The sequence below is a fragment of the Neomonachus schauinslandi genome, chromosome 4, assembly GCF_002201575.2.
Source record: "Neomonachus schauinslandi chromosome 4, ASM220157v2, whole genome shotgun sequence".
NCBI classification, from domain to species: domain Eukaryota; kingdom Metazoa; phylum Chordata; class Mammalia; order Carnivora; family Phocidae; genus Neomonachus; species Neomonachus schauinslandi.
The window spans coordinates 97,242,449-97,314,155 of record NC_058406.1 but is presented as its reverse complement, the minus strand read 5'-3'; the positions used below and the strand labels follow the sequence as shown (position 1 = coordinate 97,314,155).

General features: G+C 45.2%; 3 protein-coding genes across 4 annotated transcripts in view; 1 reads left to right on the top strand and 2 right to left on the bottom strand.

The window, feature by feature from the left end:
* The window catches only part of TRIM45 (tripartite motif containing 45), an 8,791-nt gene extending 5,876 nt beyond the window's left edge, over positions 1-2,915 (top strand). For both annotated transcript variants that reach the window (XM_044914111.1, XM_021690184.2), the window contains exons 5-6: positions 1,145-1,271; positions 2,470-2,915. In XM_044914111.1, coding sequence (XP_044770046.1) covers positions 1,145-1,271; positions 2,470-2,618 — 276 coding nt within the window. In that variant the 3' untranslated portion in view covers positions 2,619-2,915. The remainder of the gene's footprint in view (positions 1-1,144; positions 1,272-2,469) is intronic.
* An 8,218-nt stretch (positions 2,916-11,133) lies between these two features.
* TTF2 (transcription termination factor 2) lies at positions 11,134-50,378 on the bottom strand. The gene is made up of 23 exons (XM_021689997.2): positions 50,346-50,378; positions 50,162-50,264; positions 47,371-47,457; positions 38,034-38,100; positions 36,245-37,180; positions 35,817-35,931; positions 35,284-35,466; positions 33,786-33,913; positions 32,528-32,609; positions 30,618-30,737; positions 29,246-29,396; positions 26,930-27,038; positions 24,640-24,824; positions 23,761-23,914; positions 23,386-23,477; positions 22,468-22,550; positions 21,947-22,071; positions 20,988-21,158; positions 18,535-18,593; positions 17,607-17,757; positions 16,779-16,861; positions 14,904-14,978; positions 11,134-12,493 (listed from the first exon to the last, which is right to left on the bottom strand). Exons 1-23 carry the CDS (start codon positions 50,371-50,373, stop codon positions 12,349-12,351), a joined length of 3,432 nt encoding a protein of 1,143 aa, XP_021545672.2. The 5' UTR covers positions 50,374-50,378; the 3' UTR covers positions 11,134-12,348.
* A 20,825-nt stretch (positions 50,379-71,203) lies between these two features.
* Positions 71,204-71,707, bottom strand: part of CD101 (CD101 molecule) — a 33,457-nt gene continuing 32,953 nt past the window's right edge. The window contains exon 9 of the mRNA XM_021690221.2: positions 71,204-71,445. Within this exon, the coding sequence (XP_021545896.2) occupies positions 71,204-71,445 (242 nt within the window). The remainder of the gene's footprint in view (positions 71,446-71,707) is intronic.

Here is a 71,707-nt window from a genome sequence, read left to right as displayed (position 1 = left end):
TTAGCTCTTACCGGGGTTACTGCACCCCCCCCCCCCCCACAAAACTGGTCTAGAGATTGCGTATTTTTTTAAAATCGGGCAATACTCAGCAGGTCGGACGGAATCTCGAGTAGTCACAGATTTTCCCCAACCAGAAAGCAACACTGACAGGGATGATAAAGTACCATAGTGTCATGATGTGTCAGGCTTGTGATGTGTGCAGGAAGGAAGACTCCTGTTCAACTCCACTTACTGCCTAATTACATTGGCCGGAGTGGGCTGCGTCCCTCTGCATACATTCTTAGGCCTTTCTTCCAGGCCATTCGGGCCTAGGGATCATCGCGCAATTGGACTGAGAAACAAACATGCTGAGGTACACAGTCCCTGTAGAGCAAAACCAGAACTTGAACCCATTTCTTTGAACTCCAAGTTGTTTTTAAAATGGACCATAAACTCTTGAAAGGAGGAGAGATCGAACACGTGAAAGGCTTTTAAGGTGCCGGACTCTCTGTTTTGTGCTCCTGCAGACTGTGTGCTTCTCAGTCAGGGACAGGCCCATAAGCTACACTTATTAGATGCTGACTACCTAACATAGGACAGGAAGTGGAGAACGGAAGTTGTCCTGGAAGGAGAGGGGCAGGTGGGAGAGTTTCGAATTTGAGGATTATCAACCACGCGCTCTTCACCTTTCTGCCTGTATCCTCACGGGCCGAGACTAAGTGGATGGGGAAACAGAAACATCCAGGATGGAGGGGTGGGAGGAGGGGAGCGAGACTCAGCATGTGAGGGAAGGAGGTGCGTGACTGAGACATTGGAGAAGGGATCACGGGACAGCCTTGTGGTTGCGGCGCTCTACTAACGAGCCCTGAGACTCTTCCAGAATGGAGATGGAGACACCAGTGACACGAAACACAGCTTGGGTTTATTCGTGTATCAGGCGGGCTCTGTGCTAGAGGGGCTGCACAGATTCCTTGACTCTCACGCATTTGTATCTGGCGCCACACAGCTGAGCACCCAGCTGTCACTGTCCCCTCGTCCGTTTCCCTCTGCTGTCCTCGTCTCTCCGGGGCCAGGCCCTGTGACTGCGTTTAAGCACATGGGATGCTTAGCACATCCCTGTTGACTCATAAGGTGCTGTTCTTTGCTCTTGGTCTGAACACTGAAGGGCTCACCGTTCACCGTGACCGTGAGGAAAAGGCATCGGCCACACGCGGGCGTGTTTCACTGCTGCACGTTCTGCTCCAGCGGAGGCCAGAAGACTGCTCGCTGTGCTTGTGGAGGTACCATGCCAGGTGAGGGGACACTCGAAAGTCTCCCAGCAATGGGGCTCAACTACCGCACAGCCACTAGGTTTAGGAGATTCAGACTTAGGCTTTCTTTCTGGGAATATAATCCATGCGTATCAGTACACCACAGTTCTAAAAGTTTCACTTTAAAGCTTTTTTGTTCTGAAAAGTGAGATAGTAAGCTTAAAAGTTCTGAGTTCTTTCAGTTCTGATCCAGTTCACCAATCTTATGAGCCCTGTGCTTCTCCCCGGGATGCTCGATGTCCATCTGTACCCTTTCCACCAGCCTGGCAGTGTAAAAAAAAAATCCAAACCCACTCTGTTCCTTTTAAAACCTTAAAGAAATTCCAAGCAAGTCAGGGATGGGGAAGTGGATGATTAAATCAGTTGACCAGGTCTGGCTCTTTTTGGGGGAAGGAGGGTCGACTCAGGCAGGAGATCTAATTTTTTCTTTTTTTAAGTAGGCTCCACTCCAAGCATAGAGCCCAATGTGGGGCTTGAACTCACAACCCTGAGATCAAGACCTGAGCTGAGATCAAGAGTCGGACGCTTAACCAACTGAGCCACCCAGGCGCTCCTCTAATTATTTTTTAAAAAGTATTCTATTGTGTTCCTACTCTGATGGTGAGCCTTAAGAGGCTCGTGCATGGGGCGCCTGGGTGGCTCATTCGTTAAGCGTCTGCCTTTGGCTCAGGTCATGGTCCCAGGGTCCTGGGATCGATTCCCGCATCGGGCTCCCTGCTCCGTGGGGAGCCTGCTTCTCCCTCTCCCACTCTCCCTGCTTGTGTTCCTGCTGTCTCTGTGTCTCTCTCTGTCAAATAAATAAAATCTTTAAAAAAAAAAAAGGCTCGTGCACCCTTTTGCATAAACACTTTAGGAACTACCTTCTTTATTTCAGCCACTCTACCCTTCTATTTCAATTATTTTTCAGTTAAAACTCAAAACAGTTCATCTCCTTGAGTTAGCAGAATGTTAAAACAGCACTCTTCTTAGAACTTCAGCGAATCTTAATTGATTTGCTGTCTTCAGTCCTTGGGAGTCCTCCTCCTACAGAGGCACCAGATATCTTGTTTCTCTCGCTGGGTTTTTATTACATGTTTTTACATCCATGAGTCTAAATGTTGCCAGAAACCTTAGTTTCCATGGTAAACTGCTGGACTTCACTCTTAATGGTTGTCTTCTGTCTCCTCCTGGTACCACACAGGTGGGTACCTAGGCTGCGGCCACGGACACAAAGGCCACCCGGGTCGCCCGCACTGGTCATGCTGTGGGAAGTTTGCCGAGAAGTCGGAATGCACATGGACAGGTGGGCAGAACGCACCAAGGAGTCTCCTCAGGACCGTGGCACTCTGATGCCTTCCTGGGTACGTGGCCAGCCCGTTAGCTGCAGCCAGTTCAACTTCCAATTACTAGAGGACCCCAGACCTTGATTAATTCTGAAGAAATGGATAGAATTAAAAACAGAGTGCCTTATCTTATACTCTCAATTTCCAGTCCTTTCTTGTGAGTCACTCACTGATGGTATGTACAGACGATTGAGCACCAGAGACCACGTTTCTCTTCATGATGGTTGGCAGGGTTCATTCTACACTGAGGCTCCCTTTTCTTGTGCAGGAACGGAGCAATCTACGCTGTTGGAACTTAGCGATCACGGGGAGAGTTCAGTTCCTGACTTCTGGATATGTAATTCGTTTATTTCTCCCTAAGCCACATGTTTGCTGTTTCCCTCAAAGAATTAAAAACTGCTTTTCATCATATCTACTTTTTGCTAGCACACTTTAAATGGATTATAATGGGATCTTGCTGTTTTGGTGGAGGTCCCCGGCTTCACCCCTAGGCCACGTTCATCTCCTACTCGCCAGCCTAGATTACTGTTTGGTCAAGGGCATACAAGTAGTAAGTAAATAAAGGGGAACAGTGTTGAAATACCACCTCAGAAATTTGTTACAGGTCTACTCTTGCCAGGCACTCTGGATACTTTCATCCTCCTTACATCTCCCAACCCTCTGTTATTTAGAGAGCAGTCTTCCCTTCTGTCTGTAGAGCTAGAAAGTTCAGTAGAAGCTCTGAGTCCTCGTGTGCCTGCTTAGCTGTCAGAGCCTGAAAGGAACTCTGGGAAGAGGCAGCATGCAGCGCTGGTGCTGCATCCCTGCCGAGGGCTTCCCTGTATATAGTTGGTGTGTTCTTCTGGGACTCCTGATTTCAGTGTGTATTAGCTATCACTACTGAAATCTGCATTGCAAGAGCCATTAAGAAGCAGGTGACTCATTTGAGCAGTGAATTGGGTCAGGCAAAGGAAGTGAAATAAGCAGACGCAACATGGACTGTCGGGTCATCATGGGATACATTTCTTTCCTCCTTAGGGCTGATAGATGTGAGCTACATCATTGCCGTAAATCCTAAGATACTCACTGTATTCCCACCCTTTTCTGGGAAGATTCCCTTCGGTGCTAACCCAAATCTGATCTTCCCAGAAGACAGTGATGGCCCTGCGAGCCTCGCAAAGTGTTAGTTAGCTACTTGCTGTTCCTCACTCCTTATAACCGCTGGGCCCCAAGTAAGGTAGGTGTCCTGTGAGCTCATCACTGCTGCTTTAGGATCAGCATTTCTCAGCCAGGAGCGGTCTTTCCCCACCAGGGACATTTAGTCAAGTCTTAGAGACATTTTTCCTTGTACAGCTGGAGGCTGGTGCTACATCTGTTGTGTAGAAGTCTGGAATGCTGCCCAGCTCAGGACAGCCTTCTGCAACAGGGAATTACCCAGCCCAAAATACTCACCGTGCCACTGTTGAGAAACCCTGTTCCGGACCATTCTCTCTCTTTTTTCAGAAAATGGCCAGCCTTGAGGCTCATGCCTCTCTACAACTTGCTGCCCCCCCCCCCGCCCCCCCGTGGTTCAGCCATCCACACAGCTCCGCATCATTCCCCCGCATTCCTTGAGGATTTTAGCCTGAGCTTGCTGCCACGGCAGAACCATGCCTCTTGGTCTCAGAGTAATTCAGTATCCACATAGGCTTCTTAATTCCGTGACCAATTCTCTGCTCCTTTTCCCCTACCTTAGCCTACAGTCAGTCATCCCCTAGAGCTGGCTAGATTCCAGTTGTACCCTCTGCATCCTTTCCATTTCAAGCATCCCATGACCACAAGCTCCCATCTCTCCAGCTTACCCATGATAATAACCCGACTCTCTTCCTGGAACCCACAATGCAGTGATTCCCCCACCTTCTCGTGGTTCCCCCTCATGCCCGCATGTGGTTTCCTTCATTCTCTCTCAGCTTAGATTCTACAGACCATCATTATAATCACTCTCTTGCATGTGGTCTCCCTGCCATTCTTGAAAAAACCCCCAGTTGGATCCATCTCTCCCTCTAACCCGACTGGATGATCCTGGAGAAAAACACAAGAGCACGAGGACTTAGCCTCACTTTAAATCTACGACCACTAATGTCAGTGGGCTCTTAGCATCGCTTAGTTGTTTGACAACATCTCTCTCGTCAGTTGGTTCCCCTGCTCTGCCAGACAATTATTTCATACTTTCTTCTCAAACTCCACTTTCCACCCAGCTTCCCCTCCCCACTTAGGACCTTGCTTTTTATTTCACCAAGAAAATAAAAGGATTCAGAAGAGAATTCTCCTACCTTCTCACCACATCTACAAATCTGCCTATAGCCTTATCAAAAGCAAACCTCTGGGGCCGCCTGGGTGGCTCAGTGGGTTAAGTGTCTGCCTTCCGCTCAGGTCATGATCCCGGGGTCCTGAGACTGAGCCCCACACTGGGCTCCCTGCTCAGCAGGGAGTCTGCTTCTCCCTCTGCTTGTGTTCTCTCTCTCACTCTCTCACTCACTGTGTCAAGTAAATAAAATCTAAAAACAAAACAAAACAAAAAACAAACCTCTATCCTTGTATGCTAGACCGCATTGCATCTCCACAACTCAGGAACATAGCTCCAGGAATTCCCTCAGGAACATGTACAATATTCCCCCCCCTTTAAAAAAACAGATTTCCTTTGATTTTTGTACTAGTCTGCTCGTGCTGCCATGACCAAATACCACACACTATGGGGCTCCAACAACAGAAATTTATTTCTCTCAGTTCTGGAGGCTGGAAGTCCAAGGTGAAGGTTTCTCTTAAGGCCCCTCTCTTGGCTTCCAGGTGGCTGCTCCCTCCTGTGTCCTCACGTGGTCTTGCCTCCGTGCAGACACATCCCTGGTGTCTCTTTCTCTTCTTACAAGGACACCGGTCCTACTGAGTTAGGGCCCACACTTCTGACCTCAGTTGACCTCAGTTATCTCCTTAAAAGCCCAGTCTCCAAATACTGTCACACTGAGGATTGGGCTTCAGTCTATGAATTGGGGGGTAACAAAATTCAGTCCATAACATGTTTCACCGCTCTGACAACCACTCCATTTTCTGCTTCCCTTTAAAAAACTTCAAAAATAATTGTTTGCTATCTCTACTTCTCCTTGCGTCCTCTTAGATCGAACCCAATCAGCCTTTCTTCCACACCACTCCACTGCTCATCAAGGTCCCCAGGAATGTCCACATTATTGAACCTCATGATCAGTTCCTGATGTTTCCATCAACCGCATTTAACACAGCTGATCACTTTCCCCTCCTTGAAACATTCCCTTTGCTTGGTTCGCATGGCATCACTCTCCATTCTGTCTCACTGACTTCTTCTGACTCTTCCTCTTTGCTAGTTCCTTCTCATCTCCCCCAGTCCTACATGTTGGACAGCCCTAAGGATCCGTTCTTGCATTTCTTTGTCGCCCCCCCTCCCTAGATGATCTCCTCCTCTCTTGACTCTAAATACCATTTAGACACTGAAAACTCCTACATTTACCTCCCGTTCCAAATTCCAACAGCTTAACACCTCCACTTGGAGGCATTCCAGGCGCCTCAAATTTCAGATGTCCACAACAGAACTCTCAGTTTCCCATTCTCGCTTCCCACCTGCCTATACTAGCAAACTGCTTCTCCTGCAGTCTGCTCCACCTCTTTAAGAGGAAAGTCCAAATCCATTCTTACAGGTGGTAGAGTCAGCGGCCTGGTAAACGTGCTCGACTCCCCTCTCACGCACCACATCCAATCCATGGGTGAGTCCGTTCGGCTTTCCCTTCAAAATACATCTGCCGAGCACGGCTTTCCACCTCCATGGCCACTATCCTGGTGTAAGACACCAAGATTTCTCCCCTGCCTCCTAGATGGTCTCCCCGCTCCCACCCTTCCCCTCCTGTGGCCTGTTCTCCCCTCCGGAGTCAGAGAGGTCCTTCTGAAATACCTCAGATCATGTCACTCTGCCGCTCAACACCCAACATCTTCCCATCTTACTCAGAACAAAGCCAGCGTTTACGTCAGCATGTAAGAGCCTGTATCCCGGCTCCCCGTTCTCTCATTTCCTCCCCCTCACCCCAGTCACTCATTCCAGCCCAACCTGCCTGCCTGGGGCTCTGCAAACTCTGCACATACTCTGTGTAGCAGCCTTTATGATCACTGCCCTGCCGTCTGGAATGTTCTTCTCACAGATATTTAATGACTGATTCTCTTTCTCCTCAGGTTTCGGCTCCTACGTCAATCATCATCTTACGGGAGAGGTCCCTAACTACCCTGTATAAAATAGCACCTCCCCACCCCAGGGCCCCGCATCACTCTCACTCAGCTTCATCACTGTCTCACATACATATTCTATTTGTTTAATGTTTGTTCTCTCATATTAGACTGTCAGCCCCATGAAGGCAGGGACTTGACATTTATTGACCACATTGTCCCCATGTTCCTGGAACATAGTAGAGGCTTAATCAGTGTTTTGTTGAATAAAAAAAAGATATAATCTGGTACAAGTTTTAGTTTGGATCTCCTTGGTATGTTTCTATAAGCCAGACTTTCCTTCCCCCAAACGCCAATAGTTGTCATTTAACCAAATACCACTTGGGAAAAAAAAAAAAAATCTCAGCCTTCTGTCAAACCTGCTGGATAAATTGTACGCACTTTAGGGACCAGCCTTGAATTTTCCAATTACCTCAGACATCCAGGGAATTGCTTTGCCGTGAAGAAGTTTATTGTATTACATCATTTATCCCCGTGTGTCTTTTAACGAATCAGACTTCAGAACTGAGGATTAGAAGCTTTTCATTTATTTCAGTTGGAAAAGGGTTTTGGTAATTGCAGAACTCTACTGTAGATGAAGCTCGACTGCAACAGAGAAGTTCCGTCAGACATCCAGGTTCTGGCGCATGTCCTAGCCTTGAAGCAGTACTCACAGTAGCCATGCCGTTATAGACATTGAGATAGTTGGTGTGGGAGGAGGGGTAGGCTGTTCATTGGCCTGCCATACGACGGAGTCTACATTCAGTGCGACTGTCCTGCCAGCTGACAGGCCCTGCAAAGTTAAGAGTGATCTGCAGAGCCCCAGACTCCCAAGGTGAGAGGAAAAAAAAGAGATCTGAGGGTTTAGGACTTGTCCCCAGTGTCGCAAAATGCTTCAGAAATCACCCTGGAGTCGTGAGCACTGAAGCATCAACAAGGTGCAGCATTATGATGTAAGTTTTATCTCCCATGTTACAGGTAAGGCAAAAGGGCCACAAATTACTGCCTCTGTCCTCTGGGAGGTCGTCACAGGATAAACACCTTGGCTGTCTTGGATGACAAACACACACACACACACACACCGGTCAGCCCCGCCCACTCTAATCTCTGAGATGCAGTCCTCAGTCAGCTTCACTTCCGGGGATGCAGGCCTGCTGTTTGTCCCAGAGGGGGCTGGGTAAAGTGACCGCTAATGGAAGCGGGATATAGGAAAAGGCATTTCACTCTGCCTTGTTAGCATCTATGTACGGACTTCACTTTAGCTCCTTGTTCTAAGCCCTCCCAGCGACCACAGCACCTGACACCACTGTCCCTCCACAGCCATCCAGGATGGGATTAATGCCCATCTCCCTAGGAGACTGTAAGCCTCAGGGAGGACAGGGATGCTTTCGGGTTTTGCTTTTACCCAGCAGTGCCCGGCACATTTAATACAGATTTTTGAACTGATGTACAAATGATTTAGCAGTGGATGTATTCTCGCCATCCTACCTTGCATACATCAGCTCTACCTACCCTCAGATTAGCTAAGGATTCTGGGTAAAAGGACTCAAGCTCGGAGAGAGGTCGTGTAGCCGTGGGTCTGTCTGCCTGGTTCCCTCCCTAGGGGTGAGGCTCTTCCTCACTTCCATCTCCATCCGCACCTACTGACTCTTAGGGTGCTTGGTGCTCTAACTGGCCCCAATTTCATTTTTATTTCTGAAAACATTTTCTTCTGGGTTACATGCTTAGGAATTCTAAGTTCCTATTATAATTCTTTGTGCTGGCAGCTACGCTCCTTAGATCCTTTCTGCCCTTTCTTAGGACAAGATGCTAGACAGCAAATAGCAGTGTAATATCCCACTTTGTAAACCCAGTTCTCTCAAGGCATCACGGTCAGCATCAAGATTCCAGACGACCGCAGAGGTCACACCGAGCACTGGCGGCTCCACGACTCTCCTACTAGTGCGGAAGGGTCCGGCTTCACCTTTGGGCCCTGCTGGAAGCCACTTCCTTGGGCAACAGAGACAACCAGCGAGTAAACAAGCCAGTGGTCATACACAGCCGTTCTAAGTCACACACACAGCTGCTAGAGAAAGGGTCATATTCCAGAGATGTCATCCCACCTGCTACTGTGCATAATGACTGCATGGCAACAGGAGTCCTTGGCGGGATTTTTAAAGGGTTCAGGATTCCGTCCAGCCATGGCATGCACCAAATGCCCTTTTCTGATCAACACTGCGAAAGAGAAGTCAAACGGTAAAGCTGCCACGAAGGCAAATCCGTCACATGAGAAATCCCTGGTATGCCCGGCGCTCCACGGTGTTGCGCGTCAGTGACAGATGCTCGCTGTCTGGCTTTCAGCGGCACCCACGCTGCTGTCTTACTCCCTCTGCCCAGACCCGGTCCCACAGCAGTAACACTAGCACTTGTACGGCCCTTCACGGCTTATAAAGCCCCGATGACATCCTCTCGTCCTCGCCCGAGTCTGGTCAGGGAGGCAGGCAGCCGTACGACAATCCGGCACATCGGGAGGGCTGGTTGGCACTGGCAGAGTTCGAGCACTCATGTGGGATGCTGCCCGTTGCTCGCGGGGCCAAACACTCACCATGTCCTGCCCCGGCCTTCAGAAATGGACTCCCAGTAACTAATGAATGCGAGCCTGAGAGACACCAGAGCGCCACTTACAGTAAATTCATGAGAAATTTCCGCGCCAGGACTAGGATTTAAGAATGCCGTGGTTTGGTACGTCCTGTCCCACTGAAACAATGGTTCCAACTTTTTCTGCATCCACCACACCTCACTCGCATCTCACTGGTGTTGGAACACTTACCCAAGACATAATTAGGTGGCTCTGCTGGGTGAGAATCAAAACAAGGAACACGAGATATACTGTTTAAGGTGCCAGAAGGAATCCTAAGAGTAGATTACATGTCAGTGCGCTAGCAAAGGGCTTCACCTCCTACCCCTGACTCAAGGACACCCCTAATAGTTCCATCTAGGAGAACTACCATCCTTTCCCACAGAAATTAGCTGATGTGTTTTGGAAATGATTGCTAATGGGAAGAAGGAAACAGGAACAGTTTCCCGAAGTAACAGTCTCAAGAGTTTGTATTAGAGTACCAACTGCTATCTGAACAACCCCAAACTCAGTGGCTTAAAAAAATATTATTTATGTGATACAGCCATGTGGGTGAGCAGGGGTGAGAAGGGAGGCACACATGCAGAAGGCTTTGTTCCAGTCATTCGGGAACTGAGGCTTACTAGTTTGCCTAAAGCGTCCGTGGCCCAAAAGTAGGTTAAGAATCCCTGATCTAGTGGCTTCTCTAGGGCCTCGTAGGCTTCCATCAGCTCCCTGGCATCTAGTGGGCCGATGAGGGAAGAAACAGTGTGATGAATCACTCATAAAGTTGGAGAGGAGGTTAAGAAATTACTTACATCACCTCTCTCCTCATTCCATTGACTAGAGCTCAGTGATATGGACCCATGTAACTGCAGTGAACACTGGGAAATGCAGTCTTTCTGGGTGCCTGGGAAGAAAAGGAAATGGAGGTTCACAAACACATTATCTCTGCTACATTGTCAAGCACACATTTATTGGATTATACCAACCATAATACAGATACTAAATGATACAATACTAAATGAGAGAATGAAACATGCTACCAATACTGTAAATTTGTAAAAACGCAAATACAGGCATACCTTGGATATTGCAGGTTCAGTTCCAGACCACGATACAGCGACTATCACAGTAAAGCGAGTCAAATGAATCTCTTGATCTCCCAGTGCATATAAAAATCCTATTTACATTATACTGTTGTCTATTAAGTGTGCAACAGCAGTATGTCTAAAAAACAGTATTATATCTTAATTAAAAAATCTTTTTTTTTTTTTTTAAAGATTTTATTTATTTATTTGAGAGAGAGAGAATGAGAGACAGAGAGCATGAGAGGGAGGAAGGTCAGAGGGAGAAGCAGACTCCCTGCCGAGCAGGGAGCCCAATGCGGGACTCGATCCCGGGACTCCAGGATCATGACCTGAGCCGAAGGCAGTCGCTTAACCAACTGAGCCACCCAGGCGCCCAACTAAAAAATCTTTTATTGCTGGGGCACCTGGGTGGCTCAGTCAGTTGGGCGTCCGACTCTTGGTTTTGGCTTGGGTCGTGATCACAGGGTTGTGGGATCAAGCCCCGCATTGGGCTCCACGCTCAGTGCGGAGTCTGCTTAAAAGTCTCTCCCTCTCCCTCTGCCCCTCACCCTGTTCATGTGTGTTCTCTCTCTAAACAAATAAACACATTTTTTGAAAAAAAAATCTTTCATTGCTAAAATTGCTAACCACCATCTGAGCTTTCAGCGAGTCGGTGGAGGGTCTTGCTTCAATGTCGATGGCTGCTGACTGGTCAGGGTGTTGGCTGCGGTAATTTCTTACACTAAGATGACAGTGAAGTTTGCCACATCGATGGACTCTTCCTTTCATGAATGATTTCTCCGTAGCATGGAATACACACTATAGAGCTTCTTTCAAAATTACAGTCAATCATCTCAAATCCTGCCACTGCTGTATCAACGAAGTTTATGTGGTATTCTAAATCCTCTGTCGTCATTTCAACGATCTTCACAGTGTCTTCACGAGGGGTAGCGTCCATCGCAAGAATCCACAGTCTCGGCTCATCCCTCAGCTCCTCATCTGTTCAACTGTTACCATAAGATCGCAGCAATTCAAATAGAACAATGCTGCAAACACTGCGAAAATTGCCAAAATGGGACACGGCCACGAAGTGAGCAAATGCTGTCGCAAGAAATGCAGTATCTGCAAGGCGCAATGAAGGGAGGTCTGCCTCTACTGAAAAAATGCCCGGTAGTAAACTTTATTTCACAAGCAGCACATGATGCTCTAGCAACGGGAAGCGACGGAACCCCACGAAGTGAAACGATACCCAATACCGGATAGCACGAGGGCACCCACACCAGACGTCTGTTCTGGGACCAAGCAGCTCCTTGCTCTGACGCCGGTGCGGCAGAACGGTGTGGCTGGAGACAGCTGCAGAGGCTTGGCTTCGGGGTCCTCTCTCTGCCCTGCCCGGAGACACGTTTAAAGGAGCAGCCTCACTGGCAGGAGAGAGGGAGAGCCGGCGTTGGAAAGGGCAGGAACACTGGTCCCCCATGAGCTGAGAAGAACAAGGCAATGGAGGGCTTTCTGAGCTTTCACTGAAGCTCCCCCGGTGTCGTTTTCCAAAATTATCTAACTCTAAGGCATGTTCTTTTTTTCTGAAGTCATTCCTTGGTTTCTAAGTCACCCTTCAATAAGTCGACTGATTGACCTGACCGATGAACCAAGTGGTTAACATGATCACTGGCGCCCAATTCCGGGGATAAGATGGTGCCACCTTCTGCGGAGGGCCTAGGGCTTGCCAGTGAAATGAGAAGCCGAGGAGGGCTCAGAGGGCCACGTGCAGGTCACTGTTCCAGACCCTACTACACACCCTCAGCGGCACCACCCTGAGCCCTAGAAACAGGAAGTTAGATGCCAAAAAGGACTTTGAGGTCAGCCAAAGTCAGCTTCTTGACGGTTTTGCCAGATCCTGATAGGACCTGTTTGGCCAAAGTTTTCTTCTTCTCTTGGAGGTGTAAGATCTTCTCTTCCACTGTTCCCTCACAAATAAATCTAAAAAAAAAAAAAAAAAAACCAGATTAAGCAAATAATCAGAAACCCAAAACAGCGTAATATTTAATAACATATTCAAACTTCTATTTATGCTTTAGTTTTTACATGAGATTTCTTCCTCTACTTAAGCTGTCTTAGGTTTGGTTAAAAACTCCCATGTTTACGAGATCCAAACAACCTTGACTAAATATGTGCCCGTTTAAAATGACGCAACTCCAATTATTTTTCATTTCTTTCTGAAACTAAGGTAATTGGAAACATGCCAAAATAGGCAAACGATATCCCTATCCAAAAAAGTGCAGAGATCCAGCTTTCACTCAAAAAGCTCAACGCTGATCAAGTCAGAAGGCCTTAAAGTTTATCAAGTTCCTGCCAGGTGTCTATGTGCTGGTCTAAGTACAGTGTCTTATTTCTTGGCTCATTCACAGTGAAAACAGGTTTTACCACCTGAAGAAATGACACTGTTTTCACTGCCTCATTCAGCAAGCACTGACTAAGCATTTACAATATGCCATGTGCTGTCCTGGGTCTAAGGATGGAGAGATGCATACAGTCCAGTCTTGTGCTCTCAAAAGGAACACAGGAAGAGAGGCATGAAAATAAGCAACCATACAAGCTGGAAAAGTGCTACAGACATATGTCCAATGTGCACAAAGAGTAAAAGGAAACATCTGCGGTGTTCGGGGAAGGCTCTACTGAAGGCTGAACTCGTAATGTGTGGCTTGTGGGATGAGCAAGGGTTTGCCTGACGGAACAGAGGGAGGGTGTCCCAGGGAACGGGAATGTGGAAAAATCATGGCCAGGTTTAGAACACGGTTATGTCGGAGGAAGATCAGGTGGTCCAGTCTGGCCAGAACCTAAGTCAAAAGGACTCCACCATGTTGCAGAGCAATGGCAGAAGCTCCAGAGGATGGTGGGGGCCAGACTGTGAGTGGCTTTGCATATCATGCTAAGAAATTTAGATTTGGAAGAGGAAGGTGGCAGTGTGGATGGGAAGGAGGAGATGGTTTTAAGAGACATTTAGAAAATAAAATGAATGGACTTGGTATGTGAAAAGGGAGTAAAGGGGAGGAACCTAGTCTGTGGCTCTAGGATTGGATACAGGGATACTAAGTCTCCTGAGATAGGAGGCGGTATATCACTTCAGTATGTGACATTCTGAGTTCCTGGAACATGTCAGTACTTGCTCCACAGTGAATGCTCAACAGGTGTTAAGATTTAGGAGCTGAATGAGACGAATGCACGAGTGACTGAATAATGGTTATGTGCACACTCGGAGTCAGAGAGTCAGCAGGGATTTGGGTATCTAGATCTGATGCTGGAGACCTTGGGGAGGAAGGTTCTTTGGACTTCCTGGAGTAGACAGGACTACTAAGGGAGGCACATACAGGGTGAGGTGAGAGCTCATGACAGGGAAACCAGCATGATCTCTGCAACTGGCCAACTGGAATTCACGGATGGCCCGAAACAAGAGTGGTTTCAGTGGAGCCACAGGGGTGAAAGGCTGAGGAATGAATACGAGAGGTAATCAAGTCAAGACGGTCAGTGATTTCTAATTCTTCAGGAAACCTGGCCCTGAAAAGGAAGGAGAAAAAGAGGTCCGTTGCTAGAGTGGACTGTAGCATTAGAAAGGGACATTCTACAAAATCGCTGGCTTGTGCTCTTCAAAAATGTCAATGTCATAAAACACAAAGACAGACTGAGGTAGTGTGCCAAATTAAAGGAGACAGAAGAGTCATGACAACTCAAGACTACACAGGCTCTAGGATTTTCCTTTGCTGTGAGGGACCTCAATGGGACAAGAGGCAAAATGGAACAAAGTCCAGAGCTCAGATAACAGCACTGTATCAGTGTTAACGTTCTGATTTTGAGCATTTTACTGTGGTTATATAAGAGAATGTCCTTATTTTACGGAAATGCACCTTGAAGTATTTAAGGGTAAAGGAGCACCACGGCTTGCAACTGACTCTCAAATGGTCCAGAAAAAAAAAAGTCTACACGGTATACATGGTATAGCATACGAGCAGTTTTTGGTATTATTTTTACAAATAAGATTTTTGGGGGGACATTCTTCTTCTGAGAACTCTTACATTCTTTTCTACATGTCTGAAATTACGTCAACCTAAAAGTTAAAAGCAAAAAATTAACAAATAAAGCAGGGGGAGGAGGGTACTTTCCCTAGCCCTAATACACAAGCCTTTTCTTCTCTCGTAGGCACCAACCCCAAGGTCACCCCCAAATTGCTTGTGTTCCCTTCTGGACTGTGAGCACCAACGAGGCGGGCCTTGGGAGCATCCACTAGTCAAGGGACCACCAAATACTTTACGTTCTGTTAAAACACCACCCAAGAAAGACTTGGACAAAAGGAAAGCTTGTGAAGGGGCCTAAGTCCCGGAATGCCTTTACTTACTTGTGCACGACAACATCTTTCTGCTGCCCCACTCGGTAAATTCGGTCACAGGCCTGGTCTTCAAGTGATGGATTCCTGTGAGCAAAGAGGCAAGGCTCAAAGGTGCGGACACCCCGGACTGGGTGGGCAAGTCCCCTGGGCAGAGCCTTTACTCCCCTTTACTCCCTTTTCACATACCAAGTCCATTCGTTTTACTTTCTAAATGTCTCTTAAAACCTGCAGCTGTTTCTGGATGGCTCTGCAGCTACAAACATGGTGGTCATGGTTTTAAATGGTTGAAAAAAATCCAAATAAAAAACCCACAGTGAAGAATACGGGACAGGGACCTATGTGGCCTGCAAGGTCTAAACAGTTACCATCTGGCCGAAAATATTTACAGAGAGAGTTTGCAAATCCCTGTCCTTGGCTATGTTGGCCCCAGAAAGGTTAGTGTCAGATACCTTCTTGCCCTTGACTGAGAAACTCAGCACCACCATCAGCTGACAACTTTTAAGTAACACAGGTGAACCAGTGCTCCAGTCTGGTCACTAATTAGTTGGATGAACTCAGGCAAGTCACCTCACCTCAATCCTCTGTACTTTAGATTCCTACTTGGAAATGTGAGGGCTGCCTAATGATAGGGAACACCTTTCTCCTTCTTTCTTTTTTTTTGGTAAAGATTTCTTTCTTTATTTGAGAGAGTGAGAGAGAGAGAGAGAGAGAACAAGCTGGGGGTGCAGAGGGAGAGAGAGAAACAGACTCCCCACTGAGCAGGGAGCCCAACATGGGACCCGATCCCAGGACCCCGGGACCATGACCTGAGCCGAAGGCAGACACTTAACCGACTGAGCCACCCAGGCGTCCCAGAACACCTTTTTCAACTTTAATATTCTGGGATTCAACTGAAGAAACTTAATTTCTCTCCTTCTTTACAGAGGCTATCAACTCCAAACTGGTTCCTCATCTTACCTCCTTAAAATCTTGGACAACATATCTCCATTTCAGAAAACAGCATTTCTTTATTTTTTTAAGATTTTAACGTAATCTCCACACCCAACAGGGGGCTCGAACTACAATCCTGAGAGCAAGAGTTGCACGCTCTACTGATTGAGCCAGCCAGGCGCCCCCAGAAATCAGCATTTAACTCGCACTCTGCTTTCGTCCCTCAAACGTATCAGGGAGCCCTAAGACCTAAACACGTTCTCCCAGAAGATGACACCAGGTTGGCCCGTGTGTGTGTCAGTCTGGGCCGCCTGGAGAATCAGACAAATGTGCAGCAATCTCTGCTTGGTATAATTGGAAAACCCCAAACGGAGACTAATTATGACATTTTTCTCCTACCAACACACAAACTCATTTATCTTATTTCTAGGAAATTTGCGGTTAGGCTCCCAATGTTGATACTACGTGCGTGGCCAAGGGCCTTGTGTTAAGTGTATTCCTAACATAACTAGAAAATTCCTTCTCCTTTTCCTTTTGGAATAAAGCTTCTCCGTCTTTTCCGGGGTTGAGATTTCCTTGGACGTCCACAAATGGCGTGAAATATGGTATTCTGAAGAGGTAAAACTGAGCGATGTAGCTCTTAGCCACAAGAAAAAGCCTTCTTCCCAGTTTCCATGGAAACAGATGTAAGATTAACAATAAGGTGAATGCTATTTTAAGCAGTCATTCGAAGCCTTGCTTGCTTAGGAATTCAAGGCCATCAACAGCCCCACACCCTATATACACCAGGACCTGTAAATATGTATGCAGGAGAGGCATCCCCATAATACAAAAACAGCATCCTCACCATAACAAGTCAGGCCCCATCACCCCTCTGGCGCCCCCTCCTGACCCCCACCCCCTGCCCCCTCCCTCCTATGCTAGGACAATGCAAGAAAAATCCAGAGTCATTACCAGTGCATATCCAGAAGAAAAAGGTGGTTTCCTCCAGTCAGGTTTAGACCCACACCTCCAGCCGAGAGAGAGATTAGCATAACCTTCAAAAGAAAGCACGGCATTCCCTTTACACAGATCTGATCTCATAATACATCTCTCCCTCTGTCTCAGGTTCAAGCCCAAGATCAATACAGATAAGTACCATGATCCCACCAAAGTTCCCTCTGCTGTCAAAAAAAACTCTGAGATGCAATCTCCCGTGCCTCACCTTTAAGAAAACTCTCACTTCCTATTTTTCTGTAACTCAACCTGAAAACACGAATTGTCTGCCTGCTAAAATACACAAACGCTACAATTTAGAGCACTGGGGTGTGTGTGTGTGGGGGGGCGGAGTGCCTGGCTCAATGACCTTTCCATTAACCAGAGTCTGTCCACTCCCTCGGTCTCTGCACCCCCACCCCCTGCCATTGCTGCTCTTCCTGGCCCCCGCCCCCCACCCCAGGCCACCAGTGCTTTCCACCTTCTTGTCGTCCCTCCAAGTCTCCCCACACTGCCTCGTATCAAACGCCCACCTACCCTTCAAGGCTTGCCTCCCTCCACAAAGATCGCTTGAGCCAACCAGCTCTGCTCTTCCTCTGCTTTTAGCCCTCATATTGCCTTCTCTTTAAAGTATCTGCACTCTTCAATATGCTCCCCAATAAATGTCTAATAAATTAAAAGCACGTGGAGGGATCAAGGCAACGAATGTGTTTAGACTGAGCTGCTACACGGCAGTTCTCGCTGTGTAACTGAGAACAAGGTGATCTCAATGACAGATGACAGAGCTCTGGTGTGCCCAGCTCGTACCTGGGGGCCCCTGGAGCTGTTAAAGGCCTCCACCAAGTCCATTCTCTGTTTGGGGCTGACAGAGCCATCGATGGTGGCGTAAGTCAGGCCATGCTTCCTGAGGTGGCTCGCTACAACCTGCAGCATGCTGGTCCACTGGGAGACCACGACACTGGAAGGAAGGAGAACACAAAACGTCAACCCCCGGAACAGATGATGCGGACCAGGAAAGGCCTCCTGTCCCCTGCGGGGCAAAGGCACACGCTTAGGTCACATTTTAAGGTGAGGATGCTTCCAGTTGTTTTTCGTACCCAGGGTGTAATCCGTCTCATGCTAAATGAGGTCACAATAAAGTGGTGGCCGGCCTAAAATAAGGACCACAGCCTCCTATTATTTGGAGATCTGTGGTCCTGCAGGAAAGGGATATGTGGGCCGCCCTCCCTTTGGCAGCCACAACAAGCTGCTGGGATGTCTCTACCCCCACACCCCATGCTATGTTTTAATTAGGGTTGTCAAGTTTTTAGAATCAAAACATTCCACATCTACAAACGCAGATCCGTAACACACACGTAAGGATAACAAATAATGAATGGATCCACGCACCCAGCTCAAGAACACTCCCAGCACCACGGGGCTCCCTCTCCGATACCACACCTCGCCCTGCCTTTTGCACCTGTCACTCCCTTGCTTTTCTTTAGCTGCTGCTCTACTTTTAAACACTTTTCCAGATGCTTAGCTCACTCTGACCCTCTAGGGACTTCCTTCTCAATCAATGCCACAAATACATTAACTAGAAATCAGAGAGAATGTGCGCTGTAACCTCAGTGCTTTCTGCTGAGGAGGATTCAAGGTCCTGGATTTCTAAAAAGCCGAGATTGGAACTATCAGCAATATCAAAGTTTCTTGAATCATCACAAACAATACTTGGATAAGAAAATAACACATTTACCTCTTTTGGGACGCTGAATTTCCTCGGATTGCCTCCAATTCCACCAACAGAGATGAAATCTGGGAAATGTTATTTAGTATACGTTAAGTGGGTGCAAATTTGCTTTTCTCCATCATCCCTCACTTGCACTCCTGAAGTGGCCTCTCTGCCTCTGGTCTGACCCCACTCTAGGCCACTCTCCTCTCTGCAGCCCCAGGGCTACTTCTAAAAATGCCAGTCTGTCATTTCCCTCCCCTGGCTGGAGGGCCTTCCCACTGAGGATCGAGCCCAAGCTCCTGACAATGACCTACCAACTCCATGCTGCTCTGGCCTCAGCTGATGTCTCCAGCCTCCTAGCTCACTACCCCTCCTCAAATGATGCTCCAGTCATACCAAAGTTCCTCCTCCGCTAAGCCATGCTTTGTCTCATCTTCATCCACTCTGTTCCCTCTGCCTAGAACACCCTTCCATGTCAGATCGACGTCACTCTTGGAGGTCTTCACTAACCCCAAAGTATGGGTTAGGTGCCCACTGCCTACCTGCTACTCAGGCTCCTTTTGTTCCTATTATCGTGGCCTTTTTCACACTACCCACTGTGTGTCAGTCATCTCTTGCTATCATGACTTGAGGGGCTCCAAGGAAGCAGAGCCAGCATATGACTGCTTCGTTTCTGGTTCGTGTCCCTAGCGTCCAGCACGTAGGCAGACCAGAGAAGGTACTATCCTAACATTTGCAGACAGAGAAAGTGAAAGAGCTCTACCCAGTTTAGGGCCTGCTCCAAAGGCTGTTGAAGAAGAGGGCCCGCCCAGTCTGAGCGACACTTGCTAAGGCTTCCCCCAAAAGCTCTCTGGGCATTTATCAAACCCTCAGAGCACATTTGAGTCCCCAGGGAGCAGTTGGTAAGAACACATGAGCATGAGCTGGGAGAGCAGCTGGATTCATCCCTCCCAACTGCTAATGCAAATGACCTTTTGAAAGCCTCTACGGGCCCTGGAGTTCATCCCCAGGATGGTGGAGGAGGAAGAAAAGGACCAGGAATCAGGAGATGAAGAGAGCTCTTCTGTTGTACCCCTTCGGGACTCGTGGTGAAGAGTGCGGACGCCTCATCGCTGAAACAGGGGGCTGCCCCAGATGAACTGTGAGGTGCCCTCCGCACTTACGTCCCGCACTGCCCTGTTCGAGTGCTCACCTCCAGAGGCCCCCACCACCCGTGAGGCTGCCTTCTCAACAAATGTGCTGGACAGGAAGTGAGGACGGACCATTCTGGACCATTCTGAATTCACAGGGAGAAAGAAAGCAGGTACATGAAGCACCTGGTGTCTTGGCGACGTGGGTTGTGGTAAGTGCTCGGACCGCCACACGAAAAAGCTGGCCATGGGGATTTTGAGAAAACTTTTAGGGAAAGAGCCGGACTCACGGTCCATGAGCTGGGGTCAAATTCCAGGAACATTCTGCATGAGTTTAGGTGTGGGCTGCCAAAACTCCCTTCCCTGCGTGAAACAACCTTAAATGGTTTGAACCACTATTAACGGGCTTGCATTAAAAAGCCCTGTGAATAAATACCACCCAAGTATTAGATGAGGCACACAAATTATGAGGACTCTAAGTTTTAACAGAGTAGCTAACTCTAAAGGTGCTACGACGACATGAGGTTTGTCCACATATGGTGTTCTTCCTAGGTTTCTCTCCGTTACTAGTGGTAAAGACCTTGGTAATATTTTGAAAATTTAATTAAAAGTAATTCTTAAGTAACACCATTCCCATGGCAGTGACCTCACTTCTAGTTACATTAAAAAAAAAAAAAGCACCTTTGAAGAGAGGTTGAGGGTGGGAATGGCAGCTTCAGACAGCAGCTGAGAGAGAGCCTGGCCCCACTCTCAGGGTACGCAGACTAATGGCGTATACTCCAAACCAGCCAACAGAAAGGCAGGACTCAAGTTACAGCACACCTCAGCCTTCCTCTACTACAACGCTTCAGCCTTGAAAAGCTTTAATGAAAATAGAACAAAATGACTAACGAAGATAGAAGGCAATTTAGGAAATAATACTCACAGATGGATGCCTTTCAACAAGTCCAAGCAATTGGCACTCAGATGTATTATAGTCTCTGGGGTCAAGCCTTTGCTATTTTCCTTTAAAGCTTTCCCGCAACAAAGTCCTCACTCACTGAGGCCCTGTCGCTGGTGTAAACCTGATAAGCAACTTTCCCAGTGATCCATGACAGAAAATCTACCCTGCTGCCGGGGCTGGCCCAAATCACTCTCTGAAAGCCCACTACGTAATAAGACTCGTTTTATTCGTGAAATAACATGAGAATTTAAGGCTGGAAGGGGGAATTGCACCAGCTCAAATCTCATAGTTCTAGCCCTGCCATGCACCGGCTGTACACGCTTGGACAAACGTGTCACTCTCACACATGCAAAATGTGTGAGGACATCCAAGTTTTTCTACCAGAACAGAGGTGACAAAAGTACCTTGCTGCTCGCTCTTATGTCCTCAAAAAGCTCTGCCTTGAACTGTTCACCATTAAGGGAAATGAGGGGAGACGGCTCCGTGTCACAGAGTTCAGACAACGTCATAACACTGAGCTGCTCTTCCAGAGAAAGGGCGAGGCCCTCGCTTTTCAGTTCTGCCGGGTCCAGGGCCTGAAGAGAATACAGGAAGCGGGTAGGGGGGTAGGGGGGCAGGTGGGCAGTTGAGGCAGCAAGCCACGTTATTTGCCAATGAAGTGCGGATTGTTTAACATTTCACACAGCAAAATGTCTTGTAATTCATCATCAGTATCTCCTCAGAGAAACTGATTAAAATGTAATCTTGCAAGTTTTTCACCAGATGAAAGATAAATCAAATGATGGAACTTCTGAGAGATTTGCCAGACAGATTACATGATCATTCTGTTTTCCCCAGCTAAAGCAGTATAGTTAATTAAGCTATTGATAATCAAAACACATTACCACAGCTCCTCAAAAAGAGTAACAGACTCATCTTAATTATGGATGTGCCTCTATCCAACGCAAAGGCAACTTTTCCAATTGCATAAGTTCCAATTGAGTTTTCATGACTAGCCTTAAGAGCCCCAATGCCGCCTGAAGGCAGAAAAAACTAGTAGCTAAATTGGCTTTATGACATCCTAAAATACCAAAGGATTCATGAATGGTTTAACAAAACGACATTTTCCATTCTAAAATAAAGTTTATTTACAAAAACAAAAACAGTAAAAGCTGTTCTCAACCCTATGGGAATTATCTCAAGATCAATAAAAACTAATATAAAGTAAAATAAAGAAGATTGCTCTTCTCTGCCCCAACCAGAACACAGTAACACCCCAAAACGCCATTCCCCTTGACCGGGCAGGCGGGACCCCAGTTACAGAGGACTGAAATGGACCTCTCTGGCAGCCACTGTGGGGGAGCACACGAAGGGCTCTTCTTACCGATTTCAGGAGAGACAGGTGACAGCAACATTGGCGAAGTCTCAGCAACTGGGTCAACAGTACGTGGGGAGTGCTGGATCTCTGCGAGTCTGCCACCATCCGGGGCCCAGCAAACTCCTGGGCCACTTCCACGAAGGAACACAAACCACAGGAAACAGGACAGGGTTTACAACAGAAATATGGGGAAGAATCACAAACTGAAAAGAGGCCGTTTTGAACTTCTCTGATCTGCGATAATACAGCTCTAACTGACCTCTCTATCAAGGAAGCCAAACGAAATACTGGTTTTCTTTACGGGCCTAGTTGCACTTTAATAACGCGGATTTCAAGAGTAACTTACAAGAAGTTTAGATCACCAGGTCTGACGATGGCAGATCAGCTTATTTTACTTTGGTCTGAGGTTCCTAGCTAAGGTCAAGTCTCTGATACCAAGCATTCATAATGTCCTGTAGCTGTAATTTTACTGGATCTAAATCCACATCTTCATTACTTGTATGTACCTATGAGTGTCCACCACTTACCTTTACTGAATGGATTATCAGGGCTTCTTCCAGATTGGCTGCCCCCACCTTCACGCCCTTTTAGATAGGATCGCAGAGCTGACCTACCTCAGATCAAAAGAGAAAATGCACATGTAATGTTTGCTAAGACCAAAGAGGTTTACCAGGGGTCACTGCTTCACTGTGCTTGCAGTAGGATCTTGACTAAGACTTATTAAATAAAGTCAGGCTCATGGCAAGCACTGGCCAAAGGTAATGAAAATTAATTATTCTAAAAGCCAAATCATTTTTTAATCGTCAATAAACGTATTAATAGTATAAATACCATGTTTGATGACAACTTACTATTAATTTATAACACATTATTGTAATGTTAATTAATATTGGTTTATATTTATCAATAAATACGATAATATTACATTAGGTTTACAAAGAGAAAAAAAAACATATTCACATTGGAAGTGAGAAGTACCAAGTGGGAGAGGGTAAATCTGGAATTTCAGGAAGGACAAGAGGTTTAGAGAAAGTACAAAGAACATGTGACAAGAAGGATTATAGAGCAGTTTGTTGTTTTAAGTTCCAGTGAGATGCTGAGTAGCAAGTCAAAGGTCAAAGAGATGTTCTTTCCCAATATGGCCCCACAGGACCAGACACACCTGGTGTACAGCGACCACGCTGTTTGGCTTCTACGCCAGGAAGCCAATGAAGAACAGGTTCAGTGTGTATACAAGACAGAGATACGCCAGGGAGCAGGTGAGGAGAGAGAAAGGGGCATTTAAAAACCAAAACAAACAAACAAACAAACAGAAAAAGGAACGTGGACATCCAAGTCATCAATAACACTATAAATGTAGTCTGAGGAAACTTGACCCTTAACTCCCTCCCAAGCAAGGACAGGAATCACACAATAAATGTGAGGTGCTTCCTCACTGCACACACCTTGATCTTGCCAAAAGGACACTGTAAACATTCTCTTCATCTTCAGAAAGCTTTAAATGGTGCACTTGAAATTTACGCTGGGGCAGCATCACCTGGAGGAGTAGAAGAAATCAGCTGGTGAAGTCAGACAAATGACCTGGGCATTACAGAGTACATTCCCCACAGCGGACACTGGAAACCTAGTCAAGCCCTGGACAGCTCTCCCACCGGCCCTCAAAACAGGATGGCTGTGACACATGGCCACCTAGGGCCCGCTCACATGGAGATGGGACACTCAGAGGCTCCCGAGCAAAGCAGATGCCTATTCAAGCCAAACTGAGGACATGTCAGCCTCCTTCCCTGGCCTCCCCCAGGGACAAGTATAAATGAGATTACCAAGGGCTGGCCTGTGGAGTCCAGCTGGTCTTTTGTTCTCCTCAGCAAAAGGCTCTTGGTTAAAATACTTAACCGTTCTCCTCCTTTCTTTGAACCATTGTCAACCTGGCTCTTCCACAGTCGGAAATCATCGAATGGAGAACAACGGAGAAATCTTTTTTTGTTGAGGAAGAAGACAGAAAGTAGGAAAGAAGAATTGGAGAATGGTTCAAGGAGTAAATAAGGGTCCAAGGAAACACAGGAGATGAGAAACAAATCCAATTTTTCTGTTACATCCGTCATTCATTTTTTAACAGTGAATTTCATAGCAAAGCTCTGCGAGACACATCAAAAGAATCTAAGTTGATAACAAAACCACATTACAAAATGTGAATTTTTCCATTAACAATATCAGTATCGTCACAACAGGACATATAACCAATAGCTGGAATTTATTCCTAAAGCTTCAAAGGCCGGCAAAGAAATTCCATATCCTCTTATGGGCTTACTTGAATAAAAGCAAGGGCTTTAAAATCAGCATTCTGTTCTGTTTGCTTCAAATAAATTGTAGGCCTGACCCTAGGCCATACGCTTTAAAATAGAAAAAGCCCAAAACATTCACTGGACTGAAGAAAGAGGACTTTTGTTTCACTTTAATCCATCCTATATTTTTCCATATATAGGGGCTGGATGTAATCACAGTCCTGTAGCTGCCAGTCCATCAACTGATTATCTTTTCCTAAATATGAATTCTTTTACCCTTTAAAAAAGGTCGAGAAGCTTGCCATCCGCTACACGAGATAATCTGGCACACTCTGGAGCTCTGTCATGATAAGGAATAATGATGAAGGGTTAACTGACTCGGTTCGCATTTACATAATGCTGAGGAGTTCTACTCACTTGAGCAGTGAATACATGTCCAACAAGGTGTTCTGAATGGGGGTTCCAGTGACAGCCCAACGGGCCTGGGCTTGGAGCCTGCACACAGCCATGGAAGTCTGCACTCGCGGGTTCCTCACACAGTGAGCTTCATCCAATATGATTCGAGCCCAGACTATTCGAAGCAAAGGCGTTTTTGCACTATCCTGGAAGAAACCCAAGCGACATCATCAATAGTACGGGAAAATGTACACATTTTCAAGAAGAGATGGGGAAATAATGAACAAGTATTGAGAATCCACGCTTTCTGCCTAGTTTGAGGGCTTAGATCAGGTATGCTGAAATGAGAATGAAGCTGAAGAAACCAAAAGTGGAGACTCTCAGTGGGTAGAAAGAAACAAGTCGACTCGAGAGCCCCAATCTTTGAGTTTAAGATGCTTAAGAGTAGGGGCGCCTGGGTGGCTCAGTGGGTTAAGCCTCCGACTCTTGGTTTCGGCTCAGGCTGTGATCTCAGGGTTATGAGATCAAGCTCCACATCCGGAGTCTGCTTGAAATTCTCTCTCTCTCCCTCTGCCCCTCCTGCTCCTGCTCAAGCACTCTCTCTCTCTCTCTCTCAAATAAATAAATAAATCTTTAATTAAAAAAAAAAAAAGACACTTAGGGGCACCTGGGTGGCTCGGCCGTTAAGCGTCTGCCTTCGGCTCAGGTCATGATCCCGGGGCCCTGGGATCGAGCCCTGCATCGGGCTCCCTGCTCGGCTTCCCTGCGGGAAGGCTACTTCTCCCTCTCCCACTCCCCCTGCTTGTGTTCCTGCTCTCGCTGTGTCTGTCTCTCTGTCAAATAAATAAAATCTTTAAAAATAAAAAAAATTATAATTAAAACAAAAGACACTTAAGAGTAAAATCTTTTAACTTGAGTTTTCAAGTTAAAACTCAAAAGTGAGCAATAGCCGTGCGTCAGGACTGCACTAGGTGTCGAGCCTGGAAATTCGCTCATTTCAATAAAATATTTACTAAATTGACAAAAATTCACTAAAAATTTACTGCAAGTCTACTTTTATAACGTAAGATACGAAATCAGACATAAAGGACAGCTCCTAGCCTTAAGGAGCTCACGACGTAGCGAGAAGAAAAACAAGCAGAAAGATTAATTACAGCATGATGTTTACACACTATGTCCCACTGGATAATCCAATATATGCTGGAGGACCCTAGTCAGTGTGGTTCACTGCTGTATCCCTAACACCTGAAATAGCAGGTGGCACATAGTAGGTGCTCAGTATTGGCTCAGTGTGTGGAGGGCTAGGACATGAGTAAGCACAAGGTGCTAGGAGAGCATTCAACCGAAGGATTAAAGGATTCTTGAAGCGGATGAAAAAAAAACACAACAAATTAACCTGGAAAAGGCACGGAGGCAAAGCCTTCCATTCGGAGAGAATGCAAAGGCACAGCAGCATGACAGAGCAGGCCAGGTACACGTCCCCTGGTACTGCCATGCACTGCCACAGCGAGGGCTGGGGCGTAGGGGACGAGACACGCGCAAGCAGGGCAAGGTCATAAAAGCCTCAGACTTCATGGAAAGGAACCACGGTTTTATCCTGAAAGCAATGAGGAACCACTGCGGAATCTGAACAGTTCATTATCAACAAGAAGTCAGGTTGGTCTGACCGGAGAAGCATTCTAGAGATTTCCCCAAATACGGAGATCGGACGACAAATGAGAACATGCAGAAGATCCGTTCTGGGAACGGCACTGTATTTTCAGGAGAAAAACGCCCCACGGTAACTAGGCAATAAAGCCTTACACTGAGTAACTGAGACGACCCCGGACGCCCTAGCAAACACCCACTTTTCACTGGTTAGCGTTTAGCCTCGAGCCCCTTTGTGGCCTCACTGTTTGCAACCTCTTTTCCCTGGGAGGCGGGAGAGAGGCAGGCAATCATAGGCTTAAATACAAAAATACTTGTACTCAAGTACTAGTCTTCTCATTAAATATGAAAAATATCCTAAGAGTACACCCGGAAGACTCTAAGGTAAACACTGCAACAGGTGGGGCTTCCCACGGTCACGTGATGAGCACGCTACTGCACTGTCCCTAACATTCGTTCTACACAACTGGATACTGTGCCAAACCTCATCCTTTATTCCCAACGACGTCTGTCTAGAATAAAAGGGAAGGAAGAGGGGAACGAACCTTCCGTTTCCACAGGTGGAACGTTTAGGCCATTCCTGACCTCACAGGAAGGCACCTCTGCTGTGTGTGATGCAGTAGAAAGACTCGGGTAGACTATGAGGTGTGGCTTGCAGACTCACCTTCCCCACACCGGGGTTTGCACCGGGGACCACCCCCTCTTCTTTCTGTGTGGGAATCTCCTTGGCCAGAAGGTTATAGGTAGTGATCACGACGTCATAGGTAGAGAGGCTGCACCGACAGGACACAAGGCAAACAGTAAACAATCCCTCCATGACTGACAGGAGAGCTGGAGGTGATCCCTTTATAAAAATGCCTGCGCTGGAGGGACAGTTGGCAGAATTCATTAATTCGTGTCCTTAATCCACACATACATGCTTTGGGAGAGGGAAATTTTACTCACTTGCCTTACATCTCATCATTTTTATAGTCTGCTTACTATAGCTAAACGGCCTCCCTGTTCCCATCCCATGAGTCAGAGAGAAAAATCTCTGGCTGGAGCCATATAAAGCTGGATAGTATCTGGCAACGACAGAAGTAGGGTAGGGCTGGGAGTTAACATTTAGTGATGATTTGAGAGCTAGACTGACGCTGAAGTCCCAGGGAAGTAAGAAACCCTCAAAGCATGTTCATCTAGAGCTGATCTTTCGCCTTATCATTTTTTAACGGATTTCTGAAAACCCATTAATCCAGCCTTGACGTTTGGGTAAAAAAAATACACTCTGTACGCTTTGAGTTTACCTTGCCTATACTCCTTTACATGTAAAGATTCTTAACAAAAAGCACAAATCTTTTTTCCAACAAAACTTAATACTGTGCATCTGGGAGAATGTCTAGAAATACTTTTTTGATAAAAACGATATGCCTAATTCAGAGGGAGCACCGTCTACATGTTGACTCAGCACCATATAGAGAAGGATTAAGAATGATTCCAATCAGTCAACTAGTTTATTCTGAATACCAAACCAGGTATGACTGAAGTGCCAATCAAGTAACGTGCAATTTATTTCTAATAACTATCTAGAACAGGGGCATCTGGGTGGCTCAGTCGGTCAAGCGTCTGCCTTCGGCTCAGGTCATGATCTCAGGGGCCTGGAATCGAGCCCCGAGTCGGGCTCCCTGCTCAGTGGGGAGTCTGCCTCCCCCTTTCCTTTTGCCCCTCCCCCCGCTCATTCTCGCTCTCTCAAATAAATAAAATAAAATCTTTAAAAAAACTATCTAGAACAAAGGCCAGCCACTGACAGTACTCTGCTGGAGAAGGCACGCAGGCCTGTCCCTGATGCCCTGATACCTTCAGTCTGCTAAAGCGACCCTCACCCGTGAGAGTGGGTGTAAGACTGAGGGCCCCCAATTTTGCAACTCACCCCTGAAAGACTACTGCTCTGTTCTTTAGGAGATGAAATATCTAATATGACAGGTTGGGGGATTATTTAGAAGCAGAAACAACTGTCTTCTTGACTAGATCAGCAAGTATTCAACCCAGACCATCACATCACAATTAGGAACAAAAAACAATTCCTTTAGGGGCGCCCGGCTGGCTCGGTCGGTGGAGCATGTGACCCTCGATCTTGGGGTTAGAAGTTCGAGCCCTACATTGGGTATAGAGATTACATAAAAATAAAATCTTAAAAACCAAAAAAATCCTTTAAAACCAAAAGGCAAAGACTATGACTAAAATTACCATCTGGGGAAACATTTCCTTCCACCTTCCTGATCCTACCCCCTCAGGAATTCAACTAGGTCTAATCCTAAACCCTTGAATCGAAAACTTCTTAGAGGGGCACCTGGGTGGCTCAGTCTTGTTAAGCATCCACCTTTGGCTCAGGTCATGATCCCAGAGTCCTGGGATCGAGCCCCGCCTCGGGCTCTCTGCTCGGCGGGAGGCCTGCTTCTCCCTCTCCCGCTCCCCCTGCTCATGTTCCCTCTCTCGCTGTGTCTCTGTCAAATAAATAAATAAAATCTTAAAAAAAAAAAAAAAGAAAACTTCTTAGATGCTTCCTATATGAAAAGCAGAGCCAGTCTATACCAACTGATCATTACTATTCTACCAAGATGCTCTGTAAGACTAGGCTGGTTGCATTCACACGAACGGAAAAAGAACATGAAATCGGAATCAGAAATTCAACAAGAATGAAATAACCGTGGCAGACCGTCGCGTGCCAGGGCTCCCTGGCCGACAGCTCAGGCATCTCAGGCTACCTCACACAGCAGCTCTTGTTGAGGATGGTGACAAGGATACAACAAAAGAACACCATTGTCTTCAAAGACGCATCTCTTAGCACAGGTGAAGGATGCTGGGTGACGACAGTGCCTTCGGTCTTCACACGTTATCATTAGTCCTGACTCCGTGAGAGCTCAGGGAGAACAGGGAAGGCCAATATGGCCACTCAAGCCAAGAGGCTGAGGGCTCTCACCAACTGCCGTATTTCTGCACTTACGCTTTTGCACGCTGATCCCGATTGGGCCCATGATAGAGATAGACTCTTAGCATGTTGTGGCTCACACATTTCATCACCTCGTTTTTCCAGTGATGAATCAGGGAGGCAGGACAGATGATCAGCGTTCCATGGGAAGTGAACTCACAGGAGTCTTGAAGGGAAAAAAATCAACACCTCATGGCTCTCATTAAGTAGTCTTTAACTCCTTAAAGGTACCTCCCCTTCTCCTTGACTTTTATTCCTTCAATCACATTTTTTAACAAACTGCCGCTCTTATTTCCACACACAGTATAGAATAGAATGGGAAATGAGAGGGGTGGTCTTTTAACTCAAAACACTTCTTTATTTTCCCCTGTACAAAGGTCAGACAGAGAGTGGCTAAAGAGGGAAAGTTCGCAGTATGGGGCCTCAGTCTAAAAAAACCAATGCGCTTCCACAGTGGTCAAAAGGTAGAAGCGGGATCATTTCCTACCTCGTCCTGAGTTGATTTGTTACAGGGGAGTAGTATTACTTTTTTCTGAAAAGCATAACTTAATTACATCCACATTACAATATAAGTACAAAACCGCTAAGATTAAGGCAAAAACTACGTGGGAGCCGGTTAGTGGCGGAGTATTTGTACCACTGCTCCCCCTCCTCCATCTCTTTGCTATGCACGCAGCATGTCACTACTGCACCCAGAGGCACAGGACCCAGCTGCCACCGGGCTCGGGAGAGGCCTGGAGGGCGGACAGCCAGATCTGCACCTGGCCTACCAACCAAGTCCTGTCCTTGCGTACCTGGCAACTCACGTGGGATGTGGGGTTGCCAACACGTTCCATGTAGGACCTTTAAAGTACCTGGACAGTTATTTTATCCTAACAACAGAGCTGGTGAGACAGAAATTGTCTAAATTGGGAAACAACGGAATTTCAGAAAACTCGGAAACAGCTTCTGCTATGGTGGCTAAAATCGGAGGTTGTGACAGACCTTCCTTAAAAAATTATGTATTAAAAAAAAAAAATTATATATTAACTAATTTGGCCCAACCCTGTACCTGTGTCCTCAATGTTTACAAAAATCTTCATTAGAGCCATTCCAGAGCCTCGGCTTTCTCTATACACTTTTTTCTAATCACAGGTCAGGCTAAGTTTATAGCAAAAGGGGAAACAATCACTGGTAATGAGCAGATTCAGCATCAGAAATGATGCCACAGGCATAATTTTTGTTTGTTTGTTTTTAATTTTTAATTTTTTAATTTTATTATCTAACACTGGTCTTCTCATAAATTAATGACATATGACCAGAAGTATTCTCTCATAGCTGAAACACGTCCACTCTCTGCCGGCTCACACGATTCAGGAAATAAGAGGTTATGAAGGCATTTGTATACCATCTCTGGAAAGCCAAGTCAATGCCGTGTTTTTGTCCTCTTGTTTGTTCTTCTCTTGATTCTTCTGGGTCAGGATGAGTGCAATCATTGTCAGGGTTTTCCCTAATCCCATATCATCCGCTGGAAAAGGAAAACCAAAGTCAGAGAGTTTATCACTCAGGGCAAAGAATCACCTCCATTTCAAGAGAAGAAACCCCTGGCAGACCTTGGCCCTTACTTACTGCTGCTGGTCTAGGCACTATTCTTTCCGACCCTAACAAATCCTCGCCTCTGTGTACGAAGAGGAACCCTAGCCCCTGCTCCTCATTTTCTAGATCAAAGACATTTACTGTGACTTTTGCAAAACTTAAAGCTTATTATTTAGACCTTGCTCTAGTGTTCACGATGTATTGTTACTTATCTAATGCATTCCCGGTTATCTGTCTCAGTTTGGTGATACTGCCCAGTTTTTTAATTTTTCACTCCCCCAAAGCAGAAAGATCCAGTAGATGGAGTTAATTCAAAACAGTCCCCCATTTCCTTAACTTATTCAGCAAAGAGGGGCATAAACTAACATTTCTAAGGTACTGTCATTGTGCCGATCACTGAACTTCCCTCATTGAATTTCCTATTTGTACCCTATAAAATATTCTCATCCTCACTGTAACAGTTTAAATAATCATTCTGACATAAGCAGAAGTAAAATGTCACAGCGTGGGTTCAGGTTCAAATTCTGGCCCCGCAGCTGTGCAGATAAGGAGTTAACACAGCAGCCCTCACCACCATCCTCGGGAAGGCCTGCTGACAGGGTTGGCCGTGGGCTGGCATCTGGGAACTCCAATTCAAGCAGGGTTCCCACCACTTTCAGAACTTCTAAGAGTGGCTCACTGTGCCTACACTGTGTGCACAAACACTATGGTTTATGCTGAACATCTGCTTTCCTTTTGGAAGCCTGGCACTTCAGGACCGACCAGGCCTGAAGCCACCAGTGTGACCAGCTCCCAGTAAACACCTGGGGCCCAAACTCCCCTGCTTGGCAACATCTTACATGTGTGACTTTACTGCGAAAAGCCTCTGGAAGCTTCCACCTGGTGTCTCCTGAACTTTGTCCCATGGGCCTTTTCCCTTTGCAGATTTCAACTTACAACACATCAGAATAATTTTACTTTTTTATTTTGTAATAAATCCTAGCCATGAGTACGACTATATGCTGTGCATCCTCCTCGCAAATCATCGATCCTGGGGGTGGTCCTGGGGAACCCCATCACAGCCACTCACTAGCCATTGTGGCCATCTGTCATGTTTTCTAGAAGCTGAGCACCTTGGAAAATTTTAGTTCGGTGAGTCTCCAAAGCAGAACACAGAAAACTGGCTTTCTAGGGTCCCCTGCACCTAAGGCCCCGGCAGTGTGCCTTGGCTCTGGAGAACACACGTACTCACACAAGAGTTCAATTCAGATGTAAGCAACTTGAGAAAAGAGGCTCCCTGTGAAATCCTTTTTCAGGATTTCAGGAAGCAGGAAGGGGTGGAGACAGGAGTCTCTGACTTTGGGGTGGCAACGCTTTCCTTTAGAGTCTGATGGAGCAAAGCAGCCATGACAGTTCCCACAAGACACTCAGGTTCTTACTTGACTTTGGCCATGCTCCTAGACGTCTGGCCTCCAGCCTGGCTCTCCACCCCTCCCAGAAACTCTCTGTGCCACCAGAGAATGAACTCTCCCTCTGCTTAATTAGCCACAGTCAGCTTCTACCACCTGCAGCCACGACCTGACCGATCCTACAGCTGTATACTCTTGACTATGTTGCTTTACCATCCTGCACCTCCGTTTCTTCATCTGTAAAAGGTGGGCAGCAGAATGCCCATCCCAGAGCTGTTGACAGGATCAAATGAAACAATACGCACGTTGGCTCTTAACGTAACACCAGACTCACCCAGAATTCCTCCGTGTGGCTTCTGACTTTCCCTCCACAGCAACCAGGCCAACGCCTGCTTCTGGTGCAGTAGCAAAGGGAGCTGACAAAGGGAAGAACCAAAAGCTGAGTATAAATTCCTCAGGAGGGGCTGGATCCTGACTACACGGACTCCACGCTCTCCTCTCCTCTTTTCTGTAAGCGATCCTCCCAATATTCCAGCTGTCATGGGGCTGCTCACTGCACCTCAGAGGTCCTTGACTCCACCTCTCACCCAGGGTGACCGCACGTCCTGCCCGAGACAGACTTGCCCCTACTGGCCAGCACGTCTATCAAGAGCGTCCCTCAAGTGAGAGCCTCATTCTGTCTGCTTTAATCAGCCAGGCAGTTTCTACTGCTTGCAACCAAGACCTCTGGCCGGCCCCCTTCCTTTCACTGATGAACCATTCCGACGGTTCTTCCTCATTCTCTCTTAAATTCGACTCTCCTCTCTGTAGGCAATGTCCCCATCTGCACCGTGAGTCATAAATTTGGCGGACACCCCCTTCCAGTCTTTTCTTACTCATCTTGTACCCCGTGACAAAAACAATCTTCAGAAAACACCTGGCTCACGATTCTATGTGATGTCATCCCATCTCCTGAGCGAGGCTATCTGAGCTGCTTCCCTGTGCCAGGTTGTACTGCCAGGGAGGGCCCCGCTCAGGGATGTCACCTGCTCCCCATCTTCACTGGCTAGTCCTGCTCGTGGCCTCTTCTCTCTAACCGCAGTGTTTGGCTTTACCCTCTCTACTACTTCGGGCTTGCAACGTTGTGAAGGCACAGGGTAGGCAGGCAACAAAGAATTCTTTACCTACGGTGACTCTTCCCTTATTTTGAATTCCTTTTGTACATTGTATACCATCTGTGGTCCGTTACAGTGCACATTTTACCTTTGTTTTCGTGTCATTTTCTAGTTGTTTCATATATATTGTAGATGTACTTCCCCCCAACTAGTTAAGAGCAGTAAGTCCTTTGCATCCTTGTGGCACCTACCGAAGCTCAATAAATGGGTCTTCTATTGCTATCGACCTACAGAATTTTGTGGCTTTAAGAAAAAAAAAAGTGGGTTTTGTACTTTCTTCTCAGTGCTAAACAGGAGGAGAAAATACTAGAAGGGAAGCCACGAAAGCATTATCTGTAGGAAAGATCCATCAGGAGGGCAGCCCCCCAGGGTCTCCCAGTCCGTGGTGCAGGGACACTCTTCGAGCACGGTCTGCACCACGAGCCTCCCCTGGCTCACCTTCAGCCCAGCTGGATCCTCTGCCACGGCTGTCTCACCGGGCCGAGACTCAAGGGACGCGTGCAGCTCATCAATGGCTTTACTTATGATTTCCCACATGGCATGGGGGCCGTCCTGTTTCGTAGGACCTGCGTACAGACAGGTGGTATCTAAAGGGTCACAAGTGCTCCGCCCTGGCTAACGATGCAAACCGGCAATTCACGATTTGCCAGGTAACCGATCTGCGCGCACTACAAATTCTCGCCCCTCGATTTTCCTTCCTCACAGGCTCCTCTAGCCCCATTTCCTGTTTGTTTGTTTAACCACACGCATACCATAATAAAGGGCAAAGTAACAGAAAGTGTAATAAAAAGAGAACTTGTAGTATTTTTGGTAGGCCTTTTTTCTTTTTCTCCAGTTTCAAAGAGGGGGCAGAGGAAAAGGTAATGCCATCATTATTTTAGGAAGACAAGATCCTTGGAGCTGGGTGCAAAGAAGGGAAGCCAGCAACAGGGAAGGCTGGGCTAGGTTAAATCCGTGGATGTTTAGGTAGACAGGGAGACAGCCCCTGATGTGCACCTCACACGCTGACCGCACTGTGCCAGGATTTTGAGAGAGCGAGCATGCACGTATGTGTGAGTGTGCAAAGCGGGGGGGAGCAGAGGGAGAGGGACAAGCAGACTCCCCACTGAGCACAGAGCCCAACGCAGGGCTTGATCTCACGACCCTGAGATCATGACCTGAGCTGAAATCAAGAGTCGGATGCTTAACCACCTGAGCCACCCAGGCGCCCCGAAACGAACGCATTTTCTGTTCCTTTTTAGGCTGACCTCAGCTGCATCTGGCACCGAATCTATTTCTGACCCCCTGTTAACTACCACTCTTCCACTTTCTCCCTTTCCTTCCTTTTTCTGTTTCCTTGCTTCTTTCCTTTTCCTGTTCCAGTTCTCTAGTGCTCCTCAGCTGGGAGAAAACTGGCCTTAGTTTTTCCAGTCACTGCCAGCCAACCAGACCAGTGAGCTCGGGTCCCGTCTCCTGATCAGCAAACCAACCCATCCTAGGACATATGATCTTTATTTGCAGTTACTTCTGAACCACAGTTTTCTGGAAAGTTCAGGACGGAAAGTCATTTAAATAGGGTGTCACTCCTCTCGGTGGGTCTTTGGTCATCAGCTTGACTTCCGTCACTTCTCTGCTCTGCCTTAACACATGGGGTGCACATGTGCCCGCTGGTCTGCCTACCTCATCGTGGTGTAAGTTTAAGTTTTCATTCACAAACATTTACGAGAGGATTCCCGTGTGCCGGCCATTGGGTTGACTGATTACGGCCGGTGAACAAGGCAGGCACAGAAATCTAAACGCCGTGCAAAGCTCAGCTGAGCATCACAATCTGTATCATACAAGCAACTGACAACTCCAGAACGGCCTCTCCCTTCACATGGGCACAGAGACATCTCCTTGGCAGCCTTTAACTTGTAGGGGTAGCTATTCACCCCAGGGCCAGGCCCCTGGATCTTACCTCCATAGCACCAACTGGATCCCCCAGCAGCTACCGGGCAGGCAGCCTTCAGTCCTTGAGAACCCAGAGGCTGGAGACCCTGGCCCTGCAGGGGTCGGGGAGGCACCAAGTGAGGGGGCTCAGTGGTACTTTTGGTGGAGTGTCTCTGTTGTGGTACTGGAGCGTTACTCTTCTCATTAGTGTCTGCTCAGTAAAAACAAAAAAACAAGGAAAGAACAGGCTACAGTTCAGGAAAGCAAAGGAATTATATGTGTGAGAGGAGGTCAAAAGAGGGTGGGATCACTACCACTCCAACGAGCTGGGGAAGACCTCAAGAGCACAGCACTGAAAAGTTCTTAAACGATGGGAAAGAGTTGAGTCCACAGGAAATGAAGGAAGTTTTTATAAATCACAAGTGTAATTTTGAAAAGCTCAGAAGTAGATAATCAGATGGAAAGGTGAATGGGTCAACATATTCTTTATTGAAAGGGCTTCTCGAATGTCTCTTTTAAAGTTCCTGCAAACCCCGAGTTCTGGGGCGTAACCCATTTTACCTGGCTCTGCAGTGAGGGCAAGAGCACCAAGGGCTTCCTCCAACTCCTGAATTTGCTGGAGCAACTTCTGACCCTTGTCTGGAAGAGCCTGGATGTCCACCGATCTCAGTGTGCTCTGAAAAACAGATCCTGTAAGATGACCTCCCGCCTCAAGTTGTTAGAAAGACAGTTTCAGATTAAAGTAGCCTAAAATGTGAAAACTCTGAAATCAGCATCCTTTAAGTGTATGTGTGAAAACCAGTGTTTGGTTTGGTTTTGTTTTAAACCCGACAGATTGACTAACCCTGAAAATATAAACCCAGGAAAAGACAGAACCTAAATATTCACCCACAAAACCCTTCTCACGTTGACATGTCTGACTTGCTCGTGGACCCCAGCAAGCAATGCTCTGACCTTAAAAACAAAGCACATGGTAGGTCAGTAGTTACCTTCTTTTGCTTCAGTTGTGTTGTGAGGTACACACGTTGGGCTGCTGGGTCTGAAGGCTCCACCTTCCTGGAAACACCCGAGACAGGAGATGGTTTTCTCTGCACACTCTGACCAGGGAACGGGAGGTTCTCCTCCTTGTGTGAGTCCGGAGTTGAGTCAAAGAGCAAGGGAGGCTCAGAGGAAGTGAAAACGGCATTATTCTCGTCGCCATCGCTGGAGGCCGCTTCCGGCCTCTGTCCCAGGGAGCGCCCTGTGGCCGGTGGCGCAGGCCCATCCCCAGGCTCTGACTGTCGGGCGGTCTGCGAGCCTGGCTCGTCCCTTGCCTTTGTTTCTCTAGCCTCCTGGCTCTTGGGGTGCTCTTTGCTGACGTGTTCCCCTTTCTGGGGCTTGCTTATTGGGTTCTGACTGTGAATAATTCCAGGCAAAGGCTTGGTTTCCTTTTCCCTCAGAGGCCCTGATTTTTTTTGGACAGGATGACTCTCAATGTGTGATTTCTCCTGAAGAGACCCAGATGGTTTCCTCAGCTCCTCACCATGGCACTGCTTGGATTTAACCTCAGAAAGGTTTCTTATGTGCATCCCTTCATTCTCCCTTGCTGCACGCTGAAACTCTGTCTTCTCCCCTTGCAGCTGCTCTTGAGGTGCAGGTTGTTTTTTCTTTACCTCCAGGCCAGATGAGAGATCTTGCTTCGTCCAGCAGTTGGATTCAGGCTTCCATTCCTTCTTTTGATCCAAGAGCACATCTGCCTTTTCCTTTTGCTTCTTATCATTCATCTTATCCCCAGCTTCGCCTTTGGTGAACTGTTTCCAGAGAGATGGTTCTTGATTCTTGTCCAGGACCTTGAATGGGTTTCTCTGCTGGGTGGAAAGATAATGAAGAGGCTCACAGGCATGCTGAGACTTGTTGGTTACAGAATGCTCTTTGGAACGAGGCTCCTAAAAGACAAAGAAAATAAGCTTAATATAAAACATTAATGTGAGCATCATATCTAGAATGCCCTTTTTTCAGAGGAAATGGAAACAGTAGTCCAGTAGTTCTGAACATTCCTGGGACCGTTTCTGCCTCTAGGAAAGACTAGGTACCTAACACAAAGTATTAGTTTCTGAACAGTACTTTCAATGCTTGGTTCCTTCTCTGTCCGTGACTACTGATTTCCCGGGCCTCAAGGACAAGTAGTGACCAAATCAAGTGCTTTTGCAGTTGTAACAGCCACAATGTATACCTTTCACAAAAAATTACTCTCTCGAGATGAATTTATCCCCAAACATATACAGTGTCTTATGCTTGCTTTGAGTTTGGCTTTAGGGCGGTTTCACTGTAGGAATCCAGAGTCATAAGTCTGAGCTACACCTCGACCAATGGAAGTCTTGTCGCTTCCCTGGGCCGAGCCCCTCATGCGCTGGGCATCTATCAGTCTCTCACGGTCTAGGACCTTACAAATGACACCCTGCTTATACCAACATCAAGGAGATAACCAGTCTATAAAAAGATGCTGAAGTCAGTCAAGTAAATCCAAATTTTTTCCTAAACAGAACAGTGACCACATTTAAGACCTTGAAAAATATTTAAGTGACATAGGAGGCAAATAATTAAATCTCCACTATAACCAAATAGTCCTTTGAATTAGAAGACCCGATAGGGTCCACGTTGCTTAAAGAAAAGAACTATCTTTCAGAGACAGTATGATGAAGACCAACCAGTTTATACTGGACTTCAAGGTCTTTTCGGGCAACACCACAGATTAAACAGTCTTAGCAGAGCAGGTTTGAAGACAGGAATAACTCCTACCTGCCATGGGATACTTCCGCACCATTGCTTCCCCGCCGCCTTACTTCTAATGCACTGGAAGAACAATCTAATGAAGTATAAAACACAAACAATCAAGGCTGTGGAAATCCATTACAACGAGATAAATTTCTTTTTCAACCAAAAAACATCTTGCAATGTTTTGGAAGGTCACTTGAAACCAATTACTCCTACATTTACATTTAAAAATTCTCTACTGCACGGGGTATGTATAAGGGCTAAGAAATGAAAGAAAAGAGGAGTTGTGGAAACCAACATGTACACAGGTTTATTCTTTTTACTCTGCAAAGAATGACTAAAATAGAAACATGATCAGCAGTGGCTGCTAAAATCAGAAAAGGAGAGATAACCAGACGTTAGGTATCCCTGATGGGAAACCATGGAACAATCTATGTGGTAAAACAAAACAGAACTAAGCCAAACCAAAACAAACAAAAACTAACCCGGTTCAGGTCAAACCCCCAGATTCAATTACCAATTTACGGAAAATACAAACAACAGGAACACACAGAGCTCGGCCACGGGGATGTGATCTGTAAATCTTGACAGTGGGAAATGCTCCATGACAAACAACTGCCTTCCTTCAAAAAATAAATTACGAGGGGGGAAGAAAATGGAGAGAGAACTCCAGAGACTTCAAAGACATATCAGTCAATTGCAACTGTGAACCTTATTTATTGATTTAAACAAATAAACAGAAAATTATTAAAAATAAACTATTTATGACATCTATGAAGCTCCTGGAAATCTGCCCTCCAACTGGTTCAAAAGACAGAGAATCCCTATCTCTTAGAGCCATGCACTGAAACATTTACAGAAGAAGTGATGTTATCTGGGGTCTGTTCCGAAATACGGCAGGAGCTGGGGGCTACAGTGGGTAGAGCATACACAGAACCAGACTGGCATGAGTTGGTAACTGTTGAAGTTCGTATGCTGCATTATTCTATCTTATCTACTTGTATATATTTGCAATTTCCCATTTAAAAAAACCAAGCTTACCTCAGACATGCATCCCAACACAAGACTGTCCCTGCACCAGTAAACACAGCCTACACACCCACTACACAGAAATGGCTATGCTGCTCCATTAGCAAACGAAGCCTCGCATGCGCTCTGGCGTCCCAGACTTGCATGTGATCCTCCCTCCCTCCTAAGGATGCCCTCTTTATCCCTATTTGCCCACCACTCCCCCATCACCAGCTGTCAAAGTCCTACAGGTCCCTCAACGTCCAGCTCGAGCCATACCTCCTTTGCAGGGTCTTCGCCCCATTCCCTTCCCTGTTCATCCACTGTATTATCTCTCTATTTCTGTTGTATTTAGTTGTATTACACTCATATCTGCCTGTCTGCCCGACCACATTTTCAGCAACCGGAAGGCTACAACCATATGTGATCTCCTTATTCCCAAGTATGCCTTGCCTTTTGTGCATAATGGTTCAGTATCACAGAATTAAATAGAGTGAGCTGATTTTTTCCTTACCCAAAATGATTCCTCAAACACATTGAATAGTCAGTCAAAGAAGAGCTTTCAAATATCATTTTGCTTAATTGTTTAACTAGGTAATAAACTCAACCAAAAAGTATAAAATGGCCATGAAAAGGACCCCCTCACAGTACCCTATATGCCCAGTTCCCATCCCTTCCAAGTAACCATTCCTATTAGCTTTCTGTTTACCTTCCCAGGGATTTTTAAATGTATATTCAGATCAATATAAATATATGAATCTTAATTTCCTTTTCCACACCAATAGATAGCATAGTATCCATACTACTAAATACCTTCCTTTTTTTTTAAATGTCTTCAAAATTTTTCTAGAAGAACATATAAAGGGTTTACACACACACACACACACACACACACACACACACACATTTTTCCCCCCTACAGCTGCACAGTTAGTTTCCCACTATTTAGAGTTCCATTATTTATTTATCCAGAACCCTCTTGATAGACAGTTTGGTTGTTTCCAATTTTGTGCTACTAAAAACAATGTCACAATGAATTTTAATATATCTGAAGAGTAACTGCTTATTTCTCATACTGTATACTAGGGCCTTCTCTGTTTTCTTGATCAATTACTTTCTGGATTTTATTTATTGCTGTTATTGAACTCATTAAATTCCATTTTTACCTACATTAATCCTTTCTTTCTCCTTTCTTTCAGTTTAATTTCTTGCTCTTCTCTAACTTCTTAAGTTAGTCCCGTGATATACAACATGAATCAAGACAGTCTGAGTCCCAATTCAAAATACCCGGATGTCATTACTTCACCTGGACATGTAAGCAAAGATAAGCCTCAAATGAACAAGTGTTCCATAAAAGTCAAAGTAAAAAGAAAATAGGTCCAGCCCCTCTCATACAAACTCATAATTTTCCCATTCAAGCTCACAATTTTCTGAAAAAAATTTTACTGGTCTCTTTAGTTTTTCTCACAGCAATAGGATATTATATTGAACATGTGTAATAAAATTTCTGAGATGCTTCAAATGCATAACAATTCAACGTATTGGCAAGAATAAATTTCTGCTGTTATTTTAAGTGTATCAAGACAAGAATATCTCATAAATCATATCTATTTGAAAGCCCAAGCCACCGCAGACTTTCAAAAGGGCAGGAACTTGGAGACCAAGAAGAGAGAAAACAACACATGTATGATTTAACTACTAAGCATGTATATGTTCTAGGCACGGTGCTAAAAATGCTTGTACTTGTGTTTTTATTAAAACCAATCTGGATGGGCTTCTCTGTTTTTAGGATAAAAAGTTTGTTATGTTTATTAAATTGCAAATCAACAAAGAAAGCAATGGAAATATATTCTCAGAGAAATCAAATATTGATTCTGCTATGAAGAAGAGTATAATTTCTGCAGTATACCCATTATTTCCCAGGACGTAAGCAATAAACAATAATGAGGAACACAGCCAGAGGAAGCCAGACCTCTTCAATGCTTCACGAGAAGCCATATCCTCCCTTCTTCCTAAAGGCTGGTCGTCTAACCCAGACTTACACTCTCAAGCACGTTCACTTCAGCCAGGCCAGGAGTCTCTCGGGCTCCAGAGTCATCCTCCGTTGGTTCGAATCCCAGCCTCACTACATAATTAGCTCTGAATCCTCAGATACCTCACTTGACTAGTCTCTGTGCCAGTTTCCTTTTCTCTAAGATGGCCAAAAAAAAAAAAAAACAAAACACACACACAAAACAAAAGAAGTACCTACCTCATAAGATCACTGTGAAGACCACATGCATTAATACATGTAAAGATAAGGTTCAGACCAACGCCTGACCCATATTAAGGACTTGCTAAGCAATAATAATCATTAGTTCACTCCCTCTGACCCTCTTGCTTATTCCTATATCCACACTTCCGCTTACAGCCCCCAAGTACTTATCTTTTACTGTATCCAAATTTTAAAGGTCATTCAAGGCCAGTCTCAACTCCTACACTATCTCAGTAACTTGCACCAGCATTAACCCCTTACTGCAGGTCTTACTAGATCACAGAAGCGCCTGCATTTGAACCACATCCAATTTAATGGTACTACGTGCAGATCGCGCTGGGCACCAGCCTTCCTGTGTCTGACTCTTACCCCAGTGGTGTCAGAGCCCCTTAGGAATACAGGTTCCCTTGTTTATATGCACCAGCACTAGAAAAACATAAAGCTGGATTTCTACCTCATTCTCTTACATTAAAATTCGAGATGGAACGAAAATGCAAACGTAAAAAATGCAACTGTAAATGTTCTGGGTAAAAAAAGAGAGATGAATTTTTTTTTAATCCTAACGTGAAGAAGGCTTTTCTAAGTGGGACCTGAAGCCCTGCAGCTGAAAGGTAAAGGATTTAGTAATTCTGGCCACACAAAAGTTTTAAATGTTCAGCTGCAGAAGCCACTGAGGGGCAGCAACATGGCTCTCCGCTACCCTACGGCCGTGAAAAAAAAAGGTTTAAACTTCCATATGGCAAAAATACCATTAGCAAAATTATAAGACAAAAGGCAAAGTGGGAACAGTAATTGTGACACACAGAGCTAATAGCCTTCACATACAAGGATTCCTTCCATTACATAGCACAGTGCATGATACTCTACAATATAAATACAAGATGTACTAACTTTATTGAGGGGGGCTCTTCATGGGGTGGTAGGACTTAAGGTGCTTCTGCACGGGCCTGGCTTATACCCAAATTTCTATCATCTCCTCAGAAAATCATCACTGGGCTATATCATCTGCACCCCAATTTTACCCAATAACCAACCACACAAAGGAATCTGCTAGACATGCAAAGATTCAAATGTTATTAAAAATATTTTTTTAAAGATTTTATTTATTTATTTGAGAGAGAGAGTAGAGCAAGAGAGCGAGCGCACGATTGGAGGGGTGGTAGAGGGACAGGGAGAAGGAGATTCCCCACTGGGCAGGAGCCCAACCAGCTGGATCCCAGGACCCTGGGATTATGACCCGAGCTAAAGGCAGCTGCGTAACCGACTGAGCCACCCAGGCGCCCCTAAAAATAAAATATTTTGAACATCCCACAACAACCAGTTTTTTAAAGAACGAAAACTTGTTTTACCTAGTTATAGATAAAAGAATACTTCCATCTATTTTGATTCTCTATCCTTGAGAAGTTGAAAGACAAAGGAGAGGAGGGGGAAACGGGAGGGGAGCAAACAAGAACTTAGGAAGCTCAGTGACAATGTCCACACTTGATTTGTAAATCAAGGTGTGTGTGCCACATCATTCAAGTCAGGGCAAGAGTTCTTCCCTCTGGTTCTACTGAGTAACTGTTTCTTTATTGTTCCTAAACAGAGGGCCAAGGCTGAAGGGTCAGTCAAATGCTGGTGAGTGGCACCATCTGGTGTTTAAGTTAGAGAACTGCATGCAAATGCACCTACATGCCAAGGAATGAAGAAAAATGGGCATCTTAGCCTCCCCGGGGCTTACACCTCCTTCTCATTACTCTGCTGCACCTGTCTCCTAGTTGGGTTAAGCTTCAAACATACTGGAATTAAGTCAAAGATGTGAAGTACTTTAAGTTCAGTTTTCAGAAGAAAAGGTTATACTCCCTGAGGTCATTCTCCAGACTACAGGGGTTCTGGCTATATGCACTAACTGTCTGCTAAGGAAGTCATCTATTGGCATACCTAATTCTGTTAAAATTTCCAGTCTGTACTACCAGTCAGGGTACTTGTTTGTTTTTTGTTTTTTATTTATTGTGTGTTGTATGACTGTATTTTATTTGTCCTAAAACAACCTTTTAAAACCTCCAGTAAGTACCTCCTAGTAATGATGTTCTAGACTTGGGCTAAAAGAAAAACATTTGCATACTTTACTTTTCTATTTTATTTTTTTTTGGGGGGGGGGGGAGACAGAGACTCTTAAGCAGGCTCCACACCTAGCGAGAAGCCCGACACAGGGCTCAATCTCACAACTCTGAGATCGTGACCTGAGCCAAAATCAAAAGTCGGACGCTTAACGGACTGAGCCACTCAGGTACCCCTTTACTTTTCGATTTTATTTTTTTTTAATTAATTAATTTCTTTATTTTTAAAGGTTTTATTTATTTATTTGACAGAGAGAGACACAGCAAGAGAGGGAGCACAAGCAGGGGGAGTGGGAGAGGGAGAAGCAGGCTTCCCCCCGAGCAGGGAGCCCAATGCGGGACTCGACCCAGGACCCTGGGATCATGACTTGAGCCGAAGGCAGACGCCCAACGATTGAGCCACCCAGGCGCTCTTACTTTTCTATTTTAAAATAATGATCAACTCTCAGCCTCATCTCCCTAATATGAAGAATGTTTGTGGTAAATTCTCAAAATTCCATCTTGAGCCTAGACCTTTCTTTGGAGCTGCACTGACTTCTCTAGCTGGTTTCATATATACCTAAGACATGATTAGTTCAAAGCTGTCTGTGTTGGCCACACATCCCAAACCTCCATCTATGTTACCTTTCTTTCCTTGTCTTGCTTAATGGTAAACTCATCACCCATAAATCCCAACTTAACAACCATTTACTGAGCACTCACAGCGAGCCAAACGCCAGACCGTGTGCATCAGATCCATGACCTCACCGAATCCTCACAACCCAGGGAAGCCGGGACTGCCAGGGTCACTATTCCTGAGGGGAAAATGAGGGAGAAAGGTACATGCTTAAATGCCCCACCAGAAAGTTGTCTTACTGATTTTCTTTCAGCAAGTTTTCCACAACCTAAGTCCACCCAACTCCACTGCCAATGCCTCAATCCAAGCACACCTTCCACTTAGAGACTAACGTGGATTCATCTAGAATCAGTTAGACCGTGGTCTGAATCCCAGCAATGCCACTCCACAACCCTGGGACCTGCTTCCTTTCCTAACCTCTCTAAATGTTAGTTGCCTCATCTTCCTGTCACAGAAGAGACTATGGCAGTAAGCAATACTGACGATGCCATTTACTAGACATTTAATGGCACTTCTGTATCAGCAGTCTCCTTGCCTCCACCATCTTCCTTTCTAACCAACCGTCCTCAGAGCTCCTCTTTTATTAATGCAAATTGGACCAAACATTCTTCAGTGGCTTCCTACAACCTAGAACAGTCTTCCCATATGGTAGAGGGTCCCCCCACCCCCAGCATCGCGTAAATGGTTTTAGGTGTCAGGACATCCTGACTTCATGCTCTAGAGGCTTACAAGCCTCACTGTACTAACAAAAAAAAACAGTCAAAAAGTGAAAATTTCAGAGTGCCTGCGTGGCTCAGTTGGCTGATCATCTGACTCTTGGTTTTGGCTCAGGTCATGATCTCAGGGTCATGAGACTGAGCCCCATGTGGAGCTCCGTGCTCACCGGGGAGTCTGCTTGAAGAGTCTCTCTCTCTGCCCCTCCCCCTACTCTCTCTCTCTCTCTCTCTCTCAGATAAACAAATAAATCTTTTTAAAAAAGTGAACAATTTAAAAATACCATTTACGATAGCATCAAAAATCATAACAAAAAGAGTAGAGTACTCACTCTACAGTGAAAACTATTCAACAATGCTGGGGAAAAAAAAGCCATAAATACACTATGCTCATAGACTGGAAAATCAACATTAATGTCAGTTCTTCCCAAAAGGATCTATACAGATTCAGTGTAATACCAACAAGTTTTTCTAAGGAAATTTAGAATTCGATGCTACATTTTATATGCAAATGACCCAGAATAGCCAATCTTGAAAAAGAAGAATGTTGGAAGACTGATACTATCTTACCTGATTGTGTCAGGATAGGCAAAAGGACCAACAGAACAATTAGCAAGTTCAAAAAAACAGATCCATAACATGGTAATCACTGATTTTTTACCAAGTGCCAAGCATTTCCATGGCGAAAGGAAAGTCTGCCAAAATGGTGCTAAGACAACTGAACAATATTCATTCAGTAATATATGGAAAAATAAATGACCTACTCCTATCTCATAAGATACCAAAACTTAATTTGAAGTAGATCACAGACTAAGCAGAAAAGCCATTAAGAAAACAAACTAACTATAAAACCTCTAGAAGAAACCCTTGGAGAAATTTGTGATCTTGCGGCAAGCAAAGATTTCTCAGAGAGAACACACAAAGCACAAAGGACAAAAAAATGATAGACTGGACTTTATAAAAATGAGAAATTTCTACTTTTCAAAAGGGAGTTAAGAAAACGAAAACCAAAGACTTGGAGAAAATATTCATTATATATGTATTTGCCAAAGAACTTGTATAGGGAATATATAAAAAACTCTTCAAATTCAGTAATAAAAAGACAACACAATTTTTAAAGTAGGCAAAAATCCCCCAAAGTTACACTTTATGATACCATTGATATAACATTTCTGAAATGGCAAACTTTAGAAACGGAGATGAGATTCCTGGTTGCCAGAGATGACGTGGAGGGAGTGGGAGGCAGGGTAGAGGAATTCAGTGGTGAAGGAACTGTCCCATATCTTGACTGTGGTAGTGCATACAAAAAAACTACACGATAACTGTATAGAACTAAATCTATACACACACACACACACACATTAGTACAAGGAAAACTATCTTCATAAATAAGATCAGTGGACTGAATCAATATCCTAATTGTAATATTATATACTATTTACATACACTTTGCAAAATATTACCATTAGGTAAAGTCTACAGGGGGTCTTTTTGTACTATTTCTTATAAATGCATGGGAATCTACAATTACCTCAATAAAATTTTCAATGAAAAAAATGGGCAAAAGATTTAAACAGATACTTCACCAGAGAAGATATATAGATGACAAATAAGCACGACAGACTGTGATATTCACAGAGTGGAATTCAACTCAGCAGTAACAAAGAATTATGGATACACACAACCACATGGATGAATTTCACAGATACTGTTACATAAAAGAAACCAGACATAAAAGAATGCATCAAAACAGTGGATCCCTATGGTAGAAGGGGGTCCAATGGCACTTAATGGGGTAAGAGAAATATTTCTGTATTTTGACTGAGGCTTGGTTATATCAATTTCTCAAACTCAACTACTGAACACTTAAAAATCAATGCATCTTATTGTATCCACAACTCAATTAAGAAAAACAGCAGAATTGGTATTTAAGTGACATGTGAAGATGGTACTGAAATGCCAATATGGGGGGGGTGGGGGGGATTGATCTAGAATATATACATTCTGAACTGCACAGAATATCATATAATGACCATCATACCTGGCCCCTGCCTTCCTGGGCAGCCTTATCTTCTGAAATCTCTACTCAAACACATGCTAAATTATTACCAAACCAAATAGTTGCAATTCCTGGTTACTTCCTAACTCCATACCCTAATGCAGGGTATTGATCTGTTAAATATGACCCCTTTCTTGCCCCTACTGAATTCCTACTTACCTTTGAATACTCACGACAAATATCACCTGTCACCTATATAGATTTCCCTGCCTCACCTCCGAGTTTTCATAAAAAAGAAGGGAAACTAACATTTATTGAGTGCTTAAATACTTTAGACATTTTTAGACATTACTTCATTCTAATACTAGAATGGAAAAGTTGACAAGTCACTGCAAGTTAATGACTGTTGGTGGGCTGACATTACTGGCTACTGAAGAGCGGGAGAGGGAGGAAGGTAGAGCAGGTGATCCTGAAATTAACCAGATTCTCAAATTAACCAGTTGCTCTGCAGTGAGGGAGTAACATCTCAGAAGGCATTCAATACATACAGAAATCCTCTTTGTGAAAAATCATTTTTACAGAATAGTCAATTCTAGGAAAACACATCTGGCTGTAACTCTTCCAGGGAAAGACAGAAGCAAATACACGTAGATGTTCCTTTTGGACACTTACCTATATTCTTCCTTGCCTGGTGGTAGAAGCAAACCCTGAAGCCCTACCACACAGTCCTCATGCAATAAACAATGAGAGACAGGAATACTAGAGGGGAGGGGAAAAAAAAGAAATTTTGTTTTAAGAGGCAACAGAAATTAACGTTCTAAAATTAAATCCAAACTATGGATTTTATTTATTTATTTATTTTTGAGAGAATGTGTGTGTGCGTGCGAGTGCACACGTGCACACACAAGGGGGTAGGGCAGCGGGAGAGAGAGGGAGAACCTCAAGCAGGCCCGGGACTCGATCACATGACCCTGAGAGCATGACCTGAGCCAAAATCAACAGCCCAACGTTTAACTAACGGAACCACCCATGTACCCCTAAACTATGGGTTTTAAACATAAGAATGCAAGTATGACCTCTACTGGGTTTGTTAATCCCATACATTTGTACGTCTATGCACATTCCTCTGGGGAAAGGCTCTACAGCTTTCATTTTTTTCCCACTCCCCCAAAGACAGGATGACAATAAATACGCCTTTCTCCTGATGACTCAAAAGCTCAAAACTATACTGTTCTGTGACCTCTACATTGTGAGACAACCCCCCCCCCCGCCACCCCCCCAGGAACAGCTGAAGTATCTAAGACTGGCTGTGAATTTTCCACAGGTTCTTCCATCATCCCTTTTCCTATAACAATCTGTTTAGGAGCAGGCTCTCCTAACCTGCTTCATGCCTGGCGTAAGTTTTTTAACTCTTCTTTTCCAATTTATTATGAGAGAATGTATATATAACATTTGAGGCTACAGTTTTGAGTGAAGACCTAAAGTACTCTCATATGACATGTGGCGCTTGTTTCTTCCTTTGTTTTGCTTATATCCTGGTTACCAGACATATCCCAAATTGGTCAAGTTTATCAAATAACTATTATATTGTACTAGTTTGACAGCAGTGCATTTGCATAAATGGTATTCTATATAAGGATTTGCTTTTCTTTTTTTAATGATTTTATTTTCAAATAACCTCTATACCAAACATGGGGCTCAAACTCACAACCCCAAGATCACGTGCTCCACCAACTAAGCCAGCCAGGCACCCCAAAGGTATGTTTCTTTTAACATAAAGCTGAGGGGCGCCTGGGTGGCTCGGTCGTTGAGCATCTGCCTTCGGCTCGGGTCATGGTCCGGGGTCCTGGGATCAAGCCCCGCATTGGGCTCCCTGCTCTGCGGGAAGCCTGCTTCTCCCTCTCCCGCTCCCCCTGCTTGTGTTCCCTCTCTGGCTGTCTCTCTCTGTCAAATAAATAAAAATAAAATCTTTAAAAAAAATAAATAAATAACATAAAGCTGAGTCCCATGCTACCGTTAATGCTTTGTTCCTACAAATCTGAACATGCTTCCATGTTTCACGAAACTTGAGCTAGGTACAAAACCTAAGAAACTCAGTATAGAAATTAGAAATAAATAGTAAATCCTGACTTGATGATATGTCGTTGATAGCTTAACTGGCTTGTCCCTTCTATCTTAAGATTTGACACTGCTTTTTTCAAAATCGTTTCGTATTTAACTTAACTGGATCCCGGTAATTTCTTTCCAATAAAAGGACAACTTATTAGAGGGCTAAGAAAGTATTTTCTCTAAAAATTTATTTGCCAAATCTGAAAACAGAAACAAATTTCTTCACTTAGCTCCAAAGCACAACAAAGACAGAAATCATCTAAATCATGTAAGGGAAACGTAAGTTAATATACACATGTTAAAAAATACTTTATTTTCTAGTATTGATATCCACTTTGTGCTTTACATCAGATGGAGAAAATTTGTTTCTCTACCAAATTCAGTAGAGAGCAGGAAAAATATCTAATGTGATAAAGTTTAAAAATTCACATGGGCTGTGGACCTTATTAACATTTTATGACAACTGTATTAACTTTTCTCACTTGAAGAAGATGCTTAACATTTCTGGGTCCCAGCTTCCAATTTTGTAAAACCAGAATGTTGATCAGATATCTGATTTCCTATCAAAAATTGATGTAATGTATGGTGATTAACATAACATAATAATAAAAAAAGATATCTGATTTTCTTTCAGCATTAATCCTAAAGTAACCTGCTTTTTGGATTATCAATCTTACACCTTAAATGCAGAGTATCCTTTTCTTTTTTGAGACACAGAGTGAGAGACAGTGGGCACAAGGGGGCGGGGGGCAGAGAGGGAGAGAGAATCTTAAGCAGGCTCTACACCCAGTGGGCAGCCCCAAGCGGGGCTCTATCTCAGGACCCTAAATCATGACCCCAGCGGAAATCAAGAGTCAGATGCTTAACCAGCTGAGCTACTCAGGTGCCACCAGAGAATCCTCTTTTTAAAAGGAGTTGATAATCTGACCACCAGCGAGTTTTAAGCTCAAACATTTAAAAATAAGTTCGGCCTGAAACTAGTGCAAAACAGGGACCAATTATTTTTCACTATGTCTGCATGTCCTCACTTAGCAGGGAGAGGCAATGCCCTAGCAGAAGGGCTGGCAAGCAAGAAGAAACCCAGAGCTGGAAAGGACCAGAAGGTTCCAATTGTAATTGACCTTCCACTTTACAGGTGGGCGAAAAGGAGGCCCAGAGAGGGTGAGTAAGCTGCCCAGGGCCAAACAGGAAGCAGGAACGGAGCGCCTCCTGAACACGCCACGCTGGCCTGGGATCACCAACTACTTAAAGGCCCCGGCTGCACACACCAGGGTCCCCACCTCTCCTAGTGCCAGTGGCGCCGGGCGGAGGGGAGCTGGCGGTGGCAGACAGTCATGCCCATCTCGAGACTTACTCGGCTGCCAGCACGAAGCTGCAGGTGTTAGCCGGGCACACGTAGAAGCTCTTTCCTTTATTCGGGCCATCGCGGACGCCGGTCTTGAGAAAGCACACGATCCCTGAAGACAGGAGGTTGATAATGATTACGCCAAGCTACACTGACAGATCCCGGGAGCCCCTAAAAGACCCGGACCCCTTACCGTGCTCGGAGCACCTAACCACTTCCATGAGCGCTCCAGTCTGCAATTGCACGGAGCCACCCCCCCAACGCCTGCTTCCGCCTTTTACCCCGCCCTCCTCGCTCAGGAGCCAATCAGCATCCACCTTCTGCAGGCTCACCCCTCCCCCCCATAATTCACCGCGCGGGGCCCTAACCAGCCACCTTCGCGGGCGCCCTGAGTTTAAATAGTGGGGCGTGGCTGAAGCTGGCAGGGCCTTTTGGAAGGTGGCTGGGCGTTCCCGGCGAGGGGCTTTCCGGGGGAGGGGCTTTCCCGGCGAGGGGCTTTCCGGGGGAGGGGCTTCGCTTGGCTGGTGCCGGGGGGAGGGAGGGAGGGGCGGGGCTGAGGCCGGGCGTGACTCCAGTTTATAATTGAGACCCAGAAGCAGACCAAGAGGGAGCGCGCGTTACAACTGCAGAGGGGTGCCCTGCAAGGAAGGCTCCTTCCTCCCGGCGGCAGACGGCGCCCGAAGCCTCGCGGTCGTCTCCGAGCCGGGGCCTGGGTCTCGGTCCCTGAGGAGGCGAGGCCGGGAGAAGCTGCTGCCTGTGAACTTGCAGGGCTGGGGCGCGGTGGTGTGCGGGCTCCTGGGCGCGTCCCTTCAAATTGCGCGGTGAAACGAAAAGTCTGGGGGAGAGCAGGCACGAAGAGTTCTGCAGGGAACCACCCCCCTCCCAGCGATCCTTTAAGTTTGCATTGCGCTTTAAACTTCACAGAGTGCGCATACATCCACGTCTCTCTTGTCTCGACAGCCTGGTGAGATGGGCAGCATTATAAGGAAGACTCCGAGGTTCATAGAAATTTGAGTGACTCAGCCAAGGTCACAGAATGAGTGAGTGGGCGACCCACCGACAGGTGCCCGGGGGACTGCGCAGCTGCTTCCTGTGTGTACTGAATGTTCTCTAGGCCCTCTTAGTGCAGGAACCCTGAGTTGTACGAGTCAAAGTGGGAACAGCAGGGAAGAAATAGATAACCTTTGATGAGAGGTACTCTGTATATTTTGTATTGTCAAACTTGTCCTATTAGTATGCTTTTGTAATGTTAAAAATCGAGGCTCAAGTTAAAGAAAAGAAAGGGAACTGTATTTGAAATGGTAATCAGAGCTATTAGCAAAGAGGGAGGAATAGAAATCAGAGACGTATTGCAACAGAGATGGATTCATATTACAGTTATTGAGGACCGTATGACCAGAGATATGGTGTGGCACATGCAACTGTTCTTATGGGACAGTAAGACAGAAAATCTGTAATGTCTAGGAAATCTGGGTTATATGATAAATGTACGTGGAGGGGGGGACAGGCGGCAGGGGCTTCACAGGAGGGGAGACAAACCTGAGGTATCCTTATTAATTAGACAAGTACTTACTAAATAGCTTTTTGTGTGCCCAATGTGCACAAGATGCTCAGGAAATACAGAATTCGTTTATTCATGCACGAAGTTTGAAACAATTACTCTAACCACAAGGATCTTAGTATATGAAGGAGGCTGAGTTAGCACATATTGAACACTTAAATAACAAAGTAAAATAGTATTTAAATGTCAAGATGAGTGGAGTTAGTAAACTCTGTAAGGCTAGATAAAGGTGTGTTTGGAACCAAAGTAGAAGTAGTTTATACATAACTACCTCTCTGAAACACCTATAGACGAACTTAGAGATAAGGCAGGAACAAAAAGCAAATAAATAAATAGAGGCATTTGCATTATACCCAGATTATTCTTTCATTGAGAGATTTTTGTGTACATATTTACTAGATGCTGTATTGGGAGAAGTAGACTGTGAGTACTGGATCTGCAGGCTGAGGAGCATGGCAATTTAATTATTTCTTGAATAAATAAGCTTTTTGAAACAAGACAAAAATCAAAAGGGCCTCTTAAATATCCCATTGAAGAAGAAGCTCTTCCTCTGCAGGATCTAAGGCAGTGTTTTAGTTCCAGCCCCACCCACGTAAGTGTGCACAGCCAAATTACAGAAAGGGGGAATATTTCTTCCATTAACTTGGGATATGCCAGATCAAAATGTTCAGGCTCCAGGCAGTTTATCCCACCTAACCATATCTATAAGAGTGAGAAAACAAATAAGATGGTCCTTGGGTGAAAGGTGGCCATAAAAATGGCATAAACTGTAATAAATTATATAATGTACACTTTTCAAAATATACATTAGTGCATGTGTCTTAACTTTTATTCTTAACTTATTTAATTTATATTCTAATTAGCCTGCAGACCCCTGGAGAGAATGTGTTTCATTGACCTCTGTTTGGAGTAAAGTTGAGAGTTTTACCTTGTCTCCCTTTAAAGCTTGATTTATTCAAAAGGAATGCCTAGGCGAGGTTCTAGAGCTAGATGGTTTAAATCCACAGGTTAAAGATCCAGTAAATTCTTTCCCTATGGGGCTGGTCAAATGCAAAGTATATGATAGAATTGTTCTAAAACTGAATTGTGGTAATGGCTACATAACTGTATGTCGTTACCAAGACTCGGGCAACCGTGTATGTTAGGGAATTCTATGGTATCTAAATTATCCCTCAATAAAGCTGTTAAAAACAAACAAAAAACTTAATGTATGAGTCGTGCCAGAACACCTGCCTGGAAAATAAAAGCTAAGATCATCTCGATATTTTGACATCCTAAGGAAATAGAGTGGGTGAAGGAGTAAAATGGTAGACACTTGTTAGTTTCAGATAGTGTGGCTGCTTATGCAGCCTGCTTCTCTGACCTATGGAATAAAATCTCAAGTGATGCAAACACTCATTTGAATTATTGGGGAAATGAAAGAATTCTGTCTCCTCTGGTCACCATTGTGCTGGTTGGCTTATGTTGAGCCTGCCAGGCACCTGTAAGATACTGATGGTGAGAGGATCGGCTACAACAGGCACCCCTTGACGTCCTTGTCACTCCGTATCGTTTAGAAATAATCATTGAGGGGCGCCTGGGTGGCTTAGTCGGTTATGCGTCTGCCTTTGGCTCAGTTCATGATCCCAGGCTCCCTGCCGGGTGGGGAGTCTACTTCTCCCTCTCCCTCTGCCCCTCCCCCTACTCATGCTCTGTCTCTGTCTCCCTCTCAAATAAATAAATAAAATCTTTAAAAAAAAAAATCAGTGATTCCAAGTTATTTGTAAAATTCCAGCTTCTGTGAAGCCTTTGGCTTTACTCAGTATTTAAATAAATTGTTCAAATGTGTTTTTCCAATCGGCTGATAAATTCTAAGACATATGTTTTGTTTTCTGAACTTCTATCTTTCAGGGTTTTTGCTTAATTGTTTTGGGGTGGGGTGGGAAGAAGTAACTGCTTCGAGATGTCAGATTTTTGCCCAGGAGGCACCTGATTACTGGTGGGAACCATCGCAGCCTACTCTTTTCTGAAGTGTATTCTGAAATAAGTGTTTTTACATACATGTTCACACTTGGTTCTCACACGGACCTTGGCAGTGGGTGTTCTTTTATAGAGTAGAAGACCAAAGTTCAGAGTAGTTAGGAACTTACTCCAATGCCGTGCTCCTAACCGCTAACTTACAGAGAGCCTCTGCTTGAACTCTGGGGCCAGTTAGGGCCCATAGATTAATCTTGTGCCGGCTCAAAGTCACAAAGCTGACACCAAGCAGATCAGGGGCTGGAAGCTATTTTTTGAGATTCCCAATCCAGTTCTTGCCACTACAGTATTTTTTGGAAGTATAAATTATTCAGCGATCCATTCAGATATTTAACCTACACACAGCCAAGCATTTGGATATTTGTGGTATACAGACACGGCTCAACAAATCCAAGGTAAAAAAAAAAAAAAAGCAAGTCGAGTGGCGCCATTTTATAAATGATCACGAGGTGGCGGCATAGGAACATAAAAACCAAACACAAGGCCCTCCTCTTCTGCTGTTTGATTCTTTTTGTTTAAGGATATGTAACAGTAACTCAATTTCCTTTCATATTGTGCCTTTCAAAGATATGACCCTTCGACACAGGCACCTTCAGGATGATATTATGTTAAGGATAAATCTGGTTATCATTTGAAAAGCCGAGAGACTTTACAAATTTGTTTGTTGCATATTTCTTATTAGGTTCCAAATTTCACTCGTCTTAAAAGTGTCCCCAAAATGGTTCAAAGCGCCCCCTCCTTCATCTACTTTGTGTGTGTGTGTTTGGTGAGTGTACAATTCAATACTTTTGCAGTAAACTTACCAAGTTGTGCAGCCATCACCATAATCCAGTTTTAGAACGTTTCGATCACCCCCAACACGTCCCTCAAACCTGTGCATAGTAATCCTCACTAACACTCCAGTACCAAGCAACCACTGATCTGCTGTCTGTCTTTATAAATCTGCCTTTTCTGGACATTTCACATAAATGGAGCACACAGCATGTAACCTATAGCGTCTGTCTTCCTCCATGAAGCACAATGCTTTTGAGGTTCCTCCATGTTGGTAGCATGTATCCATATTTTATTCTTTTTATTGCGGGAGAGTATTCCGTTGTATTCATTCATCAGCTGATAAACATTTGGGTTGTTTTCCTTTTGTGGTTATTAGGAATAACGTTGTTATGAACAGTAACTAGTGTTTGTGTGGACACTTGTTTTCATTCCTCTCAGGTACGTACGGATGGGTGGAATTTCTGGTCGTGTGCTAAATTTAGGTTTCACTTTTTAAGAAATTGCCAAACTGTTTTCCAAAGTGGCTGAACCACTTTATTTTCTCCTGAGTAGGGTATAAATGTTGCAGCCTCGCACATCCTCACCAACACTTGTTATTGTCTGCCTTTTTTTTATGATAGTCATTTTCCTAGTTGTGAAGTGGTATCTCCTTTGGGTTTTAATTTGCATTTCCTAATGACTTTTGACATTGAGCTCCTTTTCATGTGCTTATGAGCCATCATCTTCCTCTTTCAGTGGTTTTGAAAGGCTTTGTCCTTTAAAGTTCGTATGGAACTTAAACTTAAGTAAAAATGACATCAATCATTATTAATCCAAGGAGATCAAAGAAAGAGTTAATAGTTTGTATAATGTTAAGTAACACAATTACATATACTATGATCACAGTCATGTGAAAAATGCTTAACTACAACAAGCTATTAACTTTTTTTTTTTTGAGAGAGAGAGAACCTCTGAGCGCGCACAGGATGGGGGGAGGGGCAGAGGGAGAGGGAGCAACAGAATCTTAAGCAGGATCCACGGCCAGCACAGGATTGCACGAAGGGCTCCACGCAGGGCTTGAAGGGGGATGAAGGTGGCGGGGGCGGGTAAGGGTGCTGGATCTCAGGACCCTAAAATCATGACCTGAGCCGAAACCAAGAATCAGATGCTTAACCGACTGAGCCACCCAGGTGCCCCACAACAAACTATTAACTTTTAAGACTATATATTGTACAATTCCATTCCTATGTTTCTGAGAGGTTGGGTTGGGAGACGGGTACGATTTTTATTTTGTGCAACTCACATGTGTTACTCTTAGGATTGAAAAAGAAATCCAAATGTCTTTATATTAAAAGCAGATACATCGGAAAAAATAAGGAGGGAATGACCCAAGCAATAATCATGCTTAGTTAAGATCGTAGGATTATCGGGGCGCCTGGGTGGCTCAGTCGTTAAGCGTCTGCCTTCGGCTCAGGTCATGATCTCAGGGTCCTGGGATCGAGCCCCGCACCGGGCTCCCTGCTCCGCGGGAAGCCTGCTTCTCCCTCTCCCACTCCCCCTGCTTGTGTTCCCTCTCTCACTGCCTCTCTCTGTCAAATAAATAAATAAAATCTTTAAAAAAAAAAAAAAAAAGATGGTAGGATTATCAGTGGCGCTTTTCTTTTTTCCCATTTTTCTGTACAGCCTTTAATGCTGTTAGCCTGTCAGTGGAAAAGCAGTTGGAGGACCCACATCTCCACACCTCTACCACAGCGCCTCTTAAAAACTCCTTCACTTCTTGGGGCGCCTGGGTGGCTCAGATGGTTAAGCGTCTGCCTTCGGCTCGGGTCATGATCCCAGGGTCCTGGGATCGAGTCCCACGTCAGGCTCCCGGCTCAGCGGGGAGCCTGCTTCTCCCTCTGACCCTCTCCCCTCTCATGCTGTTTCTCTCTCGCTCGCTCTCTAAAAAATAAATAAATAAAATCTTTAAAAAAAAAAAAAAAAAAACTCCTTCACTTCTCAGTCCCTCTGGTTAGTCCTGACCTTCCTATAATCCTTCCTTTCCTTTATTTTCTTGTTTCCTCCCATCCACTTTTTGGTATCTCGCTTCAAACCTTATAGCAAGATTATCTTTTCCCCGATTCCCTTAATTCTATACTAGTTATTTTGCTTAATTCCAACCTTTATCCTCAACCCAGATTCCAAATATCATTAGAAAGCAAGGACGCTTCTTATCGTTCCCTAATACCCTTGCTGCTTCACAAGTTCTAGACACCCTAGTCTCAGGACCTCCGTGACTGTGCCCTGGTGTCACCCTGAGTTGTGTTTCTTCATGAATAACAAATGGCACTAGGGTAGATTACAGGTTCTCAAGCGGAGAACGAAGAATCCCCTCTGAAGACTTTTGCCATGAAGTTTTGAGCCTCCGCAGGTGCTGGGATCTTCAGGGCTGAGCAAACTCCGGCAGAGTTCTGGCTAGTTCCCCCTCCATTTCCTTGCTGAGTTAACCTAGGGGCTGGAGCAGAACAGCCTCTGTTTTCTGCTGCTATTCTTCTGTACTAGAATGGTCTTACAGAACTCACCAACCTTTTAAAAACATGAATCGGATTCCATTACCCTTTGCTTAAAATGCTTCAGTGGCTCTCCACTGAACTTAGAAAAAAGTTTAAATCCTCATCCTGGCTCACGGCGTGTGGGGGGCGGGGGGGATGTGACCTTGGCCCTGTCTGCTTCTCTCTCTCTCTCACCTTCTGCCATTCTCCTCCGCGCCCCCTGTGTTCCAGCCATCCTGACCAGCACTCCTTGCCTCACTGTGCCCAGCTTTGTCTTAGGTTAAGGCTGTTGTTCATGTTGTACTTTCTGCCTGGAATGTTTTCCTAGTTCTTTCAAAGCCTTGGCCCCCCTAGGTCTTCAGGTCTCAGCTGAAGTATCACCTCAGTGAGAGTTTCCATGACTACTTAATCTAAGGAGATCCTTCCTTGCTCTTCTCTGCTTCAGCACCCTGTTTGCATTGTGCATAACATTTAGTTAGCTTGTTACTGTTTCCTGCTGTTGATGGTCTGTCTCTTCCTCATAGATTATATACGTAGGTGCCAAGAGGGCAGGGACTGGTTCCGTTGTGCTCACCACAGTACGTAGAAATTCAATACGTATCTGGTAAGTTACATAAACTAAACCATAGAGCGGAAGGGACCTAGAGGCACCCAGCATGCCCACCCAATCCCCTCCTACATCATCCCTAATGGATTTGGCAAAGGAACTTTGGGTCACAGCAAATTCTTTATTAGAGTATCTAAAAATGGCAGTTAATTCTAATGTATATGGAGGAGGAAACTGTCTTTCCGTCTGAAGCTTCCACTTGTAATCTGGAGCTACGCATCATACACTTAATTCTTTTCAATGTCACTTTTAAATATCTGACTACGGCTCTCTCATCCTCCGCACGTCCTCAGAGGGTCTCCTCCGACTGCCGCAATCATTTCTCTCCCCTCCGGACCCCCTCTCCAGCACTTTTCAATGAATGTTTACTTCAGTTGAGGCATCGCAAATAGAATTCAATATGAAGACTCCTGGGGGATAATTATCTCCTTTATTTTGGATATGATCACGATACACATGCAATATAAAGCGGCAAAAAAAATTTCTCTCTCCTTTCTAACAAACGTCATATTAGTAATTCGTATCAAGTGTGCAATCAACCAGAACCACTGCTTGCATTTTTCACGCATGAACTTGCATCTCCTTTACCTGGAGCCTCTAATTGCCTGAACTTAACTCGGGGTTCTATCTTTCATCCTGTTAGTGTGGCTCCATCATTCTAACCTGTCCAGATCTCTTTGAATCTTGCTCCCGTCAGCTGACCTGTCAGTGCTATCTCCTGACTCCGTGTCAACGAACACTTGAGAAGCCCACTCCCCTGGACGCCCTCTGAGTCGCCAGGACAAGTGCTGAACCAGGCAGAGCACTTCAGCACGACCTGCAGAGCTCTCCTCCCGGTAAACGCGGTGCCCGAAGCGTCAGGATTTGGGGGGTGGTCCTTCGGTCTGGCACCGAGCGCCACGTTGCTCCTTCCAGTGTGGGTGCCTTGCTGCAGCTCGCGCAGGCTCCCTCCCTGTCCCTCGACTTAACCAGCCTGCAAAGCGGAGCGGAAGAGGAAGTGAGGTTAACGTGGGCGATTTTTTTCTTGGTGCGCAGCGCAGGAAGCGGCCTGGAAGCTGCAGGGCGATGTGGTTCCTGGGGATGTAGGCCCTTGCCTGGCGCCAGGCTAGTGATTCATTGAGCCACACCATCTCCCGCCTGGTCGACTTGCCTGACAACATCTGTCACTTCTCACTTCTTATCTAATCTGCCACCTCCCTCCTGGTTCTCTCTCCAGCTTTCCATGCATTTGGATGAGGGCCAGCCGGTTCTAGGTGAGGGATTTGTTCCCGTCCAACAATGAGAAGAAGGAGAGTTAATAACTCTTTTGATGAAGATCTGAGGCGGCCTTCCTGGGTAGCCCAGGGCATCCCCTTCAAAAGATGGAGCTCTTCCTAGCTCTTCACTTCTCCTTTAGAGCTTTCCCACTCTCCCTTTCCTGGACCGACTTCCACCTCACTCTAAGCAGAAGTCCTCCACACAGCAGACAGAGCTTCTCGTCCTCCCCGGTAGCCGGGGGACAGCGAGGCCTGGCCTCCGGGACGAGTGGCTTGCCGCCTCTCCTGGCATCTGGAAGTTTCTTCCTGTAAGCAGGCAGCCTCCTTCCTTCTCCCAGTCAGCGGGTTCCTGCAGACCCTGCTGGTGCCCGTGCTGGGGATGGGATCGGCCCACCAGAGCCCCAGAGAAGAGCTTGGGTGGCGCCGGGGCTGTAAGGTTGTGCTTTCTGCGGTTTGTTGGCTTTTATTTCTGCTTTCTCACTCTTATGCTAATTGCCAGATTCTTCTCTCCCATTCTTCTTTGTCTCCCACTTTCCCCACTACCCCTCCCGCCAACCCTCAACACTCGTCCTTCAGTCCAGGGGAGACAAACACCGCATTAAAGAGGGGCTGTGGAAGAGGACTCACCTAGGTTCTGTGTATGCCCGCCTGGAGCTCTGCACACATGTTTAAGCAGTCCCTTTCCATCCTCAGGCGTTTTTTTGGCATGACACAAGTCCTGCCCCGGTCTTAATTGCCTACGTCTGACAGGACAGCTGGAGCTTGGTTGGCTAAGTGGTAGGTGGGGAAATTCTGCCCACTTGAGCGGCTTTGCGGTTAAGCTGTATACCCTACCCAAGTGTGTGTGTGTACAATAAAAAATACCAAATAACTTACTCCCTCTGAACCATGCTAACAGGCATGAAGACCACGGGTACAGAGCAAACCACAGTTCAACTCATTAATTACACTGTAAATTCTTCTGTGGACTAAATTGAGTCTTCCCAAATTCATGTGATGAAGCTCTACTTCCCAGTGTGATGGTATTTGGAGGTGGGGCCACTGGGAGATAATTAGGTGAAATCGTGTCCTGAGGATGAGGCCCTCATGACAGGATTAGTGCCCTTATAAGAGATTTCAGAGAAACTCTCGTCCTCTGTGTGTGTGTTTTTCTCTCTGTTTCTCTTTCTCTGTCATATGAGGACATAGCAAGAAGTTGGCAGTCTACAAGCTGGGAAGAGAGCACTTGCCAGTTGGCTGGCATCTTGATCTGGGACTTTTAGTCTCCAGAGGTGTGAGAAACTAAAGCTCTGTTGTTTAAGCCACCAAGTCTATGGCATTTTGTTATGGCAGACTGTGCTGACTAAAACAAATTCCCAAGCTAATTATTTGCTACCTACCATAACATTTGTTTTCCAAATGTGCCATTTGCACTCAAATCTACATGCAAATTGAATTAGCTAATTAATACAGGTATAAAGTACCAGGATAGGAGTCTCTGGTGACTCCATTCCCCATTAATTCCCATATATTTATATATCTTCACTTGGAACTTCTGGATCAAACTACCCTGGCTCTTCATGTAACTATAAAGCACTCAGACAATTTTATCCAAATGTTCCTCTGTCCGCATTGCCTTGATATGCTGACTCTTTCCTGCAGCTTCATACTTATCCTTCTCTAAATTAGGCTCTTGGGCTGTGGACCCAAACAATGATCCTGTTTTGTAGCAAAGCCCATGCTTGCATTTCAGGTCCATACCCTGTTTCTGTCCACTATCATGTTAAGACTTAGAATGTCAAATGCAGGTATCTGGTTTCCTTCTTAGGGGTAGAAAAGATTAGAATGTCCAGCTTGTCAATGACGATAATGGTGATACCTAACATTCATGAATTCTAAGTCCTGTACGTGTATATCTCATTTAACCCTTCCAACAGAGTCCATGAAGTAATGGGCATCACCTCCTTGTATGCACGAGGGAAGTGGGGCAAAGGGAGATTAACTGGCAAAGATGACACAGCCAGTGATGGATGTCAGGATTTGCCTGCAGGCAGTCTAAATCCGGAGCTCACCTTCCTGACTATTAAGAAACCAGATGTATTCATTGGACATACTATCTAAAAGGAGCAAAGAGTCAAAGTGGAAAACCCTAAGAGGGAGTAGTTTCGCAGCCTCAATTTTATCTCGCTGCCTCTTACTTCCCACAAGGGCCCATGTGCTGATGATTTCTTTTGTGTGAAAGGATATCACAGTCCCCATTTAGCCTGCTGTTGCCAGGTGGGAAGTCTCTTGGTTTACTGGGTTTGAATGACCCATCATTCATACTACACTGAATACCTTCCCTGGATCACGAAAAGTTTCAAGTGAGCAATTTGGACCTGAAACTTAGACTTTAGAATTTGGGATGTGTTTGTTAGGACCTGGCATTGAACACAGCCAGCAACCCTTCTTCAGTATCGAAGCTAAGGCCAGCCACTTCAGATTCTTGTACCGCCGCTCCAGCTTTGCTTTACTAGTGATGGTTTTTATGCAGCATCCCCATTTGCCAGTTGTAGGACTAGGAGGCCCACATAGAGTAATAAAGGCCATTCTGACGTCAGCGCCATCTTATTGGGCTGGTTCCATCTTGGGTTTGGGAACAGAAGATCTTCAAAGACTTTTCTGCCGCCAGCAGGGTGGTGCAAATAGCTGCCATCAGACCAGTAAACAATACAAAGATTCCCTAAAGACAGACTCAAGAACTTGTAGCATTTGCCTTCAGTCATGGGAGCCCACAACAAAAGCATGCATTGGGTTAAATGGACATCCGTGGGAACCAGGGCAGAGTGCAAAAGGATCCCCTGTTTTCTAGTCTAAATTCATTTCCCCTTTTTAGAGCAAACTGGCGCTTAGCACGTGACAAAGCAAGCACCTATCTTTATTTTTTCTGTCCCAATGGTCCTCCTGTTCTACCTTGTGTGGACAGATCTTTGCTCAGAATGAGATGGTAGAGTCTTTACAAGTAGAGGAAGCATACTGTGTGATAGGGAGACTGTTGCTTTTGGAGTTAATGCACCTGACTTTAAATACTAGCTCTGCCACTCATACTTAAGGCATGATACTTAACTGCTTTTTCCTGGTTTATGGTTTAATCTCAGCTTCACAAGTTCGTCACGAAGATGCAGTCCTCGTGACTCGTGACGGCTGCTCAATATAGTGAACACCAACTCCTTTCTCGTTTCCTCTTAGAGAGAGTGGATGATGTCCATTGTTTCTGCATCCCTAGCTCCTAGTGTATGTCTTGGCATAGGCAGAATATCAGAAAATGTTTGTGGAATAAATAAATCTTATGTCCCTCTATATTAAAATCCCTCACCCTGCATTGGTCATCTAGTTGGTTCTCAAATACTTTTTTTTTTTAAGATTTTATTTATTGGGGCGCCTGGGTGGCTCAGTCGTTAAGCGTCTGCCTTCGGCTCAGGTCATGATCCCGGGGTCCTGGGATCGAGCCCCGCACTGGCTCCCTGCTCCGCGGGAGGCCTGCTTCTCCCTCTCCCACTCCCCCTGCTTGTGTTCCCTCTCTCGCTGTGTCTCTCTCTGTCAAATAAATAAATAAAATCTTAAAAAAAAAAAAAAGATTTTATTTATTTGTCGGAGAGAGAGAGAGGGAGCAGGGGAAGCAGCAGGCAGAGAGAGAAGCAGAGTCCCTGCTGAGCAAGGAACCCGACTCAATACTCGATCCCAGGACCCTGGGATCATGACCTGAGCCAAAGGCAGACACTTCACCGACTGAGCCACCCAGGTGTCCCACTTTTTGAAAGAGAGATGTTGTTTTAAAAAACATAGGTTTAAGTTATTTATACACAGTAAGTTATTTAAGTTATATATTATTATATATGTAAGTTGTATGTTATTTACATAAATTGCTCAATCTTAAGAAAATAGCTTAGTAAATTTTTACATAGGTATACACCCATGAAACCACTACCTAGATCAAGATAAAAAACATTTCAGTTGTCCCAGAAGGTTCTTCATGCTACTTCCTAGTCAATACTCCCTCTGCCAGGGGAAATGATTATTCTGACTTCTGTCACCGTAGATTTCATTTTGCTGGTTCTTGGACTTCAAATAAATGGAATCATATAGTGCATACCCTTTCGTGCCTGGCTTCTTTCACTAAAAAAATTGCTCTGCTATTCATCCATGGTGTCATGTGTGTCAGTAGTTTGTTCATTTTTATTACTGTGTAGTATTCCACAGTATAAATAAGTTCTGTATCCATTCACCTACTGGTGGACAATGGGGTTGTTTCCAGGTTTTAGCAATGATGGATAAAGCTGTAAGTATTCTTATATATGTCTTTTGGTGGATATAAGTATTCATTTCTCTTGGGAAATGCAAGGAGCAGAATTGCTAGGTCATAGGGCAGGTATATGTTTGACTTTATCAAAAACTACCAAACTATTTTACAAAATAGTTGAACAGATTTACACTGCCACCAGCAACATATTAAGTTCTGGTAACTCTAAATTCTTACCTGTGTTGGATATTTGATATTGTCTTTTACATTTTAATTATCTTGAGGATAGGGGTATCTCATTGGTGTCTTAACCTGCAGTTTGCTGATGAATGATGATGTTGAGCATCTTTCCAGATGCTGTGGCCATGGAGGTGCACTACTCAAATCTCCCTTTAAGAGAACCTTCTGCAGGAAACATAGCTGACTGACAGCTTCCAGCAGCTAGATCTTCATATCCGTCACCACGCTCACGCTGATGCCACATTTTCCCAGGGCTGCTTCCAGTCAAAGACTAAGCATGGCAGGGATACTAGCGCTAGGCCATTTCTGCCCAGGGGGGCACTCCTCCAACAGCCAACCTTTGCTCAAGAGACTCCCATCAGCTTGGTCCAGATAATCTCAAAATTACACTGAGCCTAAAGTTCTTCCTCCATAATCCTTCTTCCTTCCCTGTTTCCTTTTATAGATGTCAAACCTGCACCCCAGCCCAGAGCTCTCCTTACCTTCTCCTGCCCCACCCCCTTTTCCTTCGTAGGCATTTCCCTCAGTAGACCCCTTGCACGTCTCATCCCATCTTGGCATATGCTTCCTGAAGCCTGAACTATATATGATTACTGACTGTTCCAATAGTTCTCTTTTGTAAAACCCCTGTTCAAGTCTTTTGCCTATTTTTAAATTGAGTTTCAGGCTCCTCCCCTTTTTGAAAAAAATGGATTTATAGGAGTTCTGTATATATTCTGGATGCAAGTCTTTGTTAGATATGTTTTATGACTATCTACCCCCCATCCATGGCTCGCGTAATCACTTTATTAGTGATGTGTTTGATGAACAAATGTTTTATTTTAGTGATGTCCAATTAATTTTTTTCTTTTGTGGTATAAAATGTGAGGTAGATGTCAAGGTTCATTTTTTTCATATAATTACCCAATTGTATCAGCACCATTTATTAGAAGAAGAATGATTTCCCCACTGCAATGGTACCTACAATGGAAATTAGGTAAATGTACATATGTAGGTGTATTTCTGGACTCTATTCTCTTCCATTGGTTTCCTTGTTTATACTTGTACCTATAACACACTGGGTTTTTTTAAAAAAATACCATCACATTTTATTTATTTATTTTTAAAGTAATCTCCCAACATGGGGCTCATACTCACCACCTTGAGATCAGGAGTCACATGTTCCACCGACTGAGCCAGCCAGGTGCCCCTATAACACACTATTTTAATTATTATGGCTTCATAGACGGTCCTGGAACTTGAGAGTGTAATTCCTCCAACTTTTTCTTTTTAAATATTTTCTGACCTAGATTATTTATATTTTTATTAGAATGAGCTAGCCAATTTCTAAAATTACCTGGGATTTTTTTTTTTATTATGTTATGTTAATCACCATACATTACATCATTAGTTTTTGATGTAGGGTTCCATGATTCATTGTTTGCGTATAACACCCAGGGCTCCATGCAGAACGTGCCCTCTTTAATACCCATCACCAGGCTAATACCCATCACCATCCCCCCCACCCCCCTCCCCTCTAGAACCCTCAGTTTGTTTCTCAGAGTCCCTAGCCTCTCATGGTTCATCTCCCCCTCCGATTTCCCCCCTTTCATTTTTTCCTTCCTACTATCTTCTTTTTTTAACATAAAATGTATTATTTGTTTCAGAGGTACAGGTCTGTGATTCAACAGTCTTATACAATTCACAGCACTCACCATAGCACATACCCTCCCCAATGTCTGTCACCCAGCCACCCCATCCCTCCCACCCCCGACCACTCCAGCAACCCTCAGTTTGTTTCCTGAGATTAAGAATTCCTCATATCAGTGAGGTCGTATGATACATGTCTTTCTCTGTTTGACTTATTTCGCTCAGCATAATACCCTCCAGTTCCATCCACGTCATTGCAAATGGCAAGATCTCATTCCTTTTGATGGCTGCATAATATTCCATTGGATATATATACCACATCTTCTTTATCCATTCATCTGTCGATGGACATCTTGGCTCTTTCCATAGTTTGGCTATTGTGGACGTTGCTGCCATAAACATCGGGGTGCACGTACCCTTTCGGATCCCTACTTTTGTATCTTTGGGGTAAATACCCAGTAATGCAATTGCTGGATCGTATGGTAGCTCTATTTTCAACTTTTTGAAGAACCTCCATAGTGTTTTCCAGAGTGGCTGCACCAGCTTGCATTCCCACCAACAGTGTAGGAGGGTTCCCCTTTCTCCGCAACTAAAATTACCTGAGATTTTGATTAGGATTCCATTAAATCAGGGTTTCTTATCCTCAACACTATTGAAATTTCAGGCCAGGCAATTCTTTGCTGTGGGGAAAGGTGTCTGTCCTGTGCACTGGAGGATGGTTAACAGCATCCCTGGGCTCTACCCACCAGGTGCCAGTAGCAACCGCCTACCTCAGGCTGTGCCACACAAAAACATGTGTCCATAAATTGCCCAGTGTCCTTTGGAGAGCACAACTGCCATGCCCTCCCTCCCCCACTGATAACCACTGCATCAACTCTATAGAACAATTTGCAGAAAATGGACATCTTAGCAGTATTGAGACTTTCAATCCACGAAAATGGATTCTCTCTCCATATAAAATTGAAGCACACATTTTCAACACCCTGTACCATTGTGACCTTAAAAGCATAATGAATTTGGATTTTCATTTACTGGTTAACTTATGACATACGAACTTATTCATACCTCCTATCCAAAGTGGTCTTCCATCTCAGCAAATGGTTTAATGTGATAATTATGCTTCTAGTCAAAATATCTCTGTTTGAAAGTCAGAGCTGATCCAAAAGGAGCCTTGGATTTAAAGACGACATGGTAGAAACTCCAAATATCTAACAAGTAAATTAAACATAAAAGCAAGCATCAAAAAGATAAGGTAAGGGCGCCTGCCTGGTCAGTCAATGGAGCATGTGACTCTTGATCTTGGGGTTGTGAGTTCGAGCCCCACATTGGGTGTAGAGATACCTTAAAAATAAAATCTTAAAAAAAAAAAAAAAAGATAAGGCAGGAGCACCTGGGTGGCTCAGTCGGTTAAGCACCTGCCTTAGGTTCAGGTCATGATCTCAGGGTCCTGGGATCGAGCCCCACGTAAGCCCCGCATGGGGCTCCCTGCTCAGCAGGGAGTCGGCTTCTCCCTCTCCTTCTACCCTTCCCCCTGCTTGTGCTCTCTCTCCCTCTTTCTTGCTCTCACACACTCTCTCTCAAATAAATAAATAAAATCTTTTTTTTTTTTTAAAAGATAAGTCAAACGGAAAGCCAGCTAAATGAAAAGATATAACTCTCTTACCTCTACAATTACCAATAGAAAATTAGGCTAACAAATATTTACTAAACAGAAGAAGAATCTCATAACACGTTATCATTGTACTTAACAAATATACATTAGTTACCTCTATGAGCTTAATGTAATATTTGAAACTTTCTGATAATTCGGTTCAGTCCTCAAACCTCACAAAATTGGTTTTATCCTTGTTACACAAATTAGGAAAATGGAGGTTATTTCCTGAGGTTGGCTGCCCTGCTTTGCCTTGATTCTGCCCCAGCCCTCACTCAACCCCTACCCATCATCTATGCTGCTGGTTTTTCAATTCTCCTAAAGGAGAACTGCTCCTTCCCTGCTAAATAACATTCAATGGCTCACCATTGTCCATCAAATAAAGTCGAAGTTTTTGTGCATGTTCAAGATCTGTTCTCTTGTCCCTCCTTACTCTAACCTTTCCATATTTAATATCTCTCAATGCTCCATAAATCTGACACTTAAATCAAACCAAAGCTATTCTACACACTTTTCATGGAGCTACCTCTCTCCGCAGATTACTTTTATCCCAACTTCTCCTGTCAAAATATTTCCTGACTTTAAAGCCTAGTTCAAATGACATCTCCTTTATGAAGCTGTCTCTGATTTCTTAATTGCCATAGTACTTTACTGCATTAGGGGTAAAAATTAATAGCCAACATAACAGAAGTCCCAGCTGAGCCTACAGGGAATGTAAACTTCCCTGGACCTGTCTGATGAGTGGGTGGACTCCCCAGAAGTAAAATTTGCATGACTCAACTACAGGGGAGACAGGGGGCCTGAGATGAAGATGTACTAACAGGTTCCCAGGGGTTGAGCATGGGAAATGAAAAACAGCATGACGCCTCTCTCCCAGACTGGGCCCAGACTCGCTGGTGTCTGGACCCTGTGGAGCAAGGAGGTACTGGGCAAGAGTTAAAGGACCTGTTTTCACAATCTTTGGAGACATGGGGGCACAAGCAATTTTGGATTCGTTTGCAATCCAGAGTGTGACATGAGGACAGAATGAGAGGTGTTTTTCCTTGCTTACCAACGAACACCGTCCGGCGTTAATACGTCATATGCTCCAGCATCCTAGCTGCAGTGGGAGCCCACAGAGCTGAACAGAGCAGCAGGAAACCATGTGGGAGGGGACTAGTTTGTGAGCTCATGTGAATTCCCAGAATCCTATAGAATCCCCAGAAATACTTGAAGAACGCTTTACAGATGGCCAAGACCCTGTGTAAGTAGCTTGGGGGGCGAAAGTCTATAGAATTTGATTATTGTTGATTTAATTTCGTTTATGTGCACAGACAGATGAGGCCTGAAAAAAAACTTGGTTATGCCCACATTCACTTACGACTTCAAACAGTTTAAAACTTATCCCCATATAAGTATCTGATTCCATGCTCATAACAACCATGCGAGGTGGATATTATTATCACTAGATGTTCCCCATTGCTGTGACTTTGAGCACAGTGTCTACCATGGGAAGAGTCTAGGATTGGTTGCCAGCAGACCTCAATTGGAGCTCTTACTCTTCTACACGTGGCTGGGTGATCCTGGAGCAACCCAACCCCTCTAAGCGTCCCTGTCTTTCCTGCAGGACAGGAACAACAATCCCTTTTACATGGGGGTGCCCTGAAACTCTGAGATGATGAACAACTTCTGTGCAATCGTAAGAAAGAATTATGGCACTTGACTTTCTACTTTCTTGTTCTGCTGTATATCAGCTGTTTCCCATACATGTCTTCCTAGACTAAAAAGAACGAAAACAGCCTATTCATGCTTTACACACCTCCACGTCATCTCGTCCTGCACAGAGCAGGAGCACCTCCAGGGTGCTGAATTTCCCATCTCTAGGAGGAGTGCGGCAGAGGATTCGAACTTCACAATGGCTTGGACCACACCCCAATCTGGAGAGCCTCAGGTTATTCTTCAATTAATCAGGTATATAAGAGATACCAATACAACAGGCCAAGGGTCCCAGGAACACAGTGCGTAGTTAAGACAGAACATTAGCCACTAAAGCAGGAAACCTTTTTCTGTAAAGGGCCTATGATAGTAAACATTTTAGGCCCACATTTTCCATGGCAACTACTCACCTCTGCCGTTTCATGAAGACAGCAGCCTGAGGTAATATGCAGGCAAAAGGAATGGCTGTCTTCCAACAACTCATATTTTAAAAAACGGGTGGTGGTCTGCGCTTGGCCTGTGGGCCATAGGTAGCCAACTCCCGAGACAGGTTTGTTCGGTTGCCAAGGAGGACTGAAAACCCAAGACGCTGAAAGGGAAACCAGGTGCTGACACAGAATGGAAAAGTTTAAATCGGTGAATAAAAGTGAAGTTCTCCACTAAGTGTTAGAGAGTAAAACGGGACAAGCACAGCATTGGAAAGAGAAGAGGTTTCACGGGAAATGTCGGCCGACTTGGGTGAACACGAATTTTATTCAGTTCAGAGAAGAGAAAAGACGACTTTGGGGTTTAGCTGCCTAAAAATTCACGACGGGCCAAATAGCACAACACAGCTTCTTAGGACACCTAGCGTGCTGAGAGCCCAGCAGCCAGAAGGGACAAGCTGATGACCCTAGGGGACTGGAGCTGCATCTGGCTGGGTCCCCGCTGGATCCCTCACACTGATCCCGGGGCTGGGCACGAGGTGTTCCCTGGGGAGTAATCGAATCGTTCCCATGCTCGGCTCCGGGCAATGCACTTGGACATTTCAGTGTCTGCTCTGTGCCATGTCTGGGCCGGATTCAAACGGGAAGAAGTGGCCGGTGAGCTCTGAGCCGAAAGGCCGGACCCAGGTGAGGAGAGAGGGACGGGGTCAGGGGAAAGAGGACCCCAGGCAGGGGGCAGCACCAGAATCTGCTCTGATTATCTGACGGGGCTCGATTCTGCTCCCTTTCCCTTTAAAATCCTAATTAAAATACAGGTTTTGGGGGGGAAATAAAGGCAGGGGACATCATACTTTCTAACAAGTGTTACCTTTAGCTTTGTTTTCTGAAAAATATGCCACCCCTACCTAAGAAGAGACTAATGTGTTGACACATTTAAGGAAACACTTGGGCTATTTTAAATGAGCCTATAAAGGGAGATGAGCGGAAGGGACCTATAGCTCTTCACTGGGAGTTCTCATAGCCACCAATGCTCCCCCTGCAAAGGAACTAATTATGTTTGGAGAGACGTGTGTGCTTGATAAAATAATTAAAAATAAATTGCTCTCCTTGGAAATGCAAATCAGCGAGTGTTAAAGCAACCCTGTTGGTCACATAGGTAATAAATAGATGCATCTTCTCAAGTCTGTTAGGTGGTACTGATTGATTTCCAATTCTGGCTACAACAGGGCCCGAGCAGCTTTTGAAACAAAGATGAGGAGGCCTCAGGCCCAGTGGGAACATGTGTTATATCCTGGGGGACAGTTGCTGAAAGCCTTAAGCCATGACGCTCCCCAACCAACCCCCTCCCCCGACCGTTCCTGGCTGAGAATAGGGGACCCTGAGGAACCAGACTTGACCCACTGCTTCCCCTGAGCTCCTAGCCCCTGCTGGGGGAGGACGGGACAGGGGCACTGTTCCTCCTCCTCCCCCAGAGAACCACCACAATGCCCTGTGCTGCTACCTAATGCTGTCAGGTCAAAGAAAATAAGGCACTGGCTCAGAGCCAGGACCCAGATGGATCTTCTGGCGTGGGGAGGAAGGGGAGGTATGAGGCCTTAGGGGCTGATTAGAGCACTGTTGTAAAAAAAAAAAAAAAAAAGTTCTTCCTTAGCAATGACCTAATGCTAATAGAGAAAAGAAAGCGAAAGGAAAAAAGGAAGGAAGGAAAAGGGAAAGGGAAAGGGAAAGAAAAAAAGAAAGAAACTCAGACTACAAAATGCTTTACAATTTCATCAAAGGGCCAATATGGATCAGGCACCCTCTATGCAGAGCTTGTTCTTGAGTAGCATTTATAAATGGGATGAGGGAAAGGTGGGATTTCTACTTTGAAGGAAGTCACGCTCACGTTGGGAGGCAGATCAGATGTGAGCGAAGAGCATATGGCCCACATCTTTTCGCCTTGCTGACATCAGGCCCCTTCCCACACCTCTTACCTGGGGGCAAAAGATGAACCTAGAGCCAATGTGACTGGACCACTTGGAGTGCTGTCCCGGGAGTCAGTGACATAAGGGAGGAGAGAGTAGAGGGGATTCTCACCCTGGGCTTCGCCATACGATCTCACCGAATACCCAAGAGGCTGTGTGAGGGAAGTTCTCTCCTTACAGACAGGGACCCTGAACCTCTGTGAGGTAGGGCCAGTGAAAAACAGGGTAAATCATCTAGCTCCTGGGAAGATGCAAGGGGTAGATGAGGGTAATACAACGAAGAGACACTTAGCAGTGTGGGGCCCCACAGAGACGCTCAATAAATATTCCCTCTGATTCCTAGCTAACTTGCCTAAGGCCACAGACGCCAAGAAGGACCGGATCAGGATTCATTCACATTCACATGCCGCTCAGTCTGATTCCAAAGCCCGCACTTTCCCCAGGGCTGCTGGAAGCTCTCCAGATTCAGTTGTCTTCCTCTTCCTCTTCCTCTTCCTTCCGGTTTGTTGTCCAGTCACCAGCCCCTTTCAAGTTCACCCAGAGAGCCTTTTCATTCTGTGCTTTTAGACTCAGTGCTGACAACTTCCTGGCCTTGTGGTACCAGCAGAGGAGGGAAATGGGCAGAAGAATCAACAGAATGCAGGGGAAGACCAATAGGAAATAGAGTAAAGATGTTGATGAGCAGATCCTGGAAGGAAATGTGGGCTCTGCAATGAAAAGGAGAACAATAAAGATAATCAGTCTCCAACTTACCTGCACGAATCAACGATAAACCCGTGCGGGATTTACCGTTACAGGCAAATACAGGTAAAAACTGCGGGGCCAAAGAGCAGTGGGCCCTTTAAATCACATGTGGGCAGGAAAAGGGGGAAGCGGTGGGGGAAAGTCAAGTCCAGGATGGTGCTTTTCCAGCCTCGCGCTGCCTTCACCCAGCAAGTTCCAACCACTGGGGTTCCAATGACCTACTTA

Bases quoted from the DNA above. Each gene is read 5' to 3' on its own strand.
- TTF2 (XM_021689997.2), bottom strand. From the start codon at position 50,373: ATGGAAGTGGTTAGGTGCTCCGAGCACG. The intron at 29,397-30,617 runs GTATACAAATGC...TTTCCCTTCAAG, and splicing joins GACTTGGCTTTCCAGAGATG to ACTCCTGTGAGTTCACTTCC. The intron at 16,862-17,606 runs GTACGAGCTGGG...TTTCTTTTGAAG, and splicing joins ACAGCTCCAGGGGCCCCCAG to GTTATGCTAATCTCTCTCTC.